The sequence below is a fragment of the Diplotaxodon limnothrissa genome, linkage group LG23, assembly GCF_057381915.1.
Source record: "Diplotaxodon limnothrissa isolate DT_005_m linkage group LG23, D_limnothrissa_male_GT1.1, whole genome shotgun sequence".
In the NCBI taxonomy this organism is placed as follows: domain Eukaryota; kingdom Metazoa; phylum Chordata; class Actinopteri; order Cichliformes; family Cichlidae; genus Diplotaxodon; species Diplotaxodon limnothrissa.
The window spans coordinates 444,486-505,433 of record NC_140617.1 but is presented as its reverse complement, the minus strand read 5'-3'; the positions used below and the strand labels follow the sequence as shown (position 1 = coordinate 505,433).

Sequence of the window (60,948 nt, the reverse complement as noted above, 5' to 3'; positions counted from 1 at the left end):
ATGGTGAAGAGGAACGGAGCCAGAACCGTTCCCTGTGGGGCCCCCGTACTGCAGACGACCCTGTCCGACACACAGCCCTGAGTCCTCACATACTGTGGTCGGTCGGTGAGGTAGTCCAGGATCCAGGTAGTGAGGTGATGGTCCACTCCAGAGTTCACCAGCTTGTCCTTTAGAACCGAGGGAAGAATAGTGTTGAAGGCACTGGAGAAATCAAAGAACATGATTCTCACAGTGCTTCCAGCGGTCTCCAGGTGAGCGAGGGAACGATGTAGGAGGTGAATGACGGCATCATCCGCTCCAATGCCAGGCTGGTAGGCAAACTGAAGTGGGTCCAGTGATGAGCTTATTAGGCGCCGAAGCTGAGCCAGGACCAACCGCTCCAGGGTCTTCATCAGGTGGGATGTCAGAGCCACCGGCCTGTAGCTGTTGAGGTCCTTGGGGCGTGAAGTCTTTGGCACTGGTACAACACAGGAGGTTTTCCAGAGCTGTGGGACTCTTCCCAACCTCAGGCTCAGGTTGAAGAGGTGCTCCATCACCCCACACAGTTGGTCCGCGCAGGACCTGACGACCCTCGAGCTGATGCCATCTGGACCCGCTGCCTTCTTGCCATTAATCCTCCTCAGTTCCCTCCTAACCTGGGTGGTTGAGAGAGACAGGCTGGAGCCTTGTGTTGAGTGTGTATTGGATGCTGTTGTTGGGGGTGGGGGGGAGTGAGCAGGGTGAATAGAGGAGGTGTGAAGTGTCAGAGGTGGAACAGCAGCAGTGGGGGTGGGTGAGTCTGCAGCCGATGTTGCAGACTGCCTCATGGCTGATAAGCATTACGTCACATCCTTCCGTCCCCTCTTTCAGTTCGGTGGTAGATGATGAGCGAAACAGTTTGCACAAAGACTCAGGAGGAGTACGAGGACGACTTTGAGAAAGATCTGGACTGGCTGATCAGTGAGGAAGGCCGGAGCGGGGACCAGGTAGGTCTGACATTACATCTCCTGCATCTCGTCTTTCTAATCTTTCTTTCCTTTTTAGCATGCAGTATATATCTGAATGCTGCTCTACTTGCTGCAGGCTGAATGAGGTGTGTATACCTGAGCCTGCTCTGTGAAAGTGTGACAGCGAGCAGTGTTGAGTTACCAGACCTGGCACACCGAGTTTGGATGTGAAACCTATGCTGCTGAAATGCAGCGGCATACTTTCACTGTTCCACTGCTGGATGTAATATTGATGAGCAAAATAAAACATACCTGTTATCTGTTGCTCAGTATTGATGTTGCACCTTCATTTACATGCAGACTTAATTAATGCATGCAAAGTACGTCTGTCTTATCCCCCACAGGGCTCTGACTATGAGGACATAGAGGCAGACATTGACAAAGAACTGGAGGAGGGTGAGAAACGACAGGGAATGAAAGGAAAGGAGAATAACTACAAGGAAACAAAGCGAGACAACAAAACAGAGCAACTGAAAGAAGATGAAGAGAGGTGGCCATCTCCCATGGAACCATTGGAGTATGACTCAGACAGGGACAGTCCCAGTAAGTCATCACCTACAGCCCCACCTCCTCCAGGGATGGATGACCAAACAGACGAGGAGAAGAAGTACATCCTCGAGAAGATCCAGCAGGCTAACCGGGAGCTGCAGGATCAGGAAGTGCCAGATATGACACGACGGAGGCGGTTGCATTTTAAAGAGACATTGGTGGACCTGGTGGTGCCTCCGCTGCAGTTTGAGAGAGATGGCAGCAGCGATGAAGTAAAGGGGAAAAATGGGAGCAAGGAAAGAGCTGAGGATGCACCGGCAGATACTGAAGTGTCGGGAAAGCTGTCCGAGCTAAAGATTTCACCTCGCAATGAAAGCAGGAGTTCTGAAGGAGGTTCTGGCAGGGCTGGGGAGAGCAGCGAGGGAGGCCAGGGGATGAAGGAGGGCAGAGTCCTTGTGGAGAAGGACGGGAAGTTTGACCTGGTCAGCCTAAAAGAGGTGGAGAGTCAAGCCCTTTTCCCTCCTTTAGCGAACAACTTCAGTGACAGTTCACGCTCCTCGCCTCGTGTTCAGGAGCAAAATGTAAACTCTGTTAAGATCCACAGTTCCTCCTCTTCTCCTCGCCTTCGGGCTGCCTCCTTCTTGTTTCCACAGGCAATAGATCACCTTCGGGCCCCCAGACCTCCAGCACAACCAAAGAGCAGGCCTAGCTCAGCCAGCCAGAGTCAGAGAGGCAGTCAGAGGAAAAGCAGCAAGAGGCGGGTGCAGTCTGCCACGGAGACACCCAGCCAGGCCACGTACACCCTGACCCCACAGCAGAAAGAGCAGCTGCAGAAGATCCAGGAGAGGAAGCAGAGGCTGGCCAGAGAGGTAGGAAATGCAGCGAATTAGGTCATTTCAAAAAAAGGTCTGGCTATGGTTGCTACATTTCTTCACAGTTATTATGTTTCTCAGGCAGAACAGAGGAGGCGTGAGGAAGAAGAGCTGAAGAGGCAGGAGAACGAGCTGGCCTTCAAAGCCTGGCTGATGAGGAAGAAAGAGCAGCTTCAGGAGGAGAGAAGGATCCACAGAGCCCAGGAAATCGAGAGAATGAATTGTCAAGTATGGCCACACGGGGGCACAGTAAGCTCATAACACAGTCGCTACACGAGGACCACTTTTCCCCCCAACACTTTCCGTGTCTTAAACTTTGATGCAATACAAAGAAAGTGTCCGGTAAAAGTGACCCGACTGAGGATGGTAATACGCTGCTTCTGCGTCCCCCGTTAGAGAGACTCCAACCCGGACCCGGAGGAGGCCTTCAGGTCATGGCTTCAGAGGAAGCAGGAGCAGCAGCACAAGGAGAGGCAGCTGGTGGAGTTCAAGAGGCTGGAGGAGGACAGTGGGTACCTGTTACACAGCCGTGAGGAGTGCGACGAGGCTTTCAAACGGTACGTCTGCTTTTAAACTTCGTAACCTGCAGAAAGTTTCATATGATGACTTCCTGGCACACGTAAGAGTAGAGACAATCACGTCTGTCACCGCTTGTTTCTGCTCTAAGGTGAAGTTAAAGATTTACAGGTTGAATTTTGGTTCGTTGATTTATATCCTGTCAGGAGTAAAGTTACATTTAGACAATATTAATAATAAAAAGCAGGCTAATGATGCAGCCCTCATCTGGCTACAAAGGGCAAATATTCTGAAAGCGTGCTGGAAGTATCAGCTGACTGACAGATACCTTTTTCCTCCCTCAGGTGGCTGAAGCGAAAGCGGACGGAGAAGCGAGCGGAGCAGCAGGCGGCCCGAGAGCACTCCCGCAGGCTGGTGTTAGAGGAGCGGCGTGCGCGGCGCATGAGGGACTTGATGTGCACCGCCAGTGAAAGCAAACCGTTCAGAGTCACTGAACAGCTGGCCTACCGCTTCTGAGCCGAACCAACCCGGCACGCCGACCAAAGCCACATGTTACCTCTAATCAGGGTCCCCACAAACTCAAACTAAGGACTCGGGCTCGTTACAGAAAGCAGGTATAAACTCCCAAGTTTGTTAAACACGAGATGAGCGAAATCCAGGTTATTTGTTCCAGAAAGAGGGTTAACTGAAACTCTGACTCCCCCCGACACACTGTTTCATTTCCTCATTGATAGGGTTAATATCAAAGTGTGTAGCAGAATGCATTAACATGCACATGAAACCCCAGGTTTAGTTTAGTGGTGCATTTAACACGAGTGCTTTCAGAATCAACCAGCCTTGGATCATGGATGTGATCAGCACACACTGTAGATTTATTAACAACTCAAAATCTGTTGGCTACATGTTTGTAACATGCTGACTCTGTGGTCAGTAAGGCAGCTGTCTGCTAAATATCTCAATGACACTTTTCTGTCCACCTCTTTTCTTTTTTACGATAAATATGACTCAGTCCACTGGATGGGTAGGTGGATGGATGGATGGGTGGGTGGATGGATGGATGGGTGGGTGGATGGATGGATGGGTGGGTGGATGGCTGGGAAGATGGATGGATGGATGGATGGATGGATGGATGGGTAGATGGGTGGGTGGCTGGATGGATGAGTGGGTGGATGGGTGGGTGGGTGGATGGCTGGGAAGATGGATGGATGGATGGATGGATGGGTAGATGGGTGGGTGGCTGGATGGATGAGTGGGTGGATGGATGGGTGGGTGGGGGGATGGGTGGATGAATGGATTGGTGGATGGATGGGTAGATGGGTGGGTGGCTAGATGGATGGATGGGTGGATTCCCTGCTATGGTGAATCATGATCAGTTCTGATCAGTGGGAAGCACAAGCTCAGAGTTTACTGACCCTGGTTTCTGTAGCAGGGCCCTGGTGGAGTTTCTTGTTCGTCATTTTTGAGCTCGAGTACATTTGTAAAAGTACCACAGTGACCTCTCCTCTGTAAATAACTGAATAACAGGAAATACAGGTGTGGCATGGTTTGAGTAAATGCTTGCACAAGTTGTGAGTATGGGCGGAGCTCCTGACAAAGTGCTGCGATGTAATCCTGAATAAAAATGACCTTTTTCCTATCGTCTGTCTTTTCTCTGAGAGTTTGGTTACATAAATACGTTTTCTGATAAATAGTATTGTTAGTTGCTATACGTAATTACACACAAAACAATAGGGACACAAAACACGTGAAATATTTTTACTTTATAGGCATGTACACATACATGTGTTCTTCAGCATTTCAGAATTAAACAGTAAAACATTTTGAACCCACGTAGAAAAGCCAAGTTACTCTTATTTATTTTTCTTCTCCACCTGATCTCCAGTGCACGACTCGACCATTCTGGACCAACCACACAAAGTAATAAAAGACCGTTATTCAACACGTATTCCTTGAAACAGGAATAATTGGCATCTTTTATGAAAAAAAGTTTCTTATATTAAATGTAGCCAGCAGCTGTCATTACAAGACAAACACAATGAAAAACCAAACACACTCTGTCCTCGTGTCAGTGAGCATCTTAGGCAGTGTTGTGCAGTGATTTATTACAACTAATGAACTAAACTGACTAAAGATGTTTCCCGTTTCACTTAAATATTCAACAAGACACTAATTATTCAGATGAGTCTCATTTTAGACTGAGAAAACAACAGTGCACCGCATATTTAAAAATATATTACAGTCATAGAAATACAAACTAATAAAAAGGGATAATGTGCTTAATATCATACTTGCCTGTACCATTTGTGAAGACACAAGTTAATATATGAACATACAGTGAAAATGTTGGTGTTTAAGTCTGTTGACCAAAGCAGTGAAACTTCACAGTTGAGTGAGATTACAGATACAAGCTGACGACATCGTGTCGCTCCAAACACACGGAGGCTGTGATTGGATCGAACGCCCAAGAACCAAAATGTAAACTCAAGGTTGAACGAGAAGCAGGAGGAAAAATCAAAATAACACAAAACGACATTGACCTTGCACTTCCAAAACAGTAGAAAAATAGAAATGTTCTGATCCAGAGGTCATTCAATAAATAACATATACAAGTGTTTGACTGAAGAAGGTGGCGCCATTCTGACGTTTCTACAACTCATCTTTGGGGTTGATGTTGAGACCTTGACCGAACACATGCTGCGTGTCCAGGGCCTGGACCACCTCGTCCGCCTGCAGTCGCTCCTGTAGCAGGAAACAGTTTGTCCAACACATTTATTAAACAGCACAAATTCGGTGAGATTTTTTTGTGTTTGTACATTTTTGGTTAAAACATTCTTCCTTTCCAAACGGTCCCAGTGATTTCTACCCGTATAACCAGTATCACACAGGATTACTTTTCATAATAAATTGTTCTACTGTTGAGACTTTAATACAGCAGCATGTAATTAAGTACACAGTGATCACTGGCACATGACTCCTGCCTCTTAAGAGGTCCTGACATATCGACAGAACACCTGAACCTTTTCTTGATAGAACGACAACAAAGTGCACGAAACAAAGTGTCCAGCACTGAATCCTCTGACAGCGTCCTCCATTAGAAACTAAGGTAGTTTTTATTCTACCAACTGAGTAACAATGTGACACTGTTACAGTGTAACCAGTTACTTCTCTCAGTTTATTCTGCAAAGACGGTAACTAGACACTCCACCAGCAGATGTAGACAAAGAAGCTACGTTTTACCAGTTCTCTGTAGAGTGGGTTCAGGGTGAACCAGAGAGCCACAGCACACCTCTGTCCACTCGTAACGGCCTTCACGCCGTGTGGATTTTCCCCTCCTGATGAGAAACCTACCATTCTGCCACACTTTGGTTTCACTGATGCCTGAAGGGGACGACAGAAGGACAGATGTGAGGCTACGATGATCTTGTGATGTGAGCACAAAGCTGAAGATAAACCGTGACACTTAAAAATCATCAACTTCACACATTATTAGGATTTTAAAGTAAATATTATGTTCATGAGTTTTTGGGTTTCCAACGGTCCAGATCCTGCACACCATGCTGGGATATTCCAGCTTTCCAGCCATCAACTCTGTGAAACACCTTGTTGGTGCAAAAATACTCATGCTTGTCAGACTATGTTAGCATTTTAGACTCAGCTGAAAAAAAAAGGGCAACAATGTGTCCTTTGGCTGGTTTCAATTTAAAATGAGTTCCTTGCCAGGTTGTCTTTGAATGATTAATGTGTTAAATGGCTTAAACAAAAAAACATTCCTCTGAAAACTAGTGATAAAGCAGCCTGAAGAACTACTGCTCAAGAACATTTAACACGAACTTACAAGTAAACGTGTTTGGAAGCAAAACAAATAAAAGCTATGAAATCATCTTTGCTGGGCAAACTTCTCACCGTGACGGTTTTGGCATCCATTTCTGTAAATATGAACTCCCCTCCTTCAAAGTCGGCATTTAGATATAACAGTGCACTGAAACAAAGAAGGACATTGAAACAGGAACGTCTCACAGTATAAAACAAACCTCACAAACACTTTAGTCTGGATAAACCTCGTACCTGTAGTCTCTGTATGTGTAAGCTGGAGGTTCCTTCCAGCACTCATTGGCATCAGGGTCCAACAAGCAGTTGTCAGCATGGATGGGATGGCTCAGGTCATTCCTGTGATCTTGCTGACCTAAGGGAAAAATGACAACACTGCTTTTCATGTGACGGTAAACGCAACAACCATCCATCTTCCTGGATATCCGGTCGTAAAGTCTGACGTCACTAGCCGTGTCTGGGCCTAAACTCCGCTGCAGGTCCATATATCAAACGATCACTGTGGCATTACTGAGAGTTGAAAAACTGTCTAAAGTCTTTCATCTTTAATAAAATGATCAGCGTTCTGCTCTACCAGGTGTAACAATTGAGTTTAACATCCAGGCATCCATGAAAACGGAATTTATGACATTTAACGGAGTTAGAAGTTAGCAGGGAGTTAGCTCGCTAGCTTCTATCTAAATACAATATAGCATGTCCTGGCTGCGGGGTTTTGGAAACAAATTAAAACGTACAGCTCTGTTATCACTTCCAGCATAAATGAACACAGAAACTAAACAGCAGTGACGTTTGTAGGGTTACTGAAGTTTGGCTAGCTGGTATATAATGATGTGCTACGTGACCGCTAGCGACACAGCTATGTTAGCATAATATAAACAAGCTAACTTTTTTTCCACTCGATAAAAGTTACCGTGAGTGTTCTCGGTGGTCAGGAACAAATGTAATCGCATGGCAGGATGCTGTAAAAGGACCAAACTTCAGCCAGGAGAACAACTGAGATAATCCATCCACAATACGAGGTTAGTCATTCATATACTGCTGCATGGGCTGGGCTGTAGCTACATCCTAAGGTTTTAAAAACTGAGCTTAAATAAATGATTAGCGGTAATAAAAGCCGAGGGAGGTCAACAGTGATCACTGACTGTTTTAGGAGCTTTTTGAGATTAAATAGAAGAAAATACAAAACATTAAACATGTTAACAACACAAAAGCCATATTAAACGCAGACTACTTTAGGCCCGGAAGTAGGATTCGTCGCGTCATCACTTAACGACCGGATTTGAAATCATTGGTGTGAAAGGCAGCATTTTATTTCCTTTACTAAACACTGGTTTTGGCATCAGCTGAAGACCTTTGATGGCTGTCCGGCACACCAGGTGTGTGTAGGAGAAGTGCAACGTGGAGTTTAGCACGAAATACGACTCGATGATTCGTCTCGCCCGCTCGCTGGCTTCGTAGAAGAGGCGAGCACTTCTCATTGGCACTCTGCCCTCAAAGCCGTGCTGGGAGGAGAGAGGGAAATTGTAAACGCCATCAGAGTGGAGGTAACCTAACAGTCCTGTTTACAGTTTATGAAGCTTGTCCTAACATTCATAACCAGACTGGAAATTAGAGACTTGTTTGTTTAGTGACCAGTGTTTACCTGCAGGGTTTTAAGCACACTGGCTCCTTCGAACTTCTCATTGGGAGTGTGAGGGGACATCCTGCCTTTGTAACCGTCTCCTGCCATCGTGACAGTCTTTAGGACAAGAATACAAAAACCACTTTAAAAACAGTTTCACACACTGAGACAGAAACAAATGCACGATCTGTAAAACTGTCCTTACATGTGCCAGCTGTCTGAGCTCTGCACACTCTTCCTCAGATAAAACATGATCCAGCAGCACCCGCTGGGTCCCGTTCAAAGCCGCCGAGTTCTGCACCAGCTGCACGCCCTCGTACAACAAGGGGCCCCCTGCCCAGATCACAGCATGGGAAGAATGCAGACTGTTATCTCAGCCAGTGGTGGTCTTCATCCTTTTAGCTCCTCATTCTGCTGTGTTAGCACCAAACTTTACCTTCCTTGAGACTCTGCGGAGACGTGACGGTGACATTTTTCTTATGCGAGATGGGAACATACTCCATCCAGCCATCGGTGCCTGAGGGAACGCTGAATGTGGAGAGAACCTGGTGTGAAGATACCCACTCAGGAACAGCAGTACGAACATTTTCTGAATTTAAAGCTCACAACACAAATACTGGAACTGTGTTTAGCTTCGTAGACATCTCCACCTGCCTGGAGCTGGAACAAACCAGCGTGCCCTTTGAAGGTTTGACACACAGATTTAAAAACGTCCGTCTATAAAGCTGAGCGAGCGTGGCGAGGGCGAACCAGCACATGCCTTTAATCTAGAAACTTTGGATTTGTGAACTGAAGGCAGTCTTTTCATTACCAGACAAATATAATATAAACAAAAGGATGAATACACATCACGTTGTTTACAGTGTTTCACCTGTTTGAGTCATCTCTTCCACCTGTGCTCCTCCAGTAGTTCTGAAAGAAAAAGAGAAACTGTAAATGTGCATGTATTGTTACGTGTGGCGGCATGGCCAGCAGGTGGCGCTGTTAGCTGAGCAGATAGACGTGCAGCAGCCATGCCAGACACCTGTTACCCCTGCTTTGAATGAGCCAGCAGCAGCAGGGGCGCATTAAGGCTGCTACACACTCTGCAGGAGATCTGCTCTGCATCACAAACATACGGACTCACTTACCAACAACTGCTCGTTAAATTACAAACTAAATCTCCTTCATTTTTGGGGGAAAACAAAATTAAAGAACGTCGGGGTTTAATAGCATAACTTACCCCTTCTGTGAATTCTGCACCCATGATTTTGCTGCCAATCAGAAGGAGCTTTAGTTCCTGTTTGTGCCTCCTCAGGTACCATGCAGCTTTCTGTTGAACAAAAAAGGATTTATGGTGAACAGAGTAAAGGAAAATGTCATCTGCATTGTTTTTCTGCTCTCTGACAAACTCCACCTCTCTGAGGTTAAAACCCTGCTGTCGACTCACCTGATAACAACCAAACTAATTAGTTGCAAATTGTTTCTGTTTTAGTTCCACTTACTTTTCCAACCCTCGACTGCAGAGACACAACAACGGCATCAGATGGCAGCAAACAGTAAACATGTCTCACTTTAAACATTTGATTTATTTCTATGTTATAAATAATAAATAACGGTTTTATTTTGATCTCTCGTGCATAAAACACCTTCAGACAAAATTATTCATATTTTAATACGAGTCCTAGATAACTCAGAGGTCTGTCCATAATTTCTCCAAGCTCTAAAAGTCACAGGGTATTCCTCTTGTCCGTATGAAGGAAATGAGAATGAGACCGTGTTTCCTTTGGCTCTCTGCGCTTCAGTGCCAGGGCTAATGGTTGTGATGTGCTCATTTTCTCAGAGGGAAACTTTCCCTCCTCAGGGTAAAAAAAGAATAATATTGCAGTAACACAGAGAGCTGCTCTGCATTGAGGTGGATTGTATAAGATCTAAAGCTCCCACAGTGTCTCACACACTTCTGTGATTTTTTCCTCCTCCCGAGTGCCTAAGAAGCCAGACTCATCAGCGGGGAGGCGGTCGGACATGGCACGGGACCCCGGACTCTGTAAACGAACTCTCCCCAAAAGAGGGAGAGGACGCAGAAGAAGAGAGTCTGCGGCCCAGTGACTCTTCTGTAAACGGATGGGGATGGAAAGACAATATACACACACACACACACACACACACACACACACACACACACACACACACACACACACACACTCACTCACTCAGTGTCTCTAATGAATAACAGGCTTTAGGAGAAAAGCTGTTTACTTGGAGCTGGACTGAGGCAGCGTTTCCCTCTTAAAGCAGCTGATCAGAGTTTAGGAAGAACAAACGCTCAGCGCACAAGTAGCTGATGAGCAGTAGTCAGCCTCTGCAGATTTCATTTTCACTAGCTTGCAGACATTTAGCCTTTAGTTACTCAGAATAACAATAAAAAAGATGGCAGGGGAAACTATGTTGCCGTAAACATTGCATGTCGATAGAGTGAAATGTGCCGAGTGCTGCCAGCTGGATGGAAAACGTACACGAGTGAAAAGCAAACTTGAAGAGGCAGCAGCTGCCAAGTGGCAAGTAGCTGCTTCATCCAAGACATACAGCAGGAGGGCCACTGCCTCTCGTCTCCTCGGGTTTCCTTAAATCCACACTTTTCCTCTCCAGTCCCGGACGTCTCACGCCAACACTCCTGTTACATTACTGCACATCCATCTCAAGTGGAATCTTTAGCCTTTATTTAATCTTTACTGTTTCTTTGACGCACTTGCCAGTTACCTCAGCCTCATTCCTCTCAGCGCAGAAAGGTGTTTGAAAGAGTTTGTTCTCATAACTTAAAAGAAACCGCATAAAGCCCGGAGCGCCTCGATTAACCTGATTACACCGTCCAGCTTTGAGTCTTTGAAAAGAGGGAAAAGAACAAGCAGAATCACGTCTGCAGATAATTAAGAAGTACCGGCGGCGATCAGTGCTACCCCTCAGCCTCCTAGTGATGCACATATGGGATGAATTTCAAAATCCTACGTCACCTTGTTCCCCAGTTATCGCATTCACAAGATTTTCAGGAAACATCACCTCTGACCTTGAGGTCAGAGGTCACTGAGACTCGAACTTTGTGTCCACGCCACCTGCCTTCCAGTCGCTTCAGTGAAATCTTCTCAAATGACTTGTTGGTGTTTTATTTGCATTTTTACTTTCATCGGTAAAACTTCCATCTTTACGTACGAACTCAAACAAACAGAGGCCAAAACAAATGATCGCAGCTCTCTCATGCAACATCCTGCATATTCGAGCAGTAACGTAGCCGGGCACAGACACTAAACACACTCGACACGTTGCTCTTCTTATGAAGTTTAATTTAGAGGCCCATTCACTAAATTCATCTGGTGTCTTCACGTCCAAACACATCAGCTCCTTACCTCTCGTGGCTCAGCATCATGTCCCAGCTCCTCTCTGTAGTAATCGGCGTTTTCCTTCATGAACTCCTCTCCCTCGTGGAACAAAAGGTAGGTGAGGGCGCACTGCAGCGCCTCCTCCAGCCTGCCCGCTGCAGAGAGACACACAAAGCAAATGAAGGAGTTTTATCTTGGAGTTTCCACAGGAGTAGACTGTATCATGCATGTCACACATGTGCAAAGTGTGTACCGAGTGTTTTGTGAAAGGACTGGAGTATGTGAGTATATGAGACCCATGTGTCACAGCTGACGTTCCAAAACTCTCATTACAAACAAAGCCAAAGGTTGACGTAGTGGAGACGGCGCACACACAGGCTCAGGTTGCTACAACAGAAGGAGACCAGCGCCCGTCACCGAGCGCTTCCTGAGACGTCTGCGAGCACAAACGCACTCCTGACGAGAGGCTGAAGGTTAACCAAAGCTCTCCTACCTCTGCTGCAGTTTATTATCTCCTCCCAGGCGTCAGAGTGTGGAGCTTTGAGAAAATGCCACTGACGTGTTTAGGAAAAAGCTGCAACGGTATGAGTCCTGCTGGTGCTGAGGAGTGAAACAGCAGGAGGTCACAGGCAGCGACGTTCCTGCCTCGCAGGCAACAAGCACCTGCCTTAAACTTCCAACCTTTAACAGGATGTTAGCGCGAGCGCTCCGCGCATGAACTTTTTATCGAGAAAACAATGTCGGACAAAAGTTCAAACTTTTTAAGTCTGATTTTTGAGTCATTCCCATTATTATCACACAGCAGCCAAAGAAAGAGACACACCCACACTCAGACCCACTGATCCACGATTCCTTATTGGAGCCACATGTTTACAGGTCATCACGATAATCAGTGATGTCACAACTCCTCAGCGCCATCTTTTCCCGTCTACGCGTTGTTGCCGTGCCAACACTTCTGTGCTGAACTCTTCACTCCCTCGTTTAGATGTTTTCACACTCGCGCGCACCACAGAGCACCAGCATCAGGTTCAGCCACGCCGTTGATGCTCGTGATACAAGGTGAGACTCGACCGGCGTGCCGATCCACTCGTCTGCAGCTCTTTGTGGTCGTGGGGCCTTCGTGTACACACATGTCTGTGTTTGTGTGGGCGTTGGACTCATGGGTGGATCCATCTTCATAATTGTGCAGTCAGACTGAGCTTCACACAGACAGTGTCTGAAAGTATTGTGCAGTCACCATTTTTTACACTAAAGAACAACCTACCTTTGAAGTAGGCAAACTGAAGGTAATCGTAGTGCAGAGGCAGGTAGTTCTCCATAGGTGAGAGGCGGCCGGGTCGAGTGGCGAGGTCTCTGACACACTCGTGCTCGCAGTGCAGCACCTGAGTGAAGTGATCTGCAAACAACGAAAGATCTCAGAGCTGGTCTTTGATTTGAGTTTAGCATAAATTCCTTCTGCTGTGAGACGAGGACGTGACTCTTCCAGGCAGGTAACCACGGGGTCGTGCAGAGAACGAACTCTCATGTTGTTGCTTTATATGTTCATAGTTCCAGAAACTGAAAAGATGTTTGACAATAGGCCTGAAAGAAGCCGCAGGAGGGATCCTGTTACAGGATGTCCTGTGTTCAAAGTGCACAGACACGCCATAAATGCACTCCAACATACACACATAACAAACTTCATGTTATAGTTACTGCAACTCATACAGATGGTATGAGACCAGATCTGGGATTTACGCACATTAAAGGCCGACTTTCAGCTGGTCTAATGGAAAAGAGCCCGAGCTCATCTCAGGGCAGATACTTCATCAAAACACTGACGAGTCCCAGTAAAGTCTAATCTAAAACACAGAACATCTGAGAACTTTCCGAGTCCAAATTTGGAAAATAACTGGATAAAAACGTTGATGAATAAATGAAAAAGGTTCTCGCAGTTTCCAGTCTTGGCAGATCTTTGTAGAATGAAACATTAATGGAAATTCAAAAAACAAGGCTCAGCACATGATTTCCTCATGTTGATCCCTGAGAGGAGAGCCAGCAGAGCTCGATGAGCGTGCTTTATGAGGACGTGTGCTCATCGTTTATGTGCAAGTATACTGAGGCGATGTCTGAGCAGCTGCAGCAGCGCTTTCCTTACTCTCTCGCAGGAGCAAAGGTCGGATCTGAATCATGCAAAGGGATTTGACTTTCTGGGTCAGTGAAGGAGAAAGTAATCCTTTAAAACTCCCGTATATGCGAGTCATGTTGCGCATTATGACGATCGCAGCCTGTGCCGTGGCAGCGCTGTGGAAAATGAGCCTCCAACTGTAAGTAAAACAAAGCCTCTCAGCGTTTATGCATCCTGGATACGACTAACCTGCAGCTACTGCTCAAACTCAAAAACTCTTACAATAATAATAATGATAATAACACCCTGCCCAGTCACAGTGTAATATAATAATACTAAAATTATAACTGTGATCTGGTTCAACAAGATCATTAAGGTCTACAGAAACAACACAAACTGACAGCAGTATGTGAAGCATGAGATAAATGCCTGTTATTTATCCAGCTCATTAAAAACGTTTGAACAATATTTTGTGATGAAGCTATGCGGTTAACCTTTCGCCAGCTGTCAGTGTGATGGACGCCAGGCTGCCAGTGACCTTTGGAGTTGAACTGAGAGACGCCATTAGGGAGATAAAGTTGTGTAAATTACACTAACTTTCATTTTTGTGGTTAAAATTCCCCAAAACTGTCGACGGGAAAAACACTGAACCGTTTAAAAAAGCTTATCTCGTGGTGTGTTCAGGTACAAGAATAAAAGCTCCTAAAAGTCAGCTTCACAACACGTTTCCTTTTATCTGTCACACCTCGAGTCTCAGCTACAGAAACCTTCATATTCTGAATGAATAAAAACCAAAACACATCCAATAATTGCATGGATGTCACTACAATTTTAGTTAATGAGCCCAGGCATGTAGTAACTAATGCTCCTTTAAGCAAAGACGCCAAGAACAACGATCGCAGCAGTGGAATGAGGTGACGGGAGAGAGAGCTGGCCTGGGTTCAGGCCGTTTCTGCCAAACATGGTTATGAAGCATGTCGACTGCCTCCCAGAGCTAACCGCACAGCTCTGCTAATAATTCTGAACAGACTCAACTAAACTGGGATTTATTGGGACTCTTAAACATGCAGCTCAAACTCGACTCTGACTGGTGCAGACAGACGTGCCATAGCTTTTGACTTTGCGCGGGACACGTGAGAGAAGACGTGACCTCGGTTCTGGATCTCAACTGCTTTCTTTTGTTTGCTTACTGCAGTGAAAAGCGGGAGAGCAAAGCAAAGGTCAAAGGGCAGACTGGAACCCAGACGCCTCCTCGACAGAGCGCCTGATTTCTTACCTGATACGACTTCATGGAGGCTGTAGCGGTATCGGAGGTGATCTTGGCCCTCAAACTTCTGCGGGCCTTGGCACAGCGCCCGACAGTCCACGTCTGCCTTGTAGTATTCCACCAACGCCTCCTCAAAGAGAGCAGTCGCTCCTTCGTAGTCGCCTTTATCATACAACTGCACTGCCGCTGTGAAGGAGCGCTGCGACAGGAGGCGATAACCAAGACAAAAACGATTTCAGCCATATAGTCGCAGAGCAATATGATTCCCATAATGATGACAGCTGGTGAACGTCACGTTCTGCCGCTGAGGAAGGGCGGGGCAGCACATGCTTCAGCAGAAACACTTGGGACTCATCCACAGTTAAAACTTTGAACTGAAGCACAAGTTTCACTCAGTGAGACACTCAGAGGCAGCTTCACCACAGCTGCCACTGAGATGTTTCCAGTCATTAAACTGCAAGCACCATTAACACAAAGCCCCTTCAAACAGGAAGCGCCGCTTCCCATGGTTTCCAACTTTTGGAAAGAAGCAAAGTAGGAAAAGTGAAACCTCGGGCAGAAATGCTTTTTGTATTAAATTCAGTACACGTGGTTTATGAAGATGCATCAGGACATGAAACCCAAATAAACTGAAATGTCTGACAGATTAAGGTTTTGTGTCTTGCCTGGTGAGGCCGGGCTTCTCGGTCCACAAAGTGAGTTTCCTCGACGCCCTGCAGGTTTTTGTACTGCTCCAGGTCCCGGCCCATCTCCACATGCTCTGGATTGGCCTGGAAGTAGGTGTGAGCCGCCTCTGCAGCCTTGTCGGGCCGCTGCAACTGGAAATAAAAAGAGCATAGACAGAAAGAAAAAGGGGTTATTGAAATAGTCGTGTCAGCAGAATTAAGAACTTAAAGTTTGTGACGGGCATTTTTGGAGCAAACTACAGTAGAATTCAGACAATAAATTTATCTTCATGTTTGCAGCATTAAACAGATGGACAGCTCTCTGTTATCCATAAGCTGACGTGCTATACCTGGAAAGAATCTGCAGCCGTTCTTCTGAAGCATCTGCCCGAAGAAACAGATTACTTTCCTAAAATGTTTGGCATCGATTTTTGAACTCATAAAATAATCATTTGTACAGTGTTTCTTCCTCACTCAAACTCAAATGCATCCAAGGTGCTCGTCTGCCATAAAGCAGCAACACGAGGGGGCAAGCACACGCTCAGCATGTGCAGGAGCTGAAGCAGCAACGCTGCACCTGAACAACTGCTGCCCATAAAGCCAAACAACGAGAGGTTTAGACATTCAACGAGACGAACATTTGGGCGTGACCACTGATGCTTTTTACCTCTAGTTCTCCATCGCCTGCTGAAGTTCAAAGCAAGCACAAAATAGGAAAGAGAGAGACTTTATTGCCCGACAGGCTAATAAGAGTATTTCAGAAGCTGCTGACCAAACAACAATCAAGCTGATAGGAAGGAATCAACCAACGAATATAGAAGAGCATCTGTGAACACACACCACACTGAATCCTGAAGCAGCCACAGAGCCCACCGAGTGCTGAGCCAACAACAGGAAACTCGGTACCAGATTGGAGAAGAGAGGAAACTCGCTGCCGGTCTGCTGGCTCTCGGTGGGCTGAGGATTTGATGTAAACGATGTGAAAACCTGGATCCCTGTATCAATAACTCCTGCTGGTGTAATGATGTGGGGGATTGAACACTTTGGGCCGCTCAGTACTAAGGCAGCACTTGGTTACTGTTACAAACCAAGTCCATCCCTCTGCGACGGTGGGGCTGGTTGAAGCCACGCTGGGCTCAGCATATATTAAGCTGCTTTTTTTAGATGTAACCTTTACAAAACACCGCTGCTGGCTCCGGCCTCAACCGAACAGCAACAAACCAAACAAACGGATCAGGGGGAAGATTAAGGGCATCTTGAGCAATTTGAATTCCAACGTTTGCCCTTTTCATCTCTAAAACGACCCACACGGTTTGTAAAAGTCGGCTATCAGGACGCGCCTGGTGCCTTTCAGATTAGATAGTCATCGCGTTCAAGCCTCAACACGGACACATTTCTCTCTGCAGCCAACTCTGTATACAGTCAACAAACAAAAGGGCTCTAAACACCAGCCTGCATTGGATCTGGTTCACTGGATGTCACTCTGTTTGAACTCAAACATGATAAGTGCCTGCAGGTTTTAATCTGCCGTTCTGTTGGATGGCTATAAACACGCTACCAACAAAGCCAAAACTGAGCGATAAAGAGCTTCGAAATTCAAATGAAGTGCTCGACAGTGACCGAACTGTAGGCAGAAGCAGCCGAGTAGAGAGCAGAACGATTACAAGAGAACAAAACACAGAAAGGTGAAAGTTGACAAGGTTGGAGACGATGTCGGCTGCGTATCCCCTGGAAGGCTGCTCAGCAGCAGAGCCATCTGACGCTAATTGTCTCAATCCATCATGTCGCCAACAGGTGCAAATTTAAAGCAGACCCCTGCATTTCACAAGCTAACCTCTCTCCAGTCGAGTATGTCGGACTGACAAAAACAGAACTCCACACACGCCAACCCCTCATTTGGCCACCAGGCACCGATTCATGTTTGCCAGTAAAAAGGCATTTGTTACAGTAAAGGTCTCGCTTTGTGCTCCTTTGTTCTTTATTAGATAAAGTTCGGGAAAGTCCACATGTATGCACGGATATCCTTTCCTGCAGGGACCTTAATGCACAAACTCACATGCTGAAGATAGACAAACAGAGACGTCTTTGTGTTTTCTGTGGGGGATAAAATCTTCCAAGAAGTGTACATCATGAAGATCAAGATCAGCTTCTTATTTTAAAAAAGCATGGATGATCTTTGTGGCACGAGTTTGGCTACCAGCCCACTCCTGCTGCAAACACTGGGAACTCCACATTTTAACTCAGCGTAACATAAAAGGTTTGAAAGCTTTTGAAAACCACACAGGAAGAAACGGAAACATCAAATTTACACAACCACGACGTGCACATACATGCACGATGACGAGTAATGCAACCTTCGCTGGAGTGCACGGTCTGAAGTGGACCAGAGGGAGGAGCTGATGGCACAGCACACGCTGCTGCGTTCGAGATACAACATTCTCCTTTAAGACACTGTTGTCAGCTCTGATCATCTGCTTTGTGCACAGTACCAGCAGGTCACAGCAGCTTGGTACACAGTACAGCCACCTATTCTCTCCCCAGCTGCTAACATACATTCACAGGGACGACATGGCTCAGGGCTCAGGGCCTGCTTTACCAAGGCAGGAATCATTCCAGCCAATCAGACACAGCACACAGTGCGAGGACCCCTGCACACTCAGGACTAAATATACTGTTCATTAGCAAATAGCAAAGTTTAATAGTGCCGGAGGTCATCAGTCTGAGATGCTCGCTACCATTTTATGGAGAGATAAAACAAAGTATTTCTGAGAGTCGGTGTACTGACTCAAACTGCGAAACCCCCAAGTGAGTCCAAGCTGGAAGCTTCTGCATTGAAAACACATGTTCATATATCAAACACTCCCTCAGCATGACGGAGCCCGAATCAATCACGGCTGTGGGATTTCCATCACGCTATTCGGCCGAACGTTCGGCATAAAGACAGTCATGTGTAGGTAAAGCCAACTGATGTTTTATTAGCAGCAATATTTCTGCATGTGGTGCAAATATTGCATCGTTGGTATCACTTCTGACTACACTCAGACTAAATGCTGAAACAATTCATTTTTTGCTGACCGTGCAAATCAAGCACCTGACTGCAGCAGATGGCCCCGCCCCTCCCGGAGCCTGGTTCTGACGGAGGTTTCTTCCTGTTAAAAGGCAGTTTTTCCTTCCCACTGTCGCCACAGTGCTTGCTCACAGGGGGTCATATGATTGTTGGGATTTTCCCTGTATGTATTATTGTAGGGTCGACCTTACAGTATAAAGCACATTGAGGTGACTGTTGTGATTTGGGGCTGTATAAATAAAGCTGAATTGAATTGCAGTGTCGTCCTCACTCGTGCATGAAACAACACATTTCCCACACGTGGGACTAATAAAGGTTATCTTATCTTAAACCAGAGACATTACAGGCAAATGTTACAGGCAGACTTTCTGATGGTAGTTTCTTTTCCTGTCAAACAAACGATTGCAACTGTGAAAACTGACGGATTTTAAATGAGTTAGCCATATTACACGTATTCATTTGATTGTTAGAAAACTGCACTGTCAGTCACAGTGAACAGAGTTCAGCTTTCACTCTCTCCAAAACAACACAGCAGGAATATTTTTCCTGTGCATTTAAAACTCAGTTTCTGCCACAGAAAGCAAATCTTATGATGTACAAGATGTAAACTGTGCTGACTTTCTCCTCCCTCGTGAATTTCAAAGCCGCACCTGTAGAGATGAATAAGCACCAGTCAGTGTGTCCAGCCTTGAAAAGAGCGACCTGTGTACGAGCTGCTGGACCGCCCTGCCACTCAGAGACGTGCTCTTGATGTGGGAACGTGTTAGTGCCAAGTTAAATGTGCATTTGCATGCTTTTCTCCTCTGGGGCTGCACCTTCCAGTCAAAAGTATGCAGATAGGTGTGGGCTGGCGCTGAAGACGCAGTGATGATGTGACACAGTGCACACATGGCAGCGCTACAAGTTCCTCTGCACACAGTTCTGAACAGCTGAGAGATGAGCAGTCTTTATAAGCTTCTAGATACCAAGAAGTTTGAGCTTTGAGAGTGTTACACAGATTTTAGTGTTTACGTCAAAAGTAGGGGCAGGAAAAGCTGCAGGATAGTAACAATTTCAAGATTATAGTGCACAACTCCTCTCCTATTCCACTTCTTCTTGCAAAGGTTTCAAACAAACTCCTCCCAAAATGTTACAGCTTTGAAACTTGAGGGTATGCAGGCTGAACACGGCATTATTTTTCTGCCACTATTCTGAGCGCACGTAAAAAAAGTTTGGTTTTGTGGCACAAATATAACGGTGTAGAGAAAGAGTTGAGCGCGAACGGGCAGAAATGTTGAGAGCGTGAGCAACACATTGTGAGCGAGCGCAAATGCAAAAACTGAGCGAGAGGGGTTGCTGTTGTGTGTGTGGATAATAGCAAATACTGAAATACATTTTTTGTACGCAGCAATGAATTTTGTTCACTCAAATTCAGCTTTTCTTTGCTCGAAATAAATTTCTCCTCAAAATGCAACACTTGCACCTGCAAAGTTTGTTCACGTGCGCTCAGAATAGTGGCACAAAAATAACGCCATAGGCTGAAAGGCGTCGCTGCTGTATGCTTCAGCCACTCAGTGAAACTGCAGTTTGTGTGCATCTGTCCTGATAGAATTAGAATAGAATAGAATTCAACTTTATTGTCATTGCACATGCACAGGTACAGGGCAACGAAATGCAGTTTGCATCCATCCAGAAGTGCTTCAGTGATATAGATATATTACAATATATATTAGCAATAATATAGATATGTGAGTATATTACAGAAATGGGTCTATTATGGTATGTTATAATGTACACGGTATGAAGTATGTTGTGAATATTCTATAACTATAAGTATGTACAGGCTATGAACAGGATATAAATATGAAAAACTATACAGAATATGAAATAAATAACTTTACAGAATCTGGGATATACAGCTATACAGAAATGGGAACTATGCAAGTTGTAAACAGTTGTAGAATTAAAAATTATCGTATTGTACAAAATGATTATTTACACAGAGCTATACAGATCTTTAGGATATGAAAATGTCAGTACCTCGGTTTATCTGCCAGATGCAGATATGAAACGCCGTCATAGTTGGCAGGAGACGAGTCAGTCATGGTTCAAAATACGTCTCCTTACCAGGGTTGTAATGGCTCAGCAATGGCTGGCTCTAGCAGATCAATAATAAACGAGGACAGGACTGGGATTGGTCTCACCTGGTGAAGAAACCTGCACACACCTGCTGACTCTTAAGGCTTTTTACTGCCAGTGAAAGCTGCTGCAGCTATACTGAGTGAAAACTTGACACCGGTGCCTGCAAGAGAAACCCACCGTGGGAAAATGTGTCCAAATGGATGATCGCCTCCGATGAGGCGAGCGCATGCTTCCTTCTGCTTTGCTTCAGAGGTCACCAGCGAGCGCTTTGATTGATAATTCAAGCGTGGAAGGAAGTCTGGAAAAGACCTCGTGTTTGACGCTTTCAGTGCCCGTTTTGAGACCACGTGCCAACATTAACAGGAATGAAGCCCATTTTTAAAAAACACAAACTTTAACAGAAACATATTACAAAGCTTGCTTTTGATTCACGCGACTCTAATTGGCAAGGAAAATGTTGTTACACCTACACATTAGCCTTTCCATCTCGCACACTTAAGTCTTTGAATCTCTGGAGCTTTGATGGACAAAACATTGCTTCAGTAGGAGCTAGCTGGACACACGGCCACATAATGTCTTTACTGTGTGAGGAGGACAGTGGTCTGAACTCATAATGTACAACAGGCGCTCATGATCCAGAATCTCATTAGCTATCCAAACATAACGAGTCCATGTATGAGCTCAAGTGGATCAGACAACCTGACCTGAGGCGGCTGGAATCTGCAGGCATGTCTGGGCTGCGACTGACGACACCGGGCTGCAGGGGGAGCATCACTCCCTCCAACTTCAGCGACATCCAAGGAAAGACTTGCAGGAACGCCAAGACAACCTGACTTTCCCTGTAAGCTATGCTGACGCCACCACATGAGCTACTGTATCCTTGGACAACCATCACACTCTTTCCCACGTCAGATCGTGCTTCCCGGGCAGCGTCAGGGAACACAGGACCGACTTTGTGTGGAAACGTTAAAGAAAACATTAGGTGCAAATGTTTGAAGCAGTGCAGACGGGGTGGAAAATCACCCATGATGTCTTTCTCCTTCCCCCTCCTCCCAACACCTTCCTCACATTCCCTCCTGCCTGAAACACAATAACACGCTCTCTTCTCCCAGGGAGAAACAGGCCAGCTTAGCCAACGTCTTTATTTGGTTATTATCCCGCAATCTCACACTCCATCGGTTTTCATCCACATAAAAATAGGTGCCTCTTTCCCAAACTGGAAAAGTGTTGACCAGTCCAAGAAGTGTGAAAACAGTCTTGTCTGTTGCTTTGTGTAGATCTTTTTTTAGACCCTGACAGAAACAGGAGCCCGTGAACGAAGTGCCACCGGCCCAGCTTTCTCAGCAGCTTCTACCATGTTGCACGGGATTCAAGGAACTTACTTCAGCTTTTACTCTCCCACAAGATTAAAGGGGAAACGTTCGGTATGTAAGAGTTTAAAAAAAAGCTTTACATTCACACAGGTGGAAACCTACACACAGAGGTTATGGGTAACATGAGCTGACTAATCCCAGCATGCAGCGCTGCAAATGAAACAGGCTGACGCAGCCGAGGATCAAACTCGTCCTTGGAGTTGGTGAGAAAGAGACGAGATGTCACAATAACCTCTGAAAGCTGTTTGCTCTCATCTTATCTCTCTCTGAATAACCACAGAGCGAGGAATCCTCCATTTTGGAGGATGTTTTGAGAAACGGCACATTTAAACACACTGCATGCCAATCAGGCTCAGGGGTCAAAGGTCATTTCCAGATGTGGCGTTTGTGTGTCAAAGCTAAAATAAAGACAAATGTTGAGTTTACACGAGAGAAGCGCAACAAATGAGCGAAACTGTCAGTGTGGGAGAGACTGCCTCTGCAGACAGCATCCAGCTGCCCCCTCAGCCCGCACTCCCCAGAGGAACAGAAAATATGTTAGTTCATGGAAACCTGCTGATTACCAGCTGCCTTTCAGTGACACCCACCTACTTCTTCTGTGGGGCCTTTGCTGAGAGGCTGAAATGCATCCAAGAGCCACAGCTGGACCAGAAGATTTCAACAGAAGATTCAGGAATTTGGAAACACTTGAAGCCTTCAAACTTGTGTCCTTTTAGTTTGATAGAAATCTCCATTGAATGTGCAATTAAGCTCATTTCCCCACGTCTCTGTAAAACTGAGCGCATCAGCTACCACGGCAGAAGGAACATCCAAAAATGCACTCAGCTGCCGAGAGTCAGGAGCCGGTTCAGACTTGGTTCAGCTTCACTCTGATTGGAGTAATGGACCCACCTTTTCCCTCGGGATTAGAAAAACAAAGAATCAGAATCAGAATGGGTTTATTGCCAGATGTTGAGGTTTACAACATTAGGAAATTGCTGGAGTGGTTCTGTTCAAAGTGTCATAAAAAGACTACAGCCCATAAATCACACCACAACCCTCTGAGCCTCAGTCAGGGGGGAAAGAAAAACCCTTTTACTGCATGGGAAAGGTGAAGAAATGTCCAAAGAAGCAGAAACAATAAAACCTGCGTGAGTCAAAGACAGAGCCTCGTCTCTCTAAGCTGACGTGCTCCAAGAAACCAAACAGAAAAACGTCTCAAACCAGCTATGACCGCTCTGTGTCTAATTCTTCCCTTTCACGACCGTCCCGCTGAGTTTCGCATCTCCTGCAGAAACCACCATCACTGGAGAGCGATGCAGCGAGGAGGTGGGAATGGGGAGAAAACGCAGACGGGAGTTCAGCTCGCAGTAAGAGGCAAAACGCCGAGTTCATAAAATATTTACTACAAACTTTTGGACGCAGAGAGAAACACTTGGCGTTTCTTCTGATGTGGCGTTCGCTTGTTCTCCTTTAAACCAATCACATTAAGGATGTTTTTCCAGGTTAGTTTAAAAGTGCTTTTTATTATAACTCTGTTATAAATCTGCCACAAAGGCAGCGGACTCTGTTTTGTGAGCTACAAACTATTTGCTGCTCCCTTATTTACAAAGGGCTCGTCACAGCAGGAAGACGTGTGTCGTCTCCGGGGAATCCAACCAGGAATCTTTGGCGTGTTAGCCAAGTGTGCAAACTGCCACACTACGGAGACACTCTGGGGAACTACAGAAGTGAACAAATAAATAAATCAAGCCACATCTGTGTCAGCTAATATGAACATAGGAGTGAATTTCGATTAGCAGCTGTTCAGGAATGAAAAGCTCAGGATAAATTAGCTGCATCATCCACTCAGACTGGAACAATTATTAGACGTAGAAGAAATTCTCGATGTAGCTGAAACCAAACCAGACGCGCTTTTATGTCCTCCCGCTGCGAGATTTCAGCACAGCCTGCTTGCACATGACAGCGACAATAACTCTGATTCATGAGCACGTTTTTAACAGCCCAAATACATTCTGCACATAATGGGATGATGCAAAGAAAAGCACATGAATCCTCAGTGGAAGCACTGGGACGAGACGTTTTCTCCGCATGTCGCCACTTCCCTCTTGGGGGCTGTTTGAATGCCCCCCCCCCAGCCTTTGTGGGCTGAGCGTGGCTCTTTGCACACATTTGCTGGGGACTGCAGCGGAGTGTGGACACAAACGCACGTTCAGGATGTGTTGGGACATGTGGAGAGGAACTCCCGCTCCCATGAAAAGGGTGAAAACATGTGATGTCAAACTGAGGGTACAGCTGAGCAGACCTCTGCGCTGCATTAACAAGTCAGTTCAAAGGGCTGTGATTTCATTGGTCGGATACCTTCACACGTGTTTTCTAAATTTATCCTTGCCTAGAAAAGAAAATGAAGAGAAGGAATCCAGTCCGTCCACGGTGAAACCAAAATATTTTACTGTGATTTCTGGAAATGAACATTTTTTAGTGGAAGCAGTTATGAGGCAGATACAGAGCAATGCTGCTCTGCACTCACACACAGCACGACTGCTGATGCTGTCACATTACACAAATGTAACATTCCTGACACCCAGCATGGGGACTGGAATCCAGCTCAAGCCTGCCAGTGCATGCACACACACACACACACACACACACACACACACACACACACACACACACACGTAAAATCACATGATAATGGTTATGAGACATTTTAATGGGAACCTGTCAGACCTGAGGCTTTGTTTGTGTCCGTGCATCTTTCCACAGCAGTGGAATTCAGAGGTTTGTGCTGCAGTCACCGTAAAAAGAAGGAAAAAAGTCTAACCAAGCAGGTCTGTGCCTGTCTCCCTCTTCCTGTTTGTGGTCACATCCTCTGCAGAGGCATTCGCCCCCTACCGGCCCTGTTATTTGATGGGCCTGGCTGCGAGGAGCTGGACAGGTCTGAGGTCAGGGGTCGCGGAGGTGTCGGGCTGATGACCCAGAGGTGACACGTTGCATGCTTTGCATTCTCAGGTAGTCATGGAGGAAGCATGGAGCATAGTGGGGGGAAACTGTCCAATAAAGAGAATATCAGGTGTCGATTCAGATCCAAACCAGCTTCACTGGTTAGTGACATTTATAATTACAACATAAATACAACATAACCTAAAAATCCATATTTATTGAATTATCTTTAGCTTAAGAGTCAATTTAATATGAAATCTCTGGATTTTATTGACTCAAAGTCCGTGTCCAACAGTCAGGAGGAACAGATGATGGGTAACAGAAACAATAGGACAACATGTCTTCATTCACCACCAGTTGTTTTATGAGGCAAGACTAATGGGTTAGTGAGCCTTTGCTTGGCTGAATCACCTTATGCTGAATACATAACCTGAAGCTGCTCATGTTCAGAGTTTCAGTTTAAAATCAGCTGGAAGCAGAACATCTTTACAGGTTCTCTGCTCGGCCAAATGCAATTTACAGCTGAGGCCCGGCTGTAAAGTTACCGCAGCACAAACTGTCAAGTACTCGACTCTAGTCTGTGCACCTAATTCCTCATCTTACTGTGGACCAATCGTAGCATCTTTTACTGTAGTATTTGTGATGCTCTCTGTCATCAAATCAACAGGTAGTCGGCTAACTTTGATCTCCACTGTTGAAACCTAGATAAGGACTATTTATTTCCTTTTGCATTTCTAAAGCAAATCTTGATGTAAAACGTCATCAAAAGTGTTGACAGGCTCAAAAAGTGTTACAAAGGGTGAGATGTGATAGTGCTGCCGTGGAGAAAGGATGTTTTTAAAAGGTCAGTGCTCCTAAACTGCACAGTGGAATCTTGTTTGTGGTTTTTGGGAAGCGTGAAGGACAAAGAAAGACAAGTTAACCGTGAGGCGGCTGAATATTTATGTCACAGTTACAGAGATGAATTGATCTAGAAAACTTTACTGCTCCTATCTTACAATCATGAATCCAGACCTGCGGCGTGCATTTCCTCCTTCAGGCCTTAAATATGATTACAGGATTTCCCTGCCTCATTACAGAAACCTGTTTCGACTTCAGGTCCTCTGTTCGTTGTTAGAAGGGCAGCGCTCGCATGCCTCCGCTCTGCGTTTCCATTAACCTGCCCCCCAAGTTTGAGTGAGAGCACGTTTGGTATTTATTCCACAGCAAAATTAAAGAAATATGAAGTGTGTCTGTGTCTCCATGAGTACTGAAAAAAAGCTGAGCCCCTGTAACCCTCAGAATAATACGTCTCCACAGCGAGGTAGGTGACGGTGGACAGCGAGTGGGTCAGAGACCCCCCACGGAGCAGTCTGCCGATGGTCCTCAACTGTTTGCCACTGGTTGTAACAAATCCTACGTGGCCACAAACACTGAAAGCCTCACAGCGCCTCAAACTCTGCTTCCTGATTAAACACCTGCAGGACTGCACGAAACACTGAAAAGGAAAAAAGCAACCAAAAGAGAAAAAGGCCAACAGAGTTATTAAGCACAAACATTCAAATCCATCCGACTCGTGTTCATATTTCATGACTGTCACCACAGCAAAGATAAATGACACCACGACAACCGCGTTTGAAGGGTGGAGCTCGTGGACGTTACCAGGAAACCACCAGGAATGCCCCGCCCTCCGATGACAACACAAATCAAACAAGGACAAAGTGGCTAAAACTCTGGTGTTTGTGGCCTCTGGGCCCCATAAAGCCCACAGCCACAGAGCCTCTGCAGCAACATTATGAACCCAGAGCTGCAGCCTTTGAACTGTTGCTGCTTTGCTCTTTAAATACATCCAGGATCGACCACAGGCCCGTCCTTTTGGTAAATGTTTCTGTATGTGTCTCTAAGTGTCGCTCGTGATAGTGACTGACGGCAGCTGAAGCCTCAGTATCAGCCGTCATGAAGCACATCGAGATTTCCATCAGCACCCCCGAGTCTGCGCTGGTCCTGCTGCAGTGCTGCAGTATCAGGCAGTGCAACCGAAACATCTGCAGAGGTTAATCTAGAGTATCGGGTCAGGAGATGTGTGTAGGCAGAGTGAGATAAAAGTGTTGATTTAGTGCCACAGAGCATGTCCCGCATGTGTTTGTGTGCAGCCTTGCATGTCTACACCTCAGCAGAGGTTTATTTGAGCATCCTCTGCTCATGGATGATCCTGTGCATCTGCACTACACCCGTGAGTGCTCCAGCTTCCCGACAGGGACTGAGAGCTTACAGGCTGCTCAGTAACAGAGCGAGGAGGTTAAATTACCATAAGCGCTGACCCTTGGGTGGGAGGGGCACAGGTGGCCTCGTGTGTGTACTCTGTTAGTCTGGCAGCTCTGACACTGCTCGACTTCAAACTTATTTTCAGGGCGACGACTCTGCCAGCTGTCATAAACATTTCAAAGAGCAGCTTCTGGTCCTCAGCTACAATAAAACCCCGGAGAATATTTTGAGATGTTTGTCGGGCGTGAGCTGCAAATGCAGAGGTGACGTCTCAGCTCCAGGTCTGGGACTCTGCCCTATTAATAAACTGTGAGGAAGTGGTTTGGCAAAGATAAACACACGGGAGGACTTGAATTACACATCTGTTCATTACAAGAGGTCTGCTTCTGTTCTCTGAAAAATCTAGGTCATCAATGGCAGAGCGGGCAGCAGAACCCTTCACGACTCCCTTTGTTTCACATACACGTCGCTCCAGTTCACAGAATTATCAAGTAATGTGTTCAACATCTGAAAACTTTTCAAAAGGCCCAGAAATACTCGTAACTCATAATACCATTCACAAACGAGCCAGAGAAATCCAGGACGAAGGGAAATTCCCGACAAAACATTTGGCGACCAAAGCTGACAGACTTTTGGGACAATAAACAGATTGTCCAGCGGGTGTTTGTGCCAGCGAAACTTTCAAAACAACATTAAATAAACTGGTCGTGTGCAGCACGCAGGATTGGAGGAGCCAAAGTGCAGGAGGGCTTTGCTGCTGAACACCAAAATAACTAAACTGAATATCCTCCTGTTGGAGGAGTTTGGTTTGGGGAAAGTTTTTAGGCTGAAATTACATAATTGATAAAAGCACTGTCAAAGTTAACATCTCAGAGAAAACTAAGATGTACTGTCCAGCTTTCTGGGGCCTGGCTGGAGCTGAGACGTCTTACGTTTCATTGGTCTGTTTCAGATCGTAGCCAAAGATTTGTAGCTGTGAAGACCTCTGAGAATGCAGTACCTACAGATAAAAGGTCAAAGGTCAAACATGGTAAATGGTAAATGGCCTGTATTTGTATAGCGCTTTACTAGTCCCAACGCGCTTTACACATCCAGTCATCCACCCATTCACACACACATTCACACACTGGTGATGGCAGCTACATTGTAGCCACAGCCACCCTGGGGCGCACGCACATGTGCGACATAAGACATAACATGACATAAGACTGTTTTGTATATTGATCCTGAAGATCATTCTTCAGACGCAGACACACTACATGCGATCGCTGCTCCAAGTTCTTGCAAAGGAGGAAATGAAGAGTGGAAAATGTCTGAGGCTAAACTTGGACAAGACTCAGAGTCTGAGCCAAGACTTCCAGGAACTCCAGATTAATCATGAACCTGAGATTTGGTTTTTCAGACAAGAAAGAGGCAAACATGTGGATGTTGTGTGCAGACAGCTGAAGCATCCACATGTTTGTGTCTGGCTCAAACATATTATCGGTCTCAGCCTTTGGATGATGGCTTAGAAAATAAAAACAGTGAGTCTTAAAAACTCGTCAGGATCTTTTTGTTGTTAGTGTCAGCGCTAAAAAAGCATATTTGGGGTCTGACTTTACAAGAGTAACATAAATAAGAGTCCACGGGGAGGGGGGGAGCAACAAAAAGAGACACAGCTGGGCACCGCTGGCCTACATTGCTCTACTTTCTCTAACAGCACAAAGAGAAAACTTATGTGACACATTAAGCATCAATCTGTTTTCATGGTGCTTAATTATAGGAGCCGAGGGCAAAAAGACTTCTGTGGTCAGACTTTTATAGCGGAGCGGGATCTGCCGAGGCCCCATTAAACCGTCAATCCCATTTGGACGACTGAAATATAAACTAAAGGACACAAAGAAGTAGCATCTGAAGGACAAATCCTCGTCCCATCTCAGTCCATTCAGGAATTTTAAAGCCACAATGCTGGACGTATTGCAGGACTTAAAGATGTGACGACAGTGTCAGAGCTGCGCTGACGTTCACACCAATCAGTCAATAACCTCAAAACGAGACTGAAAACTATTTTTGTTGTCCAAGTAGGTGAACAGCGACTTCGTCCAAATTCCTTAAAATCGTATTTTCCACAACCAAAAAGTAAATTTTGGAGCTGTTATTTGAATTTCCCTTCTGCACAAGAATGTGTTTACTCTTGGCCAGACCAAAGTCATCCCACACACAGCTGCTCGAGCGATACGAGGGAATGATGGATCGGTTGCCTTGTCTTACCCTTGCATGAACCGGCATTCACACCCAGAGCGAGGCCGCGTAACGTGAAGTTTAAGATAAGAAAAACTGCCCTCGAATCAATCAACTACACTAATCTAGGGGGAAGAAAAAGTCCAGTCACTGAAATGAGGCCCTTCCAATGAGTCACAGCTCAGATAACAGGATGTCCCCGGGGGGGGCGAGAGGAAATCCCCCACAATCTGGAGAGGAAACATACCACCAGACCTCTCAAAGCTAGCTGTGTGGAAAAGTTTGAGTGTCGCCAACATGAGGTGCTTTTCCTACGCTACCTTCTACACAAACACGGGAAAGAAATGCATCATCATTACTGCTGATGTATGTGGGGGCAGATCTAGAAATATGACTTCCTAAGAAGAGGCTGATCTCATTTCCTCTCCATTCACAGCTGGCTCTTGTTGAGCTCCTGAGAAAGAAATCAGCTCCAATGTTGCCTTTTTTTCTCCCATTTTCTTGTCTGCATCCACCCAGGACAGAGATGTGACACAGCCTCCGGCCACGACTGCTCTTTCCATTAACTTCATTAGCTGCGATCCACAGACACGATATTCCAGAGACGTTTGTTTGGGTTTCATTGGCTTCAGTGTCAACGCTGTGATCTTCATCATGTGCAGTATTGTGAGGAAGACTAATAGATGGAAACAGGCAAGAAGAAAGAAAAAAGTAATCCATCATAAAAGGCTCACATTCTTCACCGTCAGTGGAAACGCACACTGGGTGATGTAGCCCGAGGAGGCGCTGCACAGGAATGCTTGTGTTAGCAGCTGAAAACATAGTAACACACTTACAACATGTGTGTTTGTCCCAAAGCACAATGCCTAAATTACAAAGCGGGGGTGACGAGTATGTGTCTCAACTTTCACTGAGGAATCCACCCACATGCTCCGAGTGCTGGAAAAACCCTTTGGTGCCGTAGGTAATAACCCCCCCGACGTGTTTCCTAGGCCTGCAGGATAACCACAGATGTTTGAAAGCAAGCCATGACAGCTGTAAGAGGTGGGACTGATAAAGCACACCTAAGACAAGAAACATCCCCCTGCCCTGCTCTGACATGACAAAAGTCAGTGAAGGTCTACTTAACACTTAAACACAGGACAAATTTAGCTTCACTTAAAAATCCTCACATACAAAGGCCTTGAATAACCAGGCTCCATCAGCCTACCTTAAGAAATTCATCCCATCATATTCCCAATATCCCAGTAGAGCACTTTGCAAAAGTAGAATGGGAGGCAGAGGCTTCCAGGCCCGTGTCCTGTAAAACCAGCTCCCAGTTTGGATTCAGGACACAGACACTCTCTGCTTTTTTAGATAAAGCTCACCGTCTGGATCAGCTGATCCAGAACTTTCCCTGTTATTCTCCTACAGGCTCTTTGTTTATACACCATCCTCATCCTCCAACAGGCAGGTGGCTGCCCCGCACTTATCCTGGTTCTCCTGTTAAAATGAAGCTTTTCCTTCCCACTGTCACCCAGTCCTTGTTCATCGTGATCATTAGATTGTTGAGGTTTTCCCTCTAATATTGTAGGGTCATCACCTTACAGTATAAACTGTAAGGTTTATACCTTATAAACTTTATACAGTATAAACTGCATTGAGGCCAAATGTGTGCTTGAACTGGTGATACCCAAATAACAGAGGAGTTGAACTGATCTACTACCAGATCACCTTTACAGGAGACACCAGAGCCAGTCAGGAGGTGTGTCTGGTGTGTTAATGAGCAAGAATGCAGGCTGATGTCATCAATATCACGTATACTTCAGTAAATTTGTTGTTATGGTGTTCACTCAGTGAAATATTTATAGATCTAAGCCACAGTTCCTTAACGAGACCCTGAAGTTGTTATCGTGTGAGGAAAACTGTCTACTGGCTGCTGGACGATCCAGTTCATTCATTCCTACATCCAATGGGGAGTACTCCTCATGATGTCATGGCTTTTATAGCCAGCTATAAACAGCTTCATTTGTTTTGTTGTCATACCTGCTGACACATACTGAACAAAAGCGGAAAAAAAGTTTGTATAATTTCCTTCATGTGTTTGGTGGGAACTGGGAACAATCCCATCCAAACATTTGGAACCACGGATTGAGCTCACTCTGACCTGGCAGCAGTGCAGCGTCTGAGGCCATTACAGAGCTTGCCCTTCACGCCACACGTGCAGCCCGGGTGGAAGCCTCCCACTCGCTGTCGGTGCACCGAAACCTCACCGCCTGTGCCATCAACCACAGCCAGGCTGTACTGTAAAGCCATGGAAACATGAATGACCCAGACTGCACTGTATGTATGACACGTCTGCATGCTGCTGAAAACCACACCGCCAACGGCAAGTAAGAGGACAAGAGGGGTTGTGATTGTTGGCTGTGACAGAGCCACCGAGTGGAGGCCCACACTGGAGTTTGAGTGAGGAGGCAGACAGGATGAAGAGGCTGCTTTATACATGGAGCATCTTCTAAGAAGGTATTAATGTGCTCTTATTTAAGGATAAAGCCGGCCTGCTGTCTGAATCTAGTGCCAGCTCCATCGTGATGAACAAATGAAGTCGTCATTGCTGCAAAACTTAAATTCACGTTTTTAGCCCAGAGCAGCGTTTTCCCCACAGACTATAGCAAACAAAAGGAGAGTTGTTTACTGTCCAACATCCACATGATGTCATGAAGACATTTCTGCACAATGGCTGCACTGTATAGAAAGTCGCTGGGCCTAATACGAGTCCATGGTACAGACTCTCTGGGGGAACTAACCACTCATTTCGTCACAGTTTCAAAGGTTCAGCTTTCTGCCCAAACCATGTAAAAATTCCTCTTGGATGAAGAGATGCTATAAACCACTGACCCAAAGAGAAGTAGCCCTGTCATTGGGTCTGTTTGTATCCCCACTGCTGCTTAGTAACCAACCCACAAGGTTAGTTTCTGTGTGGGTTTCGTTAATATCGCCAGACGTATGCCAGCCTTTTTGAGGCGGACGCTAATTTTAGGAAGAATTTATTTTTTCCCCTACTTCATGCGATATTACACCATTACTAAATGATTCCAAGTATTTTTATTATATTATATCCTATAAAAAAACACCTCAAAAAACATCTTAATGCATCTTAATTCAGTTTTTTAAATATATATACAGTATATAGCACCAAATCTCAACAATGGTTGCCTCAAGGTGCTTTATATTGTAAGGTACACACTATGTGATAATACAGATGATCCCCCCATAAGCAAGCATTTGGCGACAGTGGGAAGGAAAAACTCCCTTTTAACAGGAAGAAACCTCCGGCAGAACCAGCTGACAGTACAGTACATCCAGAAATCTGTGGTGACGGGAGGGACACGGGACAAATTACACACTGTGGAAGACAGAGTTTAATAATTAAGTATTGAAGGCAATGTGGCGCATAAACACAGCGAGTGAAGATCGTTGAGATTGTATCGCCACAACACTGGCGAGCAGCTGATAACTGTAATTCTTTACATTTTGTCACTTCTGTCTGGAGAAAAACAAGCTGTGAGAGTTATGATGCTAAAGTGCTTCAACATGAAGAGTGGCTTACAGACAGGCTATGTCCATCTTTTAGCTAATATATTGATCTGGTCCAAATGAGAAGAAGTAGCAAAGTAGTAAAAGACGGTCGTGCGTAGTTCCACACTGTTGACCGACATCCAAAATGTTGATGGGACCATTGCACGTGAGTCACGGTTAAAGTAAGAAAGTCAGTTAATTACAGACACAGCTTATGATTGATTTCAGCTGTGCCAAGGAACACTACACTCTCACAAACATTCACCATGAACCAGTGAGATAATCTTAGGGCTTGACACCTATAATTAACAAAAACACTAACTACACTGTATGGCCTTTAAAAAATCTGTTTTATTTTACAAGTTTCTGGTCATCCAGGAAAGCGACATGAAAGGAAATCTCCTGCTATGTCAGCACGTTGTGGCTCCATGGAAAAATGTACAGAAAGCTCGCTGTAAACCAAGTGCACGTCTGCTCAGTATATGCTTAAAAGGCTTCTTTGGATTTATGTTTCTAATCTGCTCGGGTGTGAAAACAGCAGGACCTCATCCAGAATAAGCGGCATGGTTGCTCTACAGATGTTGTTTCTGATGCAGCCATGAAGTGTATACAAACGATGCATTGTTCTCAGCCCACGGCCCCACTCTGCAGCGCATAGTTTCCACATTTACACCACTTAATAGCACAGTTACACAACAGCACAGGCTGTAAATCACAGCATATTCTAATATGTAGTGAAAATCATTAAGTAACCATTATGTTGGAATGGCACAGTACACTTACTGTTGCGAGTTAGCGCCACACGACACTACTCAAACCCCCAAACACAGAATATATTTCTCTGAGTCAGTGAGCTTGGCCTGCTTCAATACATCAGCCGTTTACTTGCAGTTTGCTGTGGCTGTAAACAGAGTTCGGACCCTTTGTTACGGCCCTAGCAGGGCCTCCTCCTGAAGATGCCTGTATGGGCGTGTCCCACCACCTCTTCTGCCTGAGGTGCTACCTTTCCCTGTTACACAGCTGACTCACATCAGTAATTAAAAGTATTTAAGCCCAGGGAAAGGTGAGCTCTGGGCCAGAGTGCCGTTAGTGTGGTTACAGCTTGTGAGCTGAGTGTTTGTTGTGTTTGCAGCTAGTGAGCTGCTCTCTTTCTTTTTGGCTTACGTTTTACTTTATTGACCAACGCCTGAGTTTTGTTTGTTTTCTTAAATGGTGATAGCGGCTTGTCCGTCTCTTTTAGTTGAGCTACTTTAATAAAACTATTTAATTTAACCCTTTTGCCTCCTTGACTCCTTTTTCTGACCCGGACACTTTTTGTTACTTCCCCCTCACCGCCTGGACCCTTCTAGGGGAACGTAACACCCTTGCTTAGAAACATTCAGCCTAAGCTGATGTGTTTATTATCAGCATGCTTCTAGGACTTAGCTTGAAGCAAAGTAAATATTGAAGATTCAAATCTAAAACTTAAAAATGTTCTTTATCATCTCTTGAAGGAAAATGTCCTGTAACACCATAACAAGTACGACAGCAGTAACACGACGCTGTAGGGCAGCTTTTCTAAGACAATGAGCACAAAACAACATCAGGCTTGAGGTAATGCGACATACATGTTCATGTGCAATACTGCAATGCATTGTGGGCTGCTTCTTGTTGAGTCTGACCGTGGCTGTGAATAGAAACGTACGCTGCAGACAAACTAAGGGCTGGTCGGGACCTCGACCTTTCCTGCCCGAGCAGTAACTCTGTGCCAGACCTAAAGCACTCCAAGTATTTGTGTCTGCTAAATTAAGAGGCCTGTCGAATCCATTGGATGGGCCATGTTTCCACACCAGGCAACAAAGATAATCGTGCAACTATTACATTCCTACAAAACAGACATTTTGCTGCATGAGAAGAGACACTGGAGCCTTCTAATCTATAAAAATAGTTGGCTGCTGTTCAGGAGAAGAAAATAAGAAGGACATCGTTCCACTGGCTGAACCCTCATTATCGTTAGTTACCGGGTGGAAATGCAAAGACCTGTCGATAATTACGACCTCTGCATGGACAGAAGAAAATGGCAACATATTCATCAAAAGCAGATTCAGTTTCAATTCTCAAATTCAGTTTTAATTATGAAAATGACTGAGCGAAACAAGAAGAGGCTTTCCTTTGTCCTCTGTGCAATCGAGCCGCGAACCTTCGGATCCTCGCGTCTTTCTCAGGACTCGTAAGGATCAGTAATATCCTCCATAACTAAAACCACACAACTCAGAGATTAAGCAAACAGGAAGCAGAGACGGCACAACAAAGCAGCTCCAGGCACAAGACAATAAACGACTGTAAACACGCCACCTCGCTATACGGAGCAGGCGTAGCTATGGTTACACTGGAGATGGACGTCAGACTAAACGAATGCGACTCTGCTTTCAGCATAATGTTTACGATTACAGCAGGAGGAAGCGTTTGTTCCCGTATCGCTCCTCTACACCCCCCCAAATTTTTGCACATGTCGAGGAGCGTGTCAGGCTACATTTCACTGTGTGTTATACTTGTATAACTATGCATGTGACAAATAAAGACAGCATGGAGGAAGCGTTTGTTCCCGTATCGCTCCGTCTAACAATGCCATCTGCATGTCGACACTCGTGTCTTCTCTTTCACTGAGTGTCAGGATGTAATGCATCGTCTTCAAGTGGCAGCTCTCAAAATCCCAATGGGAGAAAAAACGTTTACGTTCATGTGACGTCACATCGCAGAGAGCGCTTCATATCAGCCGCTCGTCCAAACCATCCACTGCTAAACTGTCAAACTGAATGCAAACACATCCAAAGCGAACCAAAAGACAGCATCAGAGTGGTGCAGTGTTTCAAACAGGCCGAACACGCCGCAGTACACAAACATTACATCGTGTGTATCAGCCAGACTGGATCTCTGGATGTGACTCAGCGAGGTTAAAACTGGATCATCATCATGTTACCTACAAAAATGTAACTATTACTTCATATTACATTATATATCTTACTTATCATTATCTCTTTGCAGGTTCTGGTTTTAATTCATTTGCCATTATATCATCACAAACACATAAATACACATTCAGTTCTGCTAACTAGAATTCACAGACCTGTACACTGTATTATTAAAAATAAAAAAATAACAGACAGCGTCTAGTCCTGAAAGATGAAGCCGATGAGGATGTGCCTAAACTCGCTTTTGTTAGCCATGAGAGGATATCTGTTGTTGCAAACAGAAGTCTAACTATAAAAGTGTAAAAGAAAAAGCTCGCCTGCTCACTGTCACCGCAGTAAATGCTTTCCTTTAAGGTCTCAGGAGAGTTTCACTGAATGCATCACCGTCCCGTGAGAATAAAGAATGAGAAAGCATTATTAATATAATGCTATTAATTAACATGATGCTGCGAAATGCTTGTGGTGCCAACCCAGCAGGCCCGTTCAGAGGAGACCTACAGGAGGCCCGTCCTACTGTCAGTGTGCACAGTCCTGCTGCTACAACAGACCTGACAGACCTCTGCAGTCAGAGCGGGCTTCCTTTAACGTGGACAGACACGCCGTGGTGGCACTGAGGACAACGTTGTGCGTGCACCGGTTTTTGCGTCTCACTGGCTCGAGCGCGCGGCAGACTGATCGAATTCTGAGGCGTACGAGTGGATTTGCTTGTGTCTGACCGACCTCTCCATCGAAAGTATGTTTGGGTTGATTGACACATCGCAGTGAAATGGATTTGTTGCATTTCATGACATAAAACGTTTGTTTTTTGACTAACACGCAATGTCCCTTAGTCCCTCGCTCACGTCCACACGATGAAAGGCAGCTCACAGCTTTCCAGACCAGCGGGCGTCTTCATACACACAGCCTTCTTCTCTTGGCCGTTTTGAACAGACTCTTTCCATTAGACGCATAAATTCATTTGTTTTGAACTTTTTACTTTTGCCCAGTCCAGGTTTTAAGTCCTGCATGCGTTTGTTTGTCTCACACTTTCAGCCGTTAATCAGTCTAAGAAAATAAAAAGGTGCGAGCGGGAGCTGATGTAAAAACTGATTTGGGTTTCACAGATGATGCGATGCGGCTGCTTGGGTGGAAATCCTTCATTTATAGCAAAGGTTCATTTGGCTCGAGACATAACTCCACATATGTTGGGGTTTAAAATAACTGCTCGCAGCTTTCTTGTGCTATTTTCTCATTTAGAAACTAATGCATTATTTTTGTAATCAACAGTGTTGTTTTAGTGTAAGCACCATGTATAATGGTGTAAACAAGACGGGGAAATGTGATGTTATAAAGCATCTCTGTGATATGACAGCCAGTGCTTTTAGACGGCTTATTCTTACAAATGACATGAAGTTTACCCAAAATATTCAGACCAGCAGCTTACCCATGATGTCATTGGTCCATGACCTCAGAGAAGGATCTCTGCTTGGCTACAGATGACATAATGTGCAGCCAAAAAGGACAAACGTTCCTTTGGTTGCACACTTTCTCCTCCTTTCTCCCACTGCTGTCACATCACTGTGATGAAGCAGACAGGCCTGTCGTTGGCTGCCTGTTGAACTCTGTTATTCGTTACAATTCAGAGATCTACAGCAGATGTGAAGGCCCCGAGGTCAGTAACACCCAGGGTCAGGTCAACATGGGATCGTGAAAACACGGGGAGAAAAAACGTTCTCTAAAGACAAAGGAGCAGGTCTGAGCAATGCTGAGCATCAGGATGTCCCGCTGGTTCTTTGGTAGTGAAGAGTCAAAAGGAACGATCTGAGCAAACTGGAAATAGGAAGGCGTGGCCCTGCCAGCTGTTCATCTTGGTGATGTGTAGCATAGGGTGGATGCAGCTGCATGGCTGTGTTTGTATGCTCAGGAAAAACATCTGCAGTGGGACATTTACAGCACAGTCTGATAACCGTCTACAGTATGCCAGTCTCTTCTGTGCTAAACTCAGCAAATGCACTGCAGCTCTGCAGGACGTTAAACCTATTTCTAGTCTTCAAGCTTCCTACATGATCGGTCATCTCAGAGGAAGCATGTGAGAAGCACGTGCTCTGCTCAACACCCTCGATTAAACCAAAACCTCGCTGAAGCAGACCACCTCCCAGCGTGTGCCCACTGTGATAAAAACCAGACAACTCCGGACAATCTCCCAACACTGCCCGCTGTTCCTGTGGTAAAACGAATGCTACGTAAATGTGTGCACATGTCGGGACCCTGTGTGCAGCCTGATGACAGCAGACTGGGCTGATAAATGATCAACACTTTAAATTGGATGTTCCTGGAAACAGCTGTGGGTCAAAGAAAATAAACTGTCCTCTTAATATTAATGAGAAGCCTGGTGAAAGCTCCAAAAGGAAAGGACATTAGACACACTTCACTTTCAGCTACTTCCTGCTCACACTGGTGTGAGAGCTTTGGTGTGGACCACACAACTGAACCAAAGACAACAGTCACGTCAGCTTTTTAGGCAGAACAGAGGACAAACATTTCCCCAAGCATTTAGGGGATGTGTTTTCCACGTTGCATTGGAATTTAAGATAAAGACCTCAGAATTAACTTGCATGCTTCAGTTTTGGGCAAACCCCATCTCCTGGTGACGAGGTCTCCAGTTTCCAGAGTCAGTAAGGACTATTGGACCCATATTAGATCCTCAGCTCTTAACATCAGCCAGGTTACCACACAGCTTCACTATGCATTAAGACACAAGCCACACTGGGCCCAGCACAGCTGTGTTGCTTTATCCCTGCACTCCTTTTGGAGCGCTACAGCCAAACTACACTTGCACAAGCCTCGAGCTAAACCCATTATTGTCAACACAGCGAGGTCGAGAGGGTGGAGACGATCACAGCTCGGCCCAAGCAGAACCACAACAGCAGAACAGTATCAGTTACCTTCTGCTTTGCTAGTTCAGTGGAAATGTATACACTCACATCTTGCCATTGTCGTGTGTGCTTAACCAAACAGACAAAGGGGATAACAGGCATGTGACCTTACTCTGCTCTGAGGCCTGCAGCTCTGTGCAGCTGGGACCTCACACAAAGCACCACAAACCTCCTGCCATCAAGAGTCATTTTACCCACTTTAGTGAGGAAGATTCAGGTTCCTGTGCACTCGCCCTTCTTTGCGGTTTCCACTCTTAACGGCGCACAACTTATTGTGGTCAAGCACAAAACCAACTTAATGCGACCGCACAATTTATCAGAACAAGCTGTGGGCTGGATATGAGACACATCACAACCCGATGAGTATTCTACCTCCTTTGAGAGGTTGGCTAACGTGGCTTAAACCAGTGCCAACAGTTCAATTGTTCAAAATGTTTAGTCTGAATAAGCAAACGAGTAAAGCTCTTGAAGTGACCGCTGGCTACGCGCAAGCAAACATTTTGATTAAAAGAAAACAGCAGCAGGGGAGATGGAGTTTAGCAGCGGGCATGCCAGTGGGTATGCAACTGATCAATGTAGGCTGTAATTCATTATCTGTTATCAGCTCTGTCTGCAGCATCCTCCAGACCATCCAAAGCTGACTTTAGTATTTTTCTGGGAAAGTCAACACACGTTACTCAGGCACACTTTGTGCAAACACACGTCTCCTCCCTGTGTGCTTTGACACACTTGACTGAAATAAATGTGGCTCCCACCCATCTACCAAAACACACCTCACGATTTACCAAAATCAGTGAAAAAAAAAGTGTGTAAATGCAAACCGACTTTTTCCACGCTAACTCAGGTTTCTGTGCTCAGACACCACAGAAACGTTTCAAAGCCACCAAACAAAGATCGACAGCCCCCATCAGAGGCATGCGAACCCTTCAATGTGAGAAAAGGGGGACAAAATCCACATGAACACGTCTAAATACTGTTCTTCCGCTTTTGCCCAAATCCTGCTTATCGGATAAAGAGGATATTGTGAACTTTCATGAAAAAGGAAAACAGTGCAGTCACCATGTGGTCAGTGTGACTAATCCGTCAGTGAATCCAAACTGAAGGCGTCCTGATTCCTGTCAGATCCAACTACGTCTGTTCTTCTACTTGGACTCATTTCCACAGAGGCCAACTCTGCTCCATTCATCTGTCTTTTTCATGACTGCAAACCGACGCAGTGTTTTCAGCTGATCCTGAACCAGCCTTCTGCTCTGCGGCAGCAGTTTGTTAATCAGGGCAAGAACAATATAGGTGCCACGCCCCCACATTCCTGTCATGGGTTCTCTGCTGAAATCCAGTCATGCAGAAGACCTTTGGCACTGCTAAGTGCCACAATGTCTGATCATCTGGGCAAATCGCAGCATGCTTCACCCAGGAGGGCATTATGATGGTGCAGGTGTGGAGCATTCTGACTCTGAATGAGGTGTTCAGTTTTACCACTCCTGTTTCCCCGTTACTGGAACAACACAGCAGCGCATTTGTTTTTTGGAACATTTCCATTTAATCTTCATTGTGTGACAGTTAAAGAAACACCAGTGAATCCATCACAAGCAGCAGCACAGCTAAAACCTTTTAAGGTGGACCTGAAGCATCAAGCCAGTTGGCCTGTTGGACTCACGCACACACACAGGCTGACTAAAGTTTAAACTCAACGCATCACGACGGTGAAGATGCAAGAAGATGTAGTCGTTTTTCTTGGCTTCGTGCGTAGATGATGAAAGTTTTTGGCTCTGGTGAGATAAGCCGCGATCTTTGAGGGCTTAATGTCTTGCAACTTTGAGCACGTGCAGTGGAAGCATAACCTGCTGGTGATCCTATGCGTGCACGTGTCCTGGTAGCCCTTGAAACTAAATTTGCGGCTCTCATTCATTTGGACAGCAGCTTGGTCTTGTTAACCCCAAATAACCGCCCAGAGGCAACCTTTTCTTGGCTCGCCATTTAACAGATGGTTACCAAGTGGCAAGCCAAGTCTTGTATACCTAAAACTAGAACTTGCTGGTTTTAGTTTGTGCTCAGACTAAAGCAGAACACGCTCGAGACCAAGAGCAGACACACACACGCCATTCATAGTTTCCTCTTTTCAATTCTCCAACACGTCAAACCAGTTCTTAAACATCACGATTAAAAACAGTCTGGGTGTCAGTGACAAACAAATCAAGGCGCTGCTGCACCCAGACGTTTGATGAGACCTTTAAATTCAATGATCTTCTCATCTTCCTTCCTTCACTTCTCAGGTCAACCACAGAACGAGTGCTGCCGACACAAACGCACGACTCAGACTCAGCAGCAGCTGGACTGTTTTTGTTTGCTGTAACTGTGCCAGATGCAGAGCTCACTCTCTGTGTGCTTCAACCCTCGTGTCCCCTTATTATGTGCAGATGACGACTCCATCATCTCAGACTCAGGCTCACTGCTTTTAATACAAAATCTTTTCATTCTTTCTTAACAAACAATCACTTTGTCCAGGATCTCGAGTCCAAACTAATGTGGACGTCTCAAAACAAGGAGCAGACCCCGGCCCAGCCTCCCAGGGCGCTTGAGTCTCACAGGTTCGTCAGTTTCTTTTCATTTAGCTTTTCTCTGATTCACGTACACACCCGAGGTTTTATATAAGCATACAGGATGTATGGAGTAGTATCGCAATCACGACCTTCCAGCTGTGCTGTAATCAAATCATCGTACTCGTGAATGAGTTCGAGTTTTAAACTATCCCAAGGAACAGCAGCAGACTTGAGTGTCCTGACCTGCTGCCACGTTCTAGCACCATGCTGGGAGACACGGGAAAGTCCTCAAAGCAGAAAAGATCAATGGGACAGTCGGACAAATCGTGAGAAAGCTGCTTTCCCTCTGTTCTCATCTCTCAGAGAAAAGTAAACTCGAATGAACAGATTTACATGATTCCTGCCAAGTCTTTGCATTTTTCCCATCACTGCTGATGCATTCAGTCCCGTTCATTATTAGAACAAAGCCCATCAACAGGGTCATTAGACCATCCCACTGTCCCAAATCTGTACGTGACGACTCTAATGACAGTGGGCAGTCTGAGACGAGCCCTGCTGGGTCTGAAAAGTCTCGGCTTAATCTACAGTAAGATGAAAATTATGTGAAGCAGGAGAAAATGTCTCCACAGCAGTAACAATGGACCATTACCTGTACACGATGGAGAAAGGGAGACGCAGCTCACTTTGGACCAGAACATCCACTATGCTGACTTTAATGCAACATGTTTTTACCTGCTTAACTAATCACAGCACTTCCCTTTCAGACTACAGAAAAGTAGACTGGGAGGCAGAGCCTTCAGTTTTCAGGGCCCTCTTCTGTGGAACCAGCTCCCAGTTTGGGTTCAGGAGACAGACACTATCTCTGCTTTTAAAGCTTGCAGGGCTGGATCAGGTGACCTGGTGACCTGGTGAGTGTTTTCTTCGTCACTGTGTGTTTATGCATCACTCTGAACTTAACCATTAGTTATTAATAATCTCCTGCACAACGTGTTTTTGTCGTGTTTTTCTCTCTTCACCCTGAACCGCTCACAGCAGACGGCCGCCCTTGCCTGAGCCTGGGTCCACGGGAAGTTTGTTCCTGTTGAAAGGGAGTTTTTCCATCCCACTGTCACCCAGCGCTTGCTGATAGGAGGTCGTTTCATTATCGATGGTTTTCTCTGCACCCTTCAGCGTGGTCTCCTTCTTTCCAGTTGGTGTCCTGTTTTAAAGTTTGCACGTGTGCTGGATTTTCTCCATTTTATCAAAAAGGCCATCCTTCAGCTTGAATTTCATTGACAAAAGCAATGAAGCCAAGTTAGAGTGTAACAATTGTTTTGGTGTGACACAAATCCAAAAGTGCCACGTCAGCGCCCTTTGTGGGCATTTTCTCTGAGCTGTGGTTGAGGCCCTCACTCCCAGCGTGCTGCCTTCAGGCTTGGAGCACACTGCGGACTCATCCAAGTTTTTGGTGAACTGCTGGAAACCCTGATATAGGTCTAGTGTGAAATGCCAGAAAAGCTGATTGTAGTAGAAGTGCTGGACTCGCCGCAGAGATGCACAGGGAGAATATGGTGACGTAAACAGTGGACGAGAAAACTTCCTGAGCACACACAGTATTTGGTGTGAACTTTGAAGATTTAAAATGTGTGGTGTGGGACTGAATGATGGCTGCCCCACCGACTGTCATAACAAAGAAAAATCTTTCATGAAACTTTTTTGAGAAGTTAAAAAGAAGTTTTAAGTTTTTCAAAGCAGCTCTTGGAATAACAGTGGATTAAAAACAAACTGTTGCTGGGAGAGTTCAGCGAGCGCACAAAGACCGCTAAACAAGTTTCCCTTAATACTTACAAAAAAAGGTGATGTGCATCTTTTTTTAGAAAGGTACACAAACCACAAAAGGAAAATAAAATATTTGCCCCGCTGAACGACGGGCGAGCCGGAGACTTTCACCCAACAGCAACATTATGCCGTACAGCGTCAGGAGGAGGGTGTGGCACAGCGGAGCGTCAGAGACTACAGGAACACGCCTTTTTATAACAGCGTGCACTTAATGGTCAATGTGGCCAAACAGAGCAGCCCCGCTCTGCCCCTCCTTACCTGTGGTGAGCTCGCTGTTTCCAAAGGGCTCACAAAGATGTCAAAACAGCAAAGGCAGGGCTGTGTGTGTGTGCGTGCGCGTCCTTTTGTGGGGAAATAAAAACGAACCATTATGTGCCATTTTGTTCTCAAAACAGAGAAAACATGATTCTTTGCAGACGTAGAGAAACGTTGTCATATCTGGACGAGCATCTGTCTGTAAAGTCGAGTCTATAGTCACGTCTAGACAGGAGAGAGCGCTCAGCTCTGAATCTTTCGCTGCTGATTCAGGAGAAAGAACAAAAACCACCTCACAGCGAAGCAGCAGCCCTAACACGATCAACTTCCTACCACAGTAGCAGCTGTGTGTCATCACCTGGGCATGTGGGGCTGGTCTACAGTCAGCAGCAGTCCACATGTGGGAGGACGGTGCCAGCTGTCAGCCAGCTGGGTCAAACTGCCCTCATCTGACTTCAGTGAAACAATCTTATTCCAGTTTTTCCTTTCTTACATTTTATAGCTTGATTTAAGGCTGCCACAAACGATTATTCTGATAGTCGACTAGTCACCGATTATTTTTGCGATTAGTCGACTAATCAGATCATCACCCATTGGACGTAAAACCTACAAGCTGTAGGTTGCACCAGCAGCATCTGCTCTTATATAACTATCATTAGCTTACAGCTTTAAGTGTTTAAGGTATGTGCTAACTAAAAATAAAGACAAGATGATAGTTTATTAAATTTTAATGAAATTTGCAGATTGTTTCGGTGAAGTTTAATAAACTCCTTGCTATCTAAAATATAACAGGACACCGGAGTAAATTCTCCAGCATCTCACACTTCTGATGATCAGCTGTCTGCTTGACGTTTATTCAGCTGTGTAAAAACTATAACTTTAATCTCAGCCAAACCGATTTACTCAGGAACAAATAAAATACTAAAGAAAGCCAAACAATAACATTTTAAGTTATCTAAGTGACTCATATGTCATGTTTAACCTGAGTAGCGAAAGACGGCGGTGGGTTTGAAAACGATTTGCCGGGAGTCCGGTGTTCTCACGGCTCTAGTTAGCCTTGCCCCCGGCTAGCTATCGAGCTAGTGGGTAACAGACGTCTCCGAAAACGTCGGAGCGCTTTTGAAAATATGCGGTGTCTTGATAAACTGAGCAGATATTTGAGGTTTACACAGCTACATTCTCGCCTGAAAATATGTTAAACGTTTATTTTGTGACCCAGAAAGAATAATAAGAGTAATATTCAAACTAACCAGCTGCCGCCATTGTTGGAAACTGAGCTGGGCTGCGCTATGAATTCTGGGACACAGCTTCTTCTCCTTCGGGGTTTAAGGGCAGCTGGCATCCTTGTACATGCAGTGCTGCCATCTCCTGTTTCAGTCCGTTATTACACTCTTAAATCCTGCTGCTTATTCCTGCGTCTTTTGTGATCTTACAAAGCTTCAAACGACGCGTCGACTATTAAAACAGTCGTCGACGATTTTGATAGTCGACGTAATCGTGACTAGTCGACTAATCGTGGCAGCCCTAGCTTGATTGGCACAATCACATGCCGCGTGATAGTTGCACTAAGAATTAAAGCGTCCAAGCTAACGCGTTTACTGCTGAGGGACACATGAAGAAGTCGTGTCACAGCTGTAGCCATGTTGAAGAGTTCTGGTCCTCACGATCCATCCAAAACTCCAGGAGACGCTTCCCTCACCTTTTCTCCCCCCTCCCACACAAACTAAGAAGAACAGTGACTGGACTGACTAAACCAACACGGGGCTTTCCAACTTTTCTCTAAACATCCTTTAATGAGAATGACCAGCAGTGTTTACAGTTTGGTGAAACCGTGCACAGACAACCCACAAATATTCACAGACTGCCAGGGACACAAACCTACTCCTCCTTGGGGGACAAAAAGCAGCACACGGAGCCTGAATAAGCCATTACACTTTGTTCCCAACTCTCCTGCTTTATCTCTCTCTCAGATTGTTCCCACGCTTTGCTTTGCGCTCACCAAATGATGAGCCTCATGGGAAGTTCCACTTAGAAAGTCTGTGATAATGCAGACGTCATCTTAATTTGTGCCTCTTATAGACCTGAAGCTGTCCAAAGAAAAAAAGTCAAAGGACAGGCTGAATTTGTTAGTTCAGCGCACTTCAAGTGGACCTTGATGTATCCGCTTCATACAAACAAGCAGCTTTGTAACACTGTGGATGTGGGAAGAGAGAGATCGAAAACCCACAAACGTGTTGAAAAACCAACAGTGCACGCTAAGAAGCCACAAAGCCAAACAAAGCAAAGCACTGCTGTAAAACAAAGTGCACAGATCAGCACGACAGCATTCACAGCAACACAGTTTTATGTTACAGCACATTGTTGTGGATGGAGACTGAGAGCATCGCTGTCAGCCTACAGATGTATAGAGCTGCATTATCGTGACAAGCATGATTGATCTACAGGTAACTGAGCTGGTGGAAAAATCCAAGTATTTGTACTTGATTACAAAGTGTCACTTTGGCTCAGCAGTGTATCTACTGTATAATGTATTTATGAAAATGCTGTATTTGTGTTTTACCAAGTCTTCTAATATTTGCTGGTCTGGGTCTCTCAGCCTGAAGAACAACGATGGATTGAAGCACTTTGTGAAACTGTCGCAAAGCAGCAGCGCTCCGTGTAGAGTCTTCTGGGTGGGTGTGTTTCGTGGGGTATCAAATTGCCCCTCGGGGATCATAAAGCGTATCTTGACTCTTAAAGTGATGGTTGCCAAGTTTTCAGTAAAAGAAAACTGGCAAGTGTTTTTCTAAATACTTTCATTTCCCTATGATGTGTATTAACGTGTCTTGCAACAATAACACACCTACTGCACGCACCGTGTACGTGGGGTACATTGCGCAACACTGGCACAAGCAAAACTCTGCTGTTCTCTCGTCTCTCTGCTTCTTGTTGTCAGGCAGCAGAAACTTTTTCCTTTTTGATGAGGAATGCAGCAGGTAGCGCTGAGCAGACCAGCCAGACAAACCTTCCCCCGCCGAGTCCACAACAATAGTGCTCATTCAGCTCCAGCAGTTCACTCCTTCTCCCCCTCCTTACCTTCTGATACGCCTGCTGGAGGTAGTTGTACGGGATCCTCCTGCTGAAGTCCTGCACCACATCCTCGCTGACTTTGTGCAGAGACTGCGTGCCAACTTTCTCCTCGATGCATTTGTTCATACACGCTGCTCTCCGCAGGACCGAGTCGAAAAAGCGCAGATCCGAGAAGCTTTCATCTAACGGATGCTGGTCCTGGCACCTCAGCCGGCATCGGACTCTGGTGGCCCGGACCTGTCTGTGGCTGCTGAGCGCTCCCTCCATGTAGCGCACCACGCTCTCATAATCGGCACTGTAAAACGCTTCCACCGCGTTATCATATAAAAGGTCGTACGGCTCCAGCACACCGGCGGAAGATGGCAACACGGCTGAGAGCAGGACCGGGAGGAAGATAAGAGTCGGAAACAAGTTTCCATCCATCCTCTTCTCTTCAGGCTGCGAGGAGCTGCAGGCGGAGAGCACACAAAAATCAGCCCAGCCTCCTTTTCCAGTTCATCCAAGCGCTCCTCTCAGAGGGATCAGCCGAGCGAGGCGGAAATGGAATAATTACTTATCGAGGACGCACTTGTTACGACCCCCTCTCGCTCCTTTAACTCCTCCCCTCCGAGATGAATGGCCAGGGTACACTCAAAGCTCGTTTTCGTAACAGGGAAACAGCCCCCACGGGGAAGCACGGGCAGTCCCGTGGGTCCCGTTTATTCAACGTTGAAAACACGAAACGCTGCGTTTAAAGGAGGAATGCACCGTTTAAACTGTTTGGGTTCATTGAGATAAAAAACAAAATCTCCAGTTTTAGACAATTTGAGCTCACTGAGACAAACCTGAAGATGTTTTCAGTCATAAAGAAACACTGAAAAGGAGACATTTGACTTCTCAGACCTAAAGAGTTTCCAAAAGTAACCGAGAGACATTCAAACAGGTAAGCAAATCCCCCAAAGCTGGTTCTGTTCACTGGATGTGTCGCCGTCACAGGGAGAAACGTTTTCGTCGCTCACTCCTTCCAAATGAACAGAATCAACTTTCTGGGAGTCCTAAACAACAAACTCTTCAGCTCATCCACATCAACGAAACTTCGTTTCCACGCTGTTTGGGCAACTTCAATAACTCTCATGTTAACTCAGCTACGCTGTTTAAGAATAAATTCAGTTATACTGCGAGCGCAGGAAACAACTAGAAAATTCTTTGTCAACAAAAGAAAAACGCGCTCGCTCCGAGTCCCCGCCAGACGCAGACCCACAGCTTTTCCCACATCAGTGGACACTGTCTCCCTCTTCAGGTTTTCGATGTACAAACACTTTTTTAAAAACACCACAAAACGACATGAAAGTAGAGTCCAGGTCAAAGCACTTGCATAGACTTCTTTGATAAGTCAAGTCACTTATTTACATAGCTTTTATTCCTGGTCTCCAAACAAGTAAATTATAAAGAAGCAAGAAACCAAACGTGACAGAAATAAAAAGCACACAAAGCAGATATTTCAGTGATAATAAAAATGTGATGAATCGATAAAATAGGGGGGAAAGTCTAATAAATAATAAATGGAGAAGTAAGGTGAATATAAATAAAACATATAATTTCAGAAAGAAGAGTCGAAATAAAAGAGCTGTAAGAAAACTGTCCAACTGTCTTTAGTTGGACAGTTTTTTGTGAGTCTGTTTTTTAAATGTTATTTCATCTGTTATTGACCTAATTACCAATTAAGCCAAACTGAAATATGTGATTACTTAATTTAATTAAGCCACTGTATGTGGATTGCACCACTAGGTGGCAGTCAAACCAAGGAGATTTACACCGATCACTCATAATATGAAGAACCACAAGAGCCCAATGAATGTAATACACCGCAGTGCAACACGTTTTAGACACACCAATGAGCTAAACTAGAGCTGTATACATGTTTACTATATGCTGTGAATACAATATTCTAAAATTGAGATGATCTTTGAAAGTAAGTCAATTATTTGTGTGTATGCTACCATTGTATATAGTGTATAATCTTACTTTTTTCATTGATTGTACTTATTTGTATTTTTGTATTTCCTTCATATATCTGTACCTGAGCTGAGGTGACGCAAAAATTTCCCCGTTGTGGGATCAATAAAGTCTTATCTTATTTCAATGGAAGAAATGTAGATGACAGTCTATGCTGGCGGTGGCAGAGCATTTAAAGCTCCGCCCTCCCTGAGCCTGGTTCAGCTTCCTTCCTGATAAAAAGGAGTTTTTTCTTCCCGTTGTTGCCAAGTGCTTGTTCAAAGGACGTCAGATCAGATTGAATCAAATCTAATCAACTGATCACATGGCAGCAATGCACTCAATGCATTAAGGCATACAGGCATAGCTAAGATGGGCTGCTGAAGGTCAAACCGAGCATCAGAATGGGGAAGAAAGGTGGTTGTTGGTGCCCAACATGCTGCTCTGAGTATTTCAGAAACTGCTGATGGGGGATTTTCCAACACAACGATCTCTAGGGTTGTCAGTGTGAACAGTTCTCTGGGTGGAAATGCCTTGTTGATGCCATTTGAGGTCAAAGGCTGGTCTGCTGTGAGTCAATAAGAAGGAAACAGTAGTTCTAATAACCACTTCTAACAGCGAAGCCATGCATCTCTGAATGCACACAAGTTGAACCTTGAAGCACATGAGCTACAGCAGGTGTCACTCCTGTCAGCTAAGAACAGGAAACTGAGGTTAGACTTGACGTGGACTTTATAAACTGGACAAGAGAAGACTGTAAAAATGTTGCCTGTTCTAATGAGACTTTTTGGTGTAAACAACCATAAAGCATGTATCTATGCTGCCTGTGAGTTCACTGTACTGTAATGGCCTCTCCTATCAGCAGGGCTCAAACCAACAATAAGATAAGATAAGATAAGATAAGATAAGATAAGATAAGATTAAACTTTAAATCAAATCAAATCACTTTTATTGTCACATCACATGTGCAGGTACATTGGTACAGTACATGTGAGTGAAATTCTTGTGTGCGAGCTTCACAAGCAACAGAGTTGTGCAAAATACAATAATGTAAACAAGCAAAATACAAGAATGGCTACATCTGAAACTAATAAATATATGTACAATATATAATAGTATATGCATTTCTGGATGTGTATACTAAATATTTTTCTACGTGTGTGTGTGTGTGTGTGTGTGTGTGTGTACACATATTTTACAAATTAAATAGAGTAAACAATGAATAGAATATATAAAATAAATAAAATAAAATATACAGAGTGAGACATGTGCAAAACAGTGGCATTACTGTACACTATGGAGTGCATAATGTTAAAGTTCCAGTAGTGAAACTGAGGTGTCTATGACGTGTTCAGCAGTCTGATGGCCTGGTGGAAGAAGCTGTCTCTCAGTCTGCTGGTACGGGACCGGATGCTGCAGAACCTCCTTCCTGATGGAAGCAGTCTGAACAGTTTATGGCTGGGGTGACTGGAGTCCTTGATGATCCTCCCCGCTTTCCTCAGGCACCGCTTCCTGTAGATGTCTTGGAGGGAGGGAAGCTCACCTCCAATTATCCGTTCAGAGCACCGCACTACTCGCTGGAGAGCTTTGCAGTTGTAGGCGGTGCTGTTGCCGTACCAGGTGGTGATGCATCCAGTGAGGATGCTCTCAATGGCACAGCGATAGAAGGTCCTGAGGATGCGGGGGCTCATGCCGAATCTTTTCAGTCTCCTGAGAAAGAAGAGGCGCTGCTGCGCCTTCTTCACTGTTTTGTTTGTGTGTACTGACCACGTAAGATCCTCAGCCAGATGTACGCCAAGGAACCGGAAGCTGCTCACTCTCTCCACAGCAGCGCCGTTGATGGTGATGGGGGTGTGTACTTCTCTGCACCTCCGGAAGTCCACTATCAACTCCTTTGTCTTTGCGACGTTGAGGGTGAGATGGTTGTCTTGACACCAGTGGGTCAGGGCGCTGACCTCCTCCCTGTAAGCCGTCTCATCACCATTGGTGATAAGACCCACCACTGTAGTGTCGTCCGCAAACTTCACAATGATGTTGGAGTTGTTAGTGGCCGTGCAGTCGTAGGTGTAGAGTGAGTACAGGAGAGGGCTCAGTACACACCCCTGTGGAGCACCAGTGTTCAGTGTGACGGGGGATGAGGTGATGCTGCCCAGTCTGACCACTTGGCGTCTGTCAGACAGGAAGCTAAGGATCCAGCTGCAGAGGGAGCTGCTCAGTCCTAGATCCTGCAGTTTCCCGTTTCCTTTATTAATCCCTCGGGTGGGTTCCTCTGGGAAATTCGGTTTCCAAAAGCACAGCACCGACAGAAGTTACAGAACGTGAGCAGAATATTTTATATATACACACATATATATAAATACAGAGACATATATGAATAAAATATATGAAAGGGATAAATAGAATAAATAGGAATAAGAATACAAGGGAATTGCACATTTCAAGGGAATTGCACATTTCAAGTATTGAAGTGTTTTGCACCGTTGACTATTAACAAAAAGCATTGCACAGTGAAGAGGCACTACAGCTTAGTTGTCCCCCCTCCTTTGTCCTCCTGTTTCCCCTCCCTCTCCCCTCCAGAGAGGAGTTAAACAGTCTGATGGCGTGTGGGACAAAGGAGTTTTTAAGTCTGTTAGTTCTTGTCTTGGGGAGAAGCAACCTGTCACTGAACAGACTCTTCTGGTTGTTAATGGCCGTGTGCAGAGGATGCCCAGCATTGTTCATAATGTCCATCAGTTTCTTTAATGTCCTTTTCTCTGCCACTGTCACCAGAGTGTCCAGCTTCATGCCGACCACAGAGCTAGCCTTCCTGATCAGTTTCTCCAGCCTGCATGAGTCCTTCTTTGCTGTGCTGCTCCCCCAGCACACCACAGCATAGAAAAGTACTCCAGCAACCACCGACTGGTAAAACATCCTCAGGAGCTTCCTGCAGATGTTAAAAGACCTCAGCCTCCTGAGGAAGTACAGTCGGCTTTGGCCTTTTTTATACAGGTGCTCTGTGTTGCATGACCAGTCCAGTTTGTTGTCCACCCACAGCCCGAGGTACTTGTACTTGTACTTGTTGACCACCTCCACCTCCACCTCCTCTATCTGAACCGGCAGTGGACCTGCTCTGGACCTCCCACAACCAGTTCCTTGGTCTTTGAGGTGTTGAGTTGCAGGTGGTTTGTGTGACTCCATGTGAGGAAGTTCCTCACCAGACTTCTGTACTCCTCTTCCTGATCATCTTCCAGGATGCAGCCATTTGCATCATGGCTGTACGGCAGCTGTGCGATGGCATCGTGCTACTACGAACCAAAATGTTTTCAGCACCTCGTTAAATTTTAGCCAGAGAGAATTAGGGCCGTGATTAGATATGACGACTGCTTTCTTTCTGTTAGTCTTTTGCTGGCAGTTCAGGAAGGAATCTGTGCGGCACACGGCCACTCCCTCCAGAGTCTGCATCCACTTAAATCCACACCCACGTCTTGTTATGTTTCGAGTGAGGAGCGAGATCATTTGTTTCCACAAATTAGAAACGCACTAATGGAGCAAATGTGTATTTGCCAATAATTAATTTCACTGTTCTCTCCGAGCAAATGATCAAATCAAAGCATGTATTTATCCTTCGATCTTCCTCTTGTATATTTGCCCACACAAATGTTCACATGGTGCTTATCTTAAATGGTTGGTTTTACACACTGATGACTATGAAATGCAGACTGAACAAAAGTAGGTTTCTTACTGTCGTTCCATAGTTTGTCTAGTCTGAGAGCAACCCTGTCAACGCTTCTGGTGTACAGTAATGGATTTAATGACAGTGTATGAAAGGAAGGAAACGAATACACTGGAGAAAACACACTCATTACTTGTACACTGTGGCGTTTAAGATAACTGCTGCCTGGATACAGCAAACAACAAACTCTTATGGACTTTTTATATTCAACCAAATGCAGTTTGTGTGTTAAAGCAAAGTCTGAACACATGTTAAACTTATGGCACTGTGTTTATTTTACAGCTGTGGTGGTTAGCAAGCAGAGTATTACTGAAAACTGGAATCTGATTAATATTTTAAATTATGCGACCACAGTTGCTCCCAGACAGTAAGAACAGCGACTGACAAAACTGAATCAATAACGACAAATATTACAAAGTTACAAAATGTAACAAAACAGTTATAAATATCCCTGCAGATAACACAAGTTCAATTTATATGGTGGAAACTGAGGCGCCCTCTTACCAAACTGTAAAGCTTGTTATTTTCTCTGCAGAGGACGTGCACGATGAAGCTTGTGCACGATGAAGGGTGTGCACGATGAAGGATGTGCACGATGAAGGATGTGCACGATGAAGGATGTGCACGATGAAGGATGTGTACGACTACTGCCGTGTGACTGTTCATTAGATGGAGGAGCTGTACAGCCAGACGGCCACGGTCAGGAATCATTTCCTGTGTGGCTCAGTGGCGCATTTGGGTAATCTCAGTCTCTTGCTGAGCGTGCTCCTGTGATTGGCCAGCACGTCATGGAGCGTTGTCCTTATCTTGGACAACATCCGCCTCTCTGACACCACCTTAGCTCCGTCCACTCAGCATTCCTGGCCGTGCAAATCAGTTTATTGAGTTTGTTGCCACCTGCGACACTTAACCTGCTGCCCCAGCATGCAACAGCGTAGAGGATGACGCTGGCTAGACTACTGAAGAGTATGCAGCTGATACATGATGCTTTTGTATTGTTGCACGTATGGCACAACCTCCAAATTCTCCCTCCATTAAAAAGTGCAGTGGCTTCATGGTTGTGGGTTTTTGTTTTTGTCAGCATCTAATAATAAATAACAAACTTAAATAACTTCATATAAAGTTTGTCTTCACAAAGGCACCTTTTTAAAATGTTCAAGCTTTAAATATCATTGATCAAACACAGGAAAACCCAGACGAGAAAAAAAACAAAAACAAAACAATTTTATTTAATTATGCAAACAATAAAAAAACTGACAAGTTACGAAATGAATCACACACTTTAGACACAAACAGATCAAAGTACAACAGAAAGTACTGCACTTTATGGCCACACTTTAAATTATGAAAGCAAATCTTATTTAAAGCTTATTATAAACGTGATGATTTTATAAGAGTGCAGGAGGACGACAGGGTCCTTCACTAACATAAATCTGTAATTACAGAAGAAATTTCAATGTTGAACCTTCACATCTTTACTGTGGGAAACAACACACGACGACCGATCCTGATGTGACCTCATTATTCAGTGAATGTAGAAAGTTTTTTCTTCTTCTTTGCTTTCAACTAGACGTAGTTGGACTTTGGATCACTGGTGGGAAGCAGACGGCTGGAGCTTATGGACACCGAGGACATGGTCGTGCATCTCCGACAGCTCAGGAAAGCACCACCAGTCAGAGTGAGCAGTCCACCGGCCCAGCTCACAAACACAGCATTACCAAACTCAGATCTGCCGGAGAGAGCAAATAAACACTAACTTAGCGCGCTGCATGTTTGCTCACAGGGTTCATGTGTGACGATATGTGTCAGCTGTACCTGATTAGAGGAGGCGAATGATAAAAGTTCTGAAGAACAACTTTGACAAACCAGGAGGTGATGATGATGGTCAATAAACCTAATCACAGACAGCACATGATATTGTCCATCACTGCAGCCCATTGTTGTGAATACATTAGTCGTCTCTCCACTCATTTAATTTTGGTTTCATGTGTTAGTTTAGATCTGAACACACCTGAGAGCATGAACATGATTCCCCCGATCATCGCTGTCACAGATTTGCTCTGCGAGGCACCGTCCATGAAGTGGGTGCACTTCATCCCCACTGTGGAGACGAGCATTGCCAGAGCAGAGAGGAAGAGGCTGAGTGGCAACGCTATCCTGGTTGCTTGAATCTCATCTAAAGGAAACAGAAGCACAAATATGGGAACGTTTGCTAAACTGTAAATGTAGATTATACATTAAATATCAGATTTAGAACATTTTTGCTTGCAAAAGCTCAACAAAAAGCTGGAAGTAATTCCACACAAACATTTTTACTTTGTCAAAAAGAGACATTTCTGACTAATTACAGCCCCTGTTGTAAGCTGGGGTGCAATCCAAACCTACCTGGCAGTTTGATAAAGGAATGGTAAATTTCACAGGTGGCTCTGTCTTGGACTCCACCACAGGACATCCATAAGCCCTCATAGGAGCGGTGCTTGCCCTGGACCAGCTTCTTCCAGTCCACCATAAAAGTGGCGGCAGCAGTGGCACCGACTCCGACCAGGGAGAGAAAAAATCCAAGCAGCTGTAATCCAGATGCGGCCATCTTATCCAGCAGAGGAGTTAACTTAATCGACGAGTCCTGAAACGTCTTTGGGAATGTCCAAATGATCTGAAATGCTGATGAGTGCCGCTGAAGTCAGTAGTCGCTCGTAGTTGCTCACAGTTATGCGTGAGCGCTGCTGCCTCCTGTTTTTAAAGTCCAAGATGCGTCACGCTCTAGATCCCTTTTTCCTCCTGCAGCCGTTGATGGGAAGAAAATGTTCCAGGAAGTCTTATCTTGCTAATTAACTAATGATGATAACATAGATTACACTGACATCCTAAGGAAAGACCGCCATAACATGTTTGAACAAATACGAAAAAGATTCCTCTTCTTTGGATGAGTCCTCCTGATGACCTCCATGAGTAGAAGTTTAATATTTAGCATTTAATATGTTTCTGCAAATCTGGCCTGATGATCAAACTGGGTCTCAAAGTGCACAGACACAAGAATGGATTTCAAGATCGGTGCAAATCTGATTTTTCTGCAGTTTCACTTTGCATCAAACATGTGCTTCAGGTGTGGCGCATGCCTAGTGCATTTAACCTGCACCTATATGAGACTGCAACAGGCTACGTGCAGGGAACTAAACTGTGAGCCCATCACACAACAATGGCCTGATTATCTAACGGGTTTCAATATGTATTTATTGGATGCATCTTTGGGTTGATGTACGATACAAAACATACTTTAAACTTTAAGCTTTGCATGATTCAAACTGTGCTGAGATCTACATTTTTAAGTATAATTTTACAGTGAATGAAGAAAATAAGCAGAGTTACTTTAAGGCAGCACATCTTACACATGCAAACATTTGTTGAATTTATTCTGTAACTTCTGTGTTGCATGCTTCAACTGATAAACTATTGCACAAGCACAATTTACAATGCACAGTACTGTACATTCTGAGTCCCACGAGATCCATTAAAGATGATCTTTGAACCAAACATTTGAACGTCAGCGTCCTCATTGTCATTTACTCTTCATTTACTTCAGCAGTTACCAAATTATCTGACCATATTTGGTTCACAAGATGCCTGTTTGTTAACATTTGCATTGCCTGTTAGATTGGATCAGGGTCCAGCCTTTCCTGAAATAAGCACAAACATTTTGCAGCAATTAAAGTTACAGATCCCATCTGAATGTGCCACTTAACTTATTTATTATTCTTTTTTTCTTTCCAGCATTGTTAAGTTTGACTCGCAAGGTCTGCTTGAGTCAAATCTTATTTCCAAGGAAGTTTCTTTTGTTGTTGCCTGCAGGCAGAAGATGTTGGTGACAGCAGCAGGAAGGATGTTTTTGTGCCACATGACTTTTTAAATTACTTATTTTTAACAAATGATTGCACCAAGAAGTCGACACAACGGTCCGCACAGTTTGACACTTTTTAACCTTTCTTTAACTCCACACTGTAGTCAGTCGAGTTTTGCTTGGAGCATCAAGCTGGAGATTTCATTGTTTTTACCATCTTTCAAAATCTGTCTTCGTGCTAACGATCCTGTACGCAGACAGACCCTCCACTATGATAAAGTACACAGGACTGGTATTAGCTTTTTAACCTGTTTATAGCCTCATACTGTTTTCTATTTTTTGGTGCCTCAGAGGTCAAACCATCATCGGGGCGCTGCATCATCACTAATGTAGCACCCAACTCACGTAGCTCAAATTCAAATTTTATTTGTCACGTACACAGTCATACACAGTACGATATGCAGTGAAATGCTTAGACAACTGCTCGTGAGCTAAAAAAAAAGAAAAGAAGAAAAGGCTATGAATAAGATAGGAAATAAATATGAAAATTAAAAAGGGTAAATTTAACTAGGAAGGAATAAAACAAAATATGAAAATTTAAGTTAAAAATGAAATAACTGTACAACACAAATTAGAATGAAGTTATTTCATTTTTAACTTTAATTTTTATATTTTATTTTTTTATATATTATTTTATAGCTCAGGATTAACTCTCGGTTAAGGTGATGATAGTACTATGAGCGGGGCCCTGGTACGTTACTTAATTTTACTGGTAAACAGCAGAAACAATTAACCAGTTTTAACCTTTGTACTTAGAAGTCTTGATATTGGCGGTGCCTCCACTCAGTGAAAATAATGAGTTCTGTTTAATCTTCACTAAGAATCATGAATTTATCTAACATGTTAACCCGTTGTTACTTTGTAGTAACCGTTACCACTTACAAACTCTGTAAATAATAATTATGACACAAAACTTTAAATTCAAAATGTATTTAGTCAAAATAAAGTATGATTTAAAAAAACATACAATATTCCAAGTTCTGAAGCGTTTCCTTACAATTCAATTGGATGTTTTCTCTTCACACTCACAGTCAATGTTTTAGAAAACACATTTATCCCACAATCCTTTTAAGTTCAGTTCAGATTTGTAACCTTTGCGAGCTCATGTACTGAAACCGTTGCAGGCCTGGTCGTTGCTCGGGCTCGATGGGCCAGAAAACACACAAACGGCCGCTTCACTTGTTAAACAAGCAGAAAAACAAAACGCACGTGCTCAGGTCTACTCCCAAATCCGTTGGGCTAAGTGCGAGGGCGAGCTGAGGGGCAGGCTCGCTTTGTGACCGGCAACGCTGCTGAGTACACTGGGACAAACCCACGGAAATCCTATCCACAGCAGAAGGGTCCAGAGGATTCCTCCACTGTGCGTTAGAGATTACTATTTAGTTTCATAGAGTAATCTGTAGCTTACTACTCGGCATACATAGCTATTGCTGGCTCTAAAATGCTAACATGATACATTTTAAGTTCTTCTACATTCTGTTTAAGCTCAATACTACATTCAGTACTCACTCATCACAGGGTAAACAGCGCATAGCAGGAAGGTAAATAGCCTGTGAGCGCTTTACACATTCACACACTGGTGATGGTAAGCTACATTGCAGCCACAGCCACCCTGGGGCGCACTGACAGAGGCGAGGCTGCCGGACACTGGCGCCACCAGTAGGCAGCAACGGGTGAAGTGTCTCGCCCAAGGACACAACGACCGAGACTGTCCGAGCCGAGGCTCGAACCGGCAACCGTCCGATTACAAGGCGAACTCCCAACTCTTGAGCCACGATCGCCGGTAGACTCTGCATCCACGGCTATTGTTTTTGACTATTCTCCCGTTAGCTCGCCATCCTCCTCCGGTAACGAGCAGCTGCCGACTCTCACCAGTTTAGTTAGTGCTTATTTTTCTTTCGCCTCGCTTAGATCCCGCCTTCCTTACGTCTGATTGGACAATAGGTTTACATCACCCAATGGGATAGACGAAAATACAAGATTGACAAGCCAAAATGAACTCGTAAAACAACTTGCAGCAAATACAAAGTTTTCCTTGTTTCACATTAGAAAACAAACCTTTGGTTTTCTTGTAACTTTTAACTCCGTGAACACTTAAATTATGATTGACTTCTATTTATTGTGATTTTAAACACGTTTTTAATGCATTTGAATTCTTTTTTTGTTTTTTAAACACATGTGAAATATTTACAATAAAGTCTTTACATGACAATGTTTATATCCTTTTAACCTGTAGGGTCTAAAATAGATATTTGAGACCAGGCTACACTAATAATCCTGGTAACAGAGTGTATGAACTTACCGTAAATCCTGGACTACAGAGCGCACCTGATTAAAAGCTGCATGCTCTAATTGTAGGAAGAAAATCAATTTTGTACTTGTACAGGCCGCACCGTATGCGTTTCACCTGTAATATGAGATATCTACACAGAAATATTACACGTGAGGATTTTTAACGTTTAATTTAATCCGTAAGGTAACATAAACATGGTAACAAGTACAAGTACAAGCTGCAGTGTTCACAGTGTGGGGGGAAAGTAGCGGCTTATGACCCGAAAACTACGGTATTTGTGTTGATCAAACTGTAACACTAAAATGACATCACCTTGGTTGAGTAGGTTATGACATTTATAAAATAAAAAAATGACAAAGTGAAACAAAGATTTCATTCCAGGCTCGATTCAGTCCCTCCCTCCACGGAGAGCTGGGACGTCTGGCCCATGTCTGCCCTGACTGTGATGCACCTCTCAGGCAAAGAATTCACTGTGTGTGGATATTCAGATTGCTTATAATAAGCCTGCTTATTATGAATAAAAGTCATGCAGGTCTCAAAAAAGAAGGGAAACAAAGAGACACGTTAACATGATGGAAATGAAAAGCAAAACATTTCAATAATGAGAAAGTTTTATGAATGAATAAAACAGCAAAAACAAGGATTAACAAATGAGTCTGATAAATAAGCAAAAGTAGAAAAAAAAGAGCTTCAACAAAACGTTCCCAGTGTGAAGCAGGAAGCTGCTGGGAGGCTGACCTCAGTGACGTTTTGGCAGGATGTGGCACCAAAAGCTTTTGAAAACATTAACTTTTTAAAGGGAACAGTTCTGTATTTCACAGGTGCAGATGAGCTTTGTTGTGTGTGTGTGTGTGTGTGTGTGTGTGTGTGTGTGTGTGTGTGTGTGTGTGTGTGTGTGGACACTTTCTATGTGTCTGTTTGGTTGATATTTATACCTTATTGGAAAATGTTTCAATTGCCTTTAAGCAGCCGGAAGGAAAGTTCGTCCTTATGTGTGGATGAATTTATGTTTGGATTGCATCAGTAGATGGCGCTAAAACCACAGAGCTCACTCACCTGCAGCTGAAGAGAATATCCTCCTGAGAACAAGGACATTTCTGTCCTCTGTAATGGAAATTTGTTTTTGGTCTATATCCAAGTCCGATGCACTTAGCAGACGACATCCTGGGCTTACCACTGACATCTGGTGTGTTTGGGTGGTAAACAGGAAGAAAATCACACAAAAGTTAAACTCTTTGTTCCCGGATCCTCAGGAGGAAATATTGAGGAGCTCCATCTCTCCTGTCTGATCAGATGATGTTCTCAGTTCCACAGTTTCGTTTTCACTTCATATAGACAGATGTTTGTCTTTCTGACATTCAGTCCAATGAATTTAAATAACCAGCTGTAGACATGCCAGTAAGTGTTGAGGGGCACCAGTCATATAAGCTGCCATACACTGGTTGTGCATATGTGTGATATGTACATGACACAGCTGGAAAAACAAATGTTGGTGTGAGCATGTAAACATCAGTGATCATCAGAGCACACCCTGAAACCTTTTATCACACCATTAGCATCCACATGTTACCCTAATGACCCCTCTGCACAGAAACAGACACAGCACACCTGGGCAGTGACCTGTAGGAGCAGCTTGAGGTTTCTGAATATCTGAAAGGGTTTGCTGGGTTTCAACGACTCATTAAGAAACTGAAAATTCACTTTTTCATGGGTTTACAAGTGTGGGGGTCCCACTCTGGGCAGGGACACAACTGGCTCAAAGATCCACTTTACCCACTATTAAATACTTGTTTGAAAACAAATAATTACAATAAAACTTCTGAAGCTAAGTGAAACTGTATATAGCAGATGTACATGAAGGTCCTTCACCACTGCAGCTTCTGCTTATATGCCTGACCTACACACACACATGCATATATGTTCCTTATTTAAGAATCTCTGGGTTCCTACAAATGAAGAATCTCGATACATAATTACTAAAGTGTTCCTGGATCAAATCAAATCAAATCACTTTTATTGTCACATCACATGTGCAGGTACATTGGTACAGCACATGTGAGTGAAATTCTTGTGTGCGAGCTTCACAAGCAACAGAGTTGTGCAAAATACAATAATGTAAACAAGCAAAATACAAGAATGGCTACATCTGAAACTAATAAATATATGTACAATATATAATATATAATACAATATATAATAGTATATGCAGAGAACGCGTTCACGTAATGATTCATCAGTTAGATCAGATGTAATTATCTACAGATGACTCACTGAAAGAGGTTGGTAGCCTCGTTAATCACAAACAGGGACACGCAGC

General features: G+C 44.6%; 3 protein-coding genes across 5 annotated transcripts; 1 reads left to right on the top strand and 2 right to left on the bottom strand.

The window, feature by feature from the left end:
* The first annotated feature begins 860 nt into the window (after positions 1 to 860).
* Positions 861 to 3,379, top strand: ccdc181 (coiled-coil domain containing 181). 2 transcript variants are annotated; one of them, XM_085348742.1, is made up of 5 exons: positions 861 to 965; positions 1,331 to 2,344; positions 2,429 to 2,596; positions 2,744 to 2,904; positions 3,208 to 3,379. In XM_085348742.1, the coding sequence occupies exons 1-5, from the start codon at positions 861 to 863 to the stop codon at positions 3,377 to 3,379; spliced, it is 1,620 nt and encodes a 539-aa protein (XP_085204868.1). The 2 variants fall into 2 exon arrangements, with proteins under 2 accessions (XP_085204868.1, XP_085204870.1); XM_085348744.1 differs by having other exon boundaries at positions 864 to 965; positions 2,429 to 2,575.
* Positions 3,380 to 4,695: 1,316 nt separating this feature from the next.
* On the bottom strand, positions 4,696 to 47,325 carry p3h2 (prolyl 3-hydroxylase 2). 2 transcript variants are annotated; one of them, XM_085347451.1, is made up of 15 exons: positions 46,764 to 47,325; positions 15,705 to 15,857; positions 15,049 to 15,238; positions 12,930 to 13,061; positions 11,693 to 11,820; positions 9,535 to 9,624; positions 9,184 to 9,224; positions 8,749 to 8,840; positions 8,518 to 8,645; positions 8,334 to 8,429; positions 8,043 to 8,193; positions 6,929 to 7,046; positions 6,767 to 6,842; positions 6,101 to 6,241; positions 4,696 to 5,602 (listed from the first exon to the last, which is right to left on the bottom strand). In XM_085347451.1, the coding sequence occupies exons 1-15, from the start codon at positions 47,178 to 47,180 to the stop codon at positions 5,510 to 5,512; spliced, it is 2,046 nt and encodes a 681-aa protein (XP_085203577.1). In that variant the 5' UTR covers positions 47,181 to 47,325; the 3' UTR covers positions 4,696 to 5,509. The 2 variants fall into 2 exon arrangements, with proteins under 2 accessions (XP_085203577.1, XP_085203579.1); XM_085347453.1 differs by lacking the exon at positions 12,930 to 13,061.
* Positions 47,326 to 54,009: 6,684 nt separating this feature from the next.
* On the bottom strand, positions 54,010 to 55,030 carry LOC146607133 (claudin-7-like). Its single transcript, XM_085348785.1, has 4 exons — positions 54,829 to 55,030; positions 54,455 to 54,619; positions 54,259 to 54,337; positions 54,010 to 54,172 (listed from the first exon to the last, which is right to left on the bottom strand). Exons 1-4 carry the CDS (start codon positions 55,028 to 55,030, stop codon positions 54,010 to 54,012), a joined length of 609 nt encoding a protein of 202 aa, XP_085204911.1.
* Between the last annotated feature and the right edge of the window lie 5,918 nt (positions 55,031 to 60,948).

What these genes read in the sequence shown, in the direction of transcription:
- ccdc181 (XM_085348742.1), top strand. Translation starts at nt 861, where the DNA reads ATGATGAGCGAAACAGTTTGCACAAAGACTCAGGAGGAGTACGAGGAC. An exon ending in AAGGCCGGAGCGGGGACCAG is followed by an intron (nt 966 to 1,330) that starts GTAGGTCTGACA and finishes TATCCCCCACAG; the next exon opens with GGCTCTGACTATGAGGACAT. An exon ending in TGCGACGAGGCTTTCAAACG is followed by an intron (nt 2,905 to 3,207) that starts GTACGTCTGCTT and finishes TTCCTCCCTCAG; the next exon opens with GTGGCTGAAGCGAAAGCGGA.
- LOC146607133 (XM_085348785.1), bottom strand. Translation starts at nt 55,030, where the DNA reads ATGGCCGCATCTGGATTACAGCTGCTTGGATTTTTTCTCTCCCTGGTC. An exon ending in AATCATGTTCATGCTCTCAG is followed by an intron (nt 54,338 to 54,454) that starts GTGTGTTCAGAT and finishes GTCTGTGATTAG; the next exon opens with GTTTATTGACCATCATCATC. An exon ending in CATTCGCCTCCTCTAATCAG is followed by an intron (nt 54,173 to 54,258) that starts GTACAGCTGACA and finishes TCTCTCCGGCAG; the next exon opens with ATCTGAGTTTGGTAATGCTG.
- p3h2 (XM_085347451.1), bottom strand. Translation starts at nt 47,180, where the DNA reads ATGGATGGAAACTTGTTTCCGACTCTTATCTTCCTCCCGGTCCTGCTC. An exon ending in GAGAAGCCCGGCCTCACCAG is followed by an intron (nt 15,239 to 15,704) that starts GCAAGACACAAA and finishes CTCCTGTCGCAG; the next exon opens with CGCTCCTTCACAGCGGCAGT. An exon ending in GTGCCGGACAGCCATCAAAG is followed by an intron (nt 7,047 to 8,042) that starts GTCTTCAGCTGA and finishes TTTTTCCCTTAG; the next exon opens with GTCAGCAAGATCACAGGAAT.